Here is a 72,089-nt window from a genome sequence, read left to right on the forward strand (position 1 = left end):
TGTACAACGACTTTGTACGGCTGCAACAGTGTAGTGCGATCTTCACCCCACTCAGTGTGATTCAGGCACTGAAGAATGTTAAGATGCCGCCAGCACTTTTCCTTAAGCTGAAGAACATGGGGAAGCCAAATTAAGCGAGCGTCGAAGAGCAATCCTAAAAAGCGATGTCTCCACTACATTAAGAAGCTGGCCATCGAGGTAAATTTATGAATTTAGGTGGAAAGTACGACGAAAACAGAAGTGCATGACGCAATTCTTGGCAGCTGAAAACTGAAAGCAATCGGTGAGGGCCCATAACTACGCTTTTCGTGTGTATCCCTGCAGCAGAAGAAGGAGCAGAAGGAAATACAAAAATCGTCAACATATAAGTAGGGGGATACTGAGGATCCCCCTGCCGCCGCGAGGCCGTTAATGGCCACTACAAACAGTGGGCCGCTGTGGGACCCCATTCCCTTGGATACTGGGAACTGCGTGAAGCATCAACTCGAACTCTGAAAGTGCGGGGCGAAAAAAAGTTACACATAAAAATCGGGAGCGGGTCGCGAAGACCCCCTCCTACAGAGTAGCGAGGATGTGATGTCGCCAAGTTGTATTGTTGGCTTTAGTCAAGTCAAAAAAGATGACAATAAGGTACTGACGTCGGGAAAAGACCGTTCGGATGGCAAACTCCACGTATACCAAGTTGTCAGTGGTGGGGCGACCTTGACAAAAACCACCCTGGGAAAGAGCCAGAAGGCCCCGAGACTGAAGGAGCCAGAACAACTGACGGCTCACCCAACGTTCAGTGTCTTCCGTTAAAATGAACACACTGTATACATTCAGTCTCAGTGACATCCTGCATATTGCTTTGACTATCCGCTACTGCGATATGTAAACACGTCGCATGAAATTGTGGGTTCCAAAGGCATGCAGTACAAAATGCGGCAACTCCTTTGTTTCCTTAGGAGAAAGCAGGTGCCAAAAGTTCTTTTTTCAAATATGCATCGATAAGATAAATGCTGTTTCACATCCAGTGAGTTCAACCTTGAAATATATCACCGGGTTAGCTGATGAAATCTACTGTTATATTTCGTCAGATAATAATTGAATTTTCAACAGATGATATACTTTTCTATTCATCTCATTCATAGCTCTTTAATGCAAATAATATTCTGGAAATACGAAAATCCGATAGTCAGACAATATAGGCCGGCTGCTGTGGCCAAGCGCTTCTAGGCGCTTCAGTCCGGAACCGCGTGAGCGCTACGGTTGCAGGTTCGAATCCTGCCTCGAGAATGGATATGTGTGATGTCCTTAGTTTAGTTAGGTTTAAGTAGTTCAAAGTTCTAGGGGACTGATAACTTAAGATGTTAAGCCCCATAGTACGCAGAGCCATTTGAACCATTTGAGCTAGACAACATATGTCTCAAATTATTTGACACAGTTAATGTCGATGACATGACCAGAACAAGAATTCACTGTTGCAAGAAGCTTGCAACTTCATCCAGCAACCTTTACTGTGTATTTCGCTGATTTATGACTGAAAATACATGGATACTGGCTGTACACATGACTGTATGAAATCTTCTTTCAATATCTTACACACACCATTCATTTTCTGGGACTTAAATTATTTTCAGTAAGAATTATAGAAACAATAGAAATATTCAAAGCATCTTAGTTCCGTTTGTGGAACTCTGGAAAGATAAAAGATTCTTGTTACGCTTTTTTGCACTGAAGAAATATGAGACATTTTTTATATCTGCAAGAGTCGGAAATTTTGCATTATAAATTGCAGCCAGAAACTGTTTGTATGAAAATGATTGTATCTGCATATTTCGCTTTCAAAACGACCTATGGACAAGTAAAAATGTAATAAACTCTTTGGAGTTAGTAAGTAAATTGAAAAGGCTTCTTTTTAAATTCCATCAATGCTTCTGTTAATGTTATTTCCCACAATTACTTCCAGCATTAGCAGCTTTCATACATATTTGTACAGTGTCCTGTTCAGTGACGCAGATTTTTTTTTAGTATTACATGGTGTTTCATTCCAAACACAAGCCACACTATTATGGAGCCACCAACAGCTTGCACAGTGACTTGTTGAAAACTTGGTTCTGCGCCACACTCGAACGATACCATGAGCTCTTACCAAGTGGAATCTGGACTCATCTGACCAGGTTTTCCTATCGTATCGTATCCAACCGATATGGTCACGAGCCCAGGAGAGGCGCTGCAAGCGGTGTCGTACTGTTAGCAGAAGCACTAGAGTCGGCCGTCCTCTGCCATAGTCTGTTAACGCCAAATTTCGTCGCACTGTCCTAACGGTTAAGTTTGTTGTTCGACTCACACTGATTTCTGCGGTTATTTCAAATGGTTCAAAGGGCTCTGAGCACTATGGGACTTAACTTCTAAGGTCATCAGTCCCCTAGAACTTAGAACTACTTAAACATAACTAACATAAGGACATCACACACATCTATGCCCGAGGCAGGATTCGAACCTGCGACCGTAGCGGCCGCGTGGTTCCAGACTGTAGCGCCTTTAACCGCTTGGCCACCACGGCCGGCACGGTTATTTCACACAATGTTGCTTGGTTATTAGCACTGACAACTTTACACAAAAGCAGCTGCTCTTGGTCGTTAAGTGAAGGTCGTCGGCCACTACGTTGTCCTCGGTGAGAGATAATTTCTGAAATTTGATATTCTCGCCATATTCTTGACACTGCGGTGTGGACCTCAGAAAATTGAACTCCTTGAGGTAACGATCTGTCCCATGCGTCTAGCTCCAGCTACCACTCCGAGTTCAAACACAGTTAGTTCCCATAGTGCTGCCAACATGACGTCGGAAACCTTTACCCATGAGTTACTTGAGTACAAATGAGAGCTCCACCAAAGCAGCATCATCCTTTTATACCTCGTTTATGCGATACTACCGCCATATGTATACGTGCGTGTCCTTATCCCATGACTTTTGTCACAGCAGTGTACAGGAAGAACGAAAAGGATACGTCTTTCTCCAGTAGCGACCACAATGTCTCTCATTTACAAACGACAGTAAGTATGCAGCCAACAGCGTCATAATATATTACAGGCGGAATGAAAGCAGTATTGTTTTTCCCCCAGTAGCTATTTCTCTTTAATGCTTACTTCTATGAGACAACATCACAATATATTACAGAAGGAATGAAATGAGAGTAATGCAGCTCGCCTGCACTCACTCCCCTAAAGCTCCCACTGCATAACAGCAGAAAAGACAATGTTTTGAACTGAAAAATGAAACTAATCCCGTGATAAGGCTTCATTATAATATTTGACTGACTTTTAAATCAGATGAATTTTTGACATGGGAACAATATTGATTACTCTGCAAGTTCTCGTCAACAAGTACAATTTAGGCTGTTGATTAGATCAGCAGTAGACCACGTACGCGTTTTATAATGTTGAAGAGTCATTTTTTATGTATTTAGATGAATTTAATAGGTGGCACTGAGATCGAACTAAACGTATCTACTAAGCGAGCTGCAGGTATTTCAATAATTAACACAGACAATTTCGATGTGGAAATATTTAGGAGCAATGTCCATTGTAGTTCCAAAGTGCGTTACACCATTCTAACTTTTATCCTTAGCAAATACTGCATATCATAAATGTTTTTATTGATAAAGCCAACATGCAAGCTACGAGAATTGTTTTAAAATCTTATAGAAAATTAATTTACGAAAGTAGTGCTGATTTTTCTTCTAAATCTTACAATAATATTTTGGTGGCAAAGATTTTATTCCGAAGACGTCGGGCCTCCATCTCTGTCTTCTTGCATCGTCATCTTTGGCGATGTTTCATCGCCATCTTTCGTTGTTGATTGTTGTATGCAAAAATACCGGAAACTGACTGTTGTACATTTTATTAAAACCTCTATCTGGCCATGGTCGGAATTCGACAGTATAAGTCATATCCAAACCAGGATACAAACATACGTTGTCTAAATCAAGAGAGTAAGTAAAACGCCCCGTCTCTATATTGCTAACATCCTGAATAAATGTCAACTTACACTCTTACTTACAGGTGAAGCATTTTGTGACTTTTCTTGCAAGTTTACAGGGAACCCTTAGCGCGTGAGTCCTACTCGCACCCCTACAAGTTTCTTCTTTAGTGTACGATGAGCCGCGCTCACAATTCTCTTGAAATGTATTCCAGCACCCAATTTAAGTTTGGTGCACGTTGTTTCGTCAACTACAAATGTTGCGACATGTTGTCCTATTCCTACGTCCTTTCTTCAATTTATTAGCCTAGCTTTACTGGCTAACATTCGATCTGCAACACGACGACTTTTATTCGTAAGATAAGCAGTACCATGCTCCTTGCAGATGTTTTGTAGGATATTAATGTCCTTAGGACCATGAGGTACACTTTTTCAGCTTCGCTCCGGATCCACAGCTTCCCGCACCGACTGCTCTGCAATTTGTGCATTATTCGCTGTTGGATCACGGTTCAGGTAGTGACTTACAGAGAATACCACCTCGATTTCAAATAAGCTGTCTAGTACTCATGTCACGTTGCTGTATGGGTTTGAACTTTATATGTTCTGTGTATATACCAAATAAGGACCGTTCAGTCAGCCGTTGTGGCTTGATGGGAAGCCGAGCCACTTCATTAAGGCCTCATTCCCCCGCGGATCTACTATGCTAAGGCGGTTAACGCTGCGTTTAGAAGTCCATTTCCTGTACATCAATACACCTCATCTTAGCTGCACAATGTTTAGTTGGATTGTACTTCTCAGTTATTTGTGGAAGAATGTCTTGCCTCATCCTTAAGCGGTTTTTTGTAGTCCTGTTCTAACATTCCATAATACCCGCTTTAATGTAGAAGGATGTCGAGTAGTGGTTTATCCCACATCATTTCATTACCAGCTTGAAATGTCTATCGTAAAATTCACCTCCACGTGCGGTTTGGAAACTGTCAGGACATCAATTCGTCACCGTCTGCAGCAACTGTTCACACATCTGCTGAACCTCCTTCCTGGTTTTATCCTGAGAGACACGGCAATGCAAATTTTGAATACTTACCTATAACCATAAAAATACTCTTGAGACCTTTATTCAATCATATATATTGATTAACATCAGTGAGAGCAGCCTGACATAAATCACGTAAACTATGTATTATGATGTGTCTGCAGAGGCTTGTGAAGCTCATGAACGACGGTCTCCATAGCAACTCAGTGATCTTTCTTTATCGAAACTCTTAAATTAATAATATGATTTCATTAATGTGCGCTTTATTCCCTGCTACAGCCACTGCTCTGCGTATATGTAGACGTTTTATGACTTTATTTGGGTCATCGTACTAACTTAGCTTGATACAACTCCAAATAACTCGAAAACAATGCATCAAACGAAAAAATAATATTCTAGGTGAAAACATTAGTAAAGGGGAAATCAGTCTGTGCTACAACTGGCCACCTCATAACCACCCCTCCTGAGGGGACGGGGTCAACTTTGTATTTTTTTAAACGAGCAATCCCCATTTTTATTGCATATTCGGATTCTACGCTAAAAATACGTGAAGCTTATCCAAACGATTGTTTTGTATTCTGAGTGGACGGCTCTGTAATTGACTAATTTCAACCGTGCATATTTTTGCAGTTTGTAACGGAACGGTCGCATCTGATTCCACGTTTCATTTACGATGTAAATGTAATTCTTTGTGTTTTGACGGTTGAGACTGATGCTCAAATGTTATTTGATTGTTGCAAAAGTCATTTTATGCAACCAATAATGTGGTTAGACATCGACATTTCTGGCAAATAAATTACTTTTTTTGTAGAGTTATTTTCTGCTGCCTACGGCGTTTATTGTGGAGAGCCCCAATCCATCGAAATGCTTGATTTCAATGGCAGTCCTCGAACGCTGCCATAAGGGTGAGCGACTTCGGTGTATGTTTCTATGCAACCGCCGTAGCTCTCTCACTAGTCACTAGGTGGCAGGTGGCAGAATGCAAACCACAACCACTGTAATCAGATAAAATGTCCATGAAGTGATAGTGACAGGAGCACCCGCCATGGATACACACACACTGTGTAAACATTCACGTGCTTGCTGTATCGCACAGTGCTCCACCTAGTGGCATTCCCCTCGCCAGCATGAGCATTTCTCGGCACAACTCCTTTCTGGTTCCTGCTCTGGATGTTGTATCTGTTGCAGAGAAGATCGAAATGATTTTAATTTATGGCGGGGCTGCAAGAAGCAATCCAGTTGTGAGAGGCAATGGGAGTCACCGAAATCAAACCTCCCAATGATGAGAAACGAAGGGACTCACTGATATCAAGCATCCCAGCGACAACAGAAAACTATTATGCCCACGTCGTTGATCGTGGATCAGACTATACGTAGTTTATAATCAGACACTGAAATGACGAACCATGTTGTACTGTACAATCAAATTTGCGACACTAGAGTAGTATTTCGAACATAAATATCAATTGTTGGAACATTTATATCGTAACTGAAATGTAGAATCAAAGGCATCGGTTCTCAATGTTTAAAAAGGCACACTTGATAACTGTCGATTACAGCGCCATCTACCACGAATGGAAGACAGTGGTTTTGAGTAAACCTTATGGCATAGAATCCATTGCAATAGAAGAATTAGATTCCAATTTCAAAATACAAAATAGACCCCACCTACACAGGAGGGGTGGTTTGATGGAGGTCATTTGCAGCACAGATAGATGTCCCCTTTACTGGCATTAACTTTTCACCTACAACTTTTTTTTGTACGGTGTGTCGTTTTAGTGATATTTAATTGTTTCAAGTTAAAACATACACCCTACATATACTCCACAGGTTGTGCGATCAGCCTTATATGTGGAATATCAATGCCTTCATGTGGACTATATACACATTTTAAATCAGGTTCAATAATATCATCATATTTCTTACTTTTAAAAACTTTTATTCGTCGTTTGTGGTCGCCGTCTTTCCTATACGCGTTAGTGCCACGTAATAATTCAGCATCTGCTTGCTTCTATTTGTCAGGACTTGCAGTTTTGAAGACTATTAGCTTTAATAAATCTGGTGTTCTCTCAGATTTCACATTCCTACTTTGTATTACACCTTTAATTAAATGTATTTGGTGTGCACGTAACATATACGGCTCATCCTTGCTGACCCCATTTATAGTGTTGAAATCTCTATCCTTGTAAATCAGTAAAAGCATTTCCTGCATCTTCTTCTTCCTCTTCTGCTCTTCAGCTTTCATTCATAGCATGTGAGAGCCTTTTCAGACATTCATTTACTAACATCTTCAACTTTTGTAGTCCTGTCTTCCTCAGTTGCGTGTAATATTACGGTATATTGATAATTTTTACTGGGATATGTACATATGTTAGCTATTTAATTTACATTTTTGTCACTGTGCCTATAGGTTGTAAACAGTTCTCGTGGTTGGTATTTCCTATTAAGTAGTAATGTTTTGAACTAACAGTGACATATTTTGAAATTTCTTACACAACTGGTTGGGTGATTTACCAATAGCTGTTAATACGTATTTCAACGGGATATTAAGGCTTCCAACCGTCTTTTTATCATTAATGTAGAATAACTTCCTTGCTTGAGGCACTGCACAGCGATTTTACCTCTGCTTCATGTTGCGCACGAGCTAGTGTTGTGGAGTAAACAGATATGTGTTGGTCATAGATCTGAGGTGTGTCGGAATATCCACCATCCGTGGGTGTTTTTACACATGCCATAACCATTTTTAGTACAATTCATCACATTTATGCAAGAATCAGGACTAGTGGGAAACAAGAGTAGGTTCTAATATTGTGATGACAACTGCTCTTTTACGGAAGTATAATTGCGTTACTTCAGCAGTTTCTTAACTCAGGTAACCAGGTAATAGTGAAGCACGACACTAACAGCATTTTGAAGGTCCAAGACCAGTAAAATGTCGCAATCGTGATACAGCACAGGTCACATCGCATCATGACATTGTCGTCAGCGTCCCGTTGTTGCAACACTATCATCGTGTCGGGCCTGTTGTTGGTGTGACAATAGTGTCATGTCGGTGCACTGGCGTGACACGGGTGTCGTGTCGGGGTGATGCTAGGCTAGTGTTGTGTAATTGGAATAACTTGTTACTGCAATAAAAAATTAAGAAGTGCCTTCTAACCACAGAGCACAGAACTCGAATGTTACCTACTGAGGTGAGAGCGAAATGGAAGGTAGGGTGGACGGAGGGCGGCCGCGCGGAACTTATTTCAGATTGGGCGACCTCCACCTCCCATCCCCTCCACATCCCCTGCCCAACTTTGCCTCTCCTGGGTGATTTTATCACATGTCGACAGCGACCTTCAAGATGAAATGCAGAGGTGTAATAAGGCACTGGCCAAAAAGTGCTGACAGATACTGAGTCAGCGATTTGAGCCAAAAACTGCAGTGATCCTCCATTCTCTCCTCCAAATCCCTCTTTAATTTCCTTATAGACGCAGTTTATCTGTTCCACAGTTATGCACTCTTTTTCAGCCTTGTATTTGCTTCTAGGCATTGCTGCTTTGCAGTTTTGCACGTTCTACCAACCTCATTTATTAGACATCTGTATTCTCTTTCGCCTGCGCAATTTGCTACATTTTCGTATCTTCTCCTTTCGTCAACTGAGCTGGATACCTCGTATGTTGTCCAGGGTTTTCTGATAGCTCCTGTGTGACCTTCCGCTTCCTTACCCATGTCATTTCTCAAAGCTACGCTTTCGTCTTCTATTGTATTCCTTTCCGCTGCATCAGTCCAGTAGTCTCCTAAGTTTTAATCTGGAAAGCACAACCAATATATTACGGTAAGAATCCATATCTACCTCCTGAACATGTCTTACAATTTAAAATGTGGTTGCGAAATCTCTGTCTTAATATTTTATAATCGATGTGGAACCTTCAGGTGTCTCCAGATATCTTCTAGGCGTACAACCTTCTTTCGTGATTCTTAAATAAGTGCTAGCGATGATTACATTATGATCTGCACAAAATTCTATCAGATGGTTTCCTTTATCATTCCTTTCCCCCAGTCCATATTCATCTACTACTTTTAGTTCTCTTCCTTTTTCTACTACCTAATTCCAGTTCCCCATCACAATTAAATTTTCTTCTCCCTTAACTATCTGAATAATTTATTTCATTTCATTATACATTTCTTCAATGTCTTCTGCATCTGAAGAGCTAATCGGAACAAGACCAATGGCATAGATAACATTCCCTCATTATATTCCTGGAAGAGCCAGATATGAATAAACTATTCCACCTGGAGCTGCAAGACTTACGGGCAGGCGAAATATGCTCAGACTTCAAGAAGAATTTGATAATTTTAATTCCAAAGAAATCAGTTCATGACAAATGTGAAAATTACCAAACAATGTTTACTTAATCATGGTTGCAAGGTACTGCCACGAATTATTTACAAAAGAATGGAAAAACTGGTAGAAGCCGACCTCGGCGAACATGAGTTCAGGTTCCAGAAGCCAACAATGACCTGTGCCTTCTCTTAGAAGATAGGTTGAGGAAATGCAAATCTGCGTATAGTGATAACTTGAATAGATTCCCTGAAATTATGAACAGATCAGGGCTAAAATAGGGGGTGCGAAAGTTTATTTGCGATTTGTGCAGAAACCAGGAGGCTGGTGTAAGAGCGGAAGGACCTTAAACGGAAGCGATGGTTGAGAAGGGAGTGACAAACGGTTTCAACCTATACCGGATGTTATTCAATCAGTACGTTGAGCAAGAAATAAAGGAAGTTTTTTCTGTTGATACACTCCTGGAAATTGAAATAAGAACACCGTGAATTCATTGTCCCAGGAAGGGGAAACTTTATTGACACATTCCTGGGGTCAGATACATCACATGATCACACTGACAGAACCACAAGCACATAGACACAGGCAACAGAGCATGCACAATGTCGGCACTAGTACAGTCTATATCCACCTTTCGCAGCAATGCAGGCTACTATTCTCCCATGGAGACGATCGTAGAGATGCTGGATGTAGTCCAGTGGAACGGCTTGCCATGCCATTTCCACCTGGCGCCTCAGTTGGACCAGCGTTCGTGCTGGACGTGCAGACCGCGTGAGACGACGCTTCATCCAGTCCCAAACATGCTCAATGGGGGACAGATCCGGAGATCTTGCTGGCCAGGGTAGTTGACTTACACCTTCTAGAGCACGTTGGGTGGCACGGGATACATGCGGACGTGTATTGTCCTGTTGGAACAGCAAGTTCCCTTGCCGATCTAGGAATGGTAGAACGATGGGTTCGATGACGGTTTGGATGTACCGTGCACTATTCAGTGTCCCCTCGACGATCACCAGTGGTGTACGGCCAGTGTAGGAGATCGCTCCCCACACCATGATGCCGGGTGTTGGCCCTGTGTGCCTCGGTCGTATGCAGTCCTGATTGTGGCGCTCACCTGCACGGCGCCAAACACGCATACGACCATCATTGGCACCAAGGCAGAAGCGACTCTCATCGCTGAAGACGACACGTCTCCATTCGTCCCTCCATTCACGCCTGTCGCGACACAACTGGAGGCGGGCTGCACGATGTTGGGGCGTGAGCGGAAGACGGCCTAACGGTGTGCGGGACCGTAGCCCAGCTTCATGGAGACGGTTGCGAATGGTCCTCGCCGATACCCCAGGAGCAACAGTGTCCCTAATTTGCTGGGAAGTGGCGGTGCGGTCCCCTACGGCACTCCGTAGGATCCTACGGTCTTGGCGTGCATCCGTGCGTCGCTGCGGTCCGGTCCCAGGTCGACGGGCACGTGCACCTTCCGCCGACCACTGGCGACAACATCGATGTACTGTGGAGACCTCACGCCCCACGTGTTGAGCAATTCGGCGGTACGTCCACCCGGCCTCCCGCATGCCCACTATACGCCCTAGCTCAAAGTCCGTCAACTGCACATACGGTTCACGTCCACGCTGTCGCGGCATGCTACCAGTGTTAAAGACTGCGATGGAGCTCCGTATGCCACGGCAAACTGGCTGACACTGACGGCGGCGGTGCACAAATGCTGCGCAGCTAGCGCCATTCGACGGCCAACACCGCGGTTCCTGGTGTGTCCGCTGTGCCGTGCGTGTGATCATTGCTTGTACAGCTCTCTCGCAGTGTCCGGAGCAAGTATGGTGGGTCTGACACACCGGTGTCAATGTGTGCTTTTTTCCATTTCCAGGAGTGTATTTGTCTAGAGAGTAGCCTTGTATGGGAGCTAATCAGTTCAGACAAATAGAGACTACAAGCAATTGAAATAGGGTGTTACAGACGAATGGTGAAGATTATTTGGTAGACCGCATAACTAACGCGGAGGTACTGAATAGACATGAAAGAAATTTGTGGTGTGACTGGGCTAAATGATACATTAGGTTGTTAGGTCACTTGCTGAGAGATCAAAGAATCATCAGCTTACTACTGGAGGGAAGTGTGGGGGGTTAAAAATTGTAGACCAAGAGATGAATACATTTAGCATTTTTAAATATATCTAGGTTTCAGTAGTTACACTGAGGTGACAAAAGTTACGAGATAGTGATATACACATATACAGATGAGAATTAACAGATTTAGAACTCGGAATAGTAGCTGGAGTTAGACACTCGGACATTCCATTTCACAAATCCTTAGAGAGTTCAATATTTCGAGATCCGCATTGTCAAAAATGTGCTGAGAATACCAAATTTCATGCATTACCTCTTGCAACCGACAAAGCAGTAGCCGACGGCCTTCGCTTATCGACGGAGAGCAGCGGCGTTTGCCTAGCGATGTCAGTGCTAATAACCAAGCAGCAATGCGTTAAATAACCGCATAAATCAGTGTGAGGTGAACGACGAAGGTATCCGTTAGGACAATGCGGCGAAATTGGTTTTAATGGGCTACGGCAGCAAACGAGGAGAGCGAGTGCCTTTGGTAACTGCACGACATCGCCTGCAGCACCTATTCAAGGCTAGTGCCCATATCGGTTGGACCCTATAAGAATGGAAAGTGGTGGCCTGGTCAGACAAGTCCCGATTTCGGTTGACAAGATGCGACGAAGACTTGGTTCCAAGTTGTCGACAAGGCACTGCGCAAGCTAGTGCTGGCTCCTTAATGTTGTGTTTCTATGGAACGGAGTGGGTCCTCTGGTCCAACTGAACCGATCATTAACTAGAAATGATTATGCTCCAATGCTTGCAGACCATTCGCAGCCATTCATGGACATGTTCTCAGTTTTTTTCTTTTCTTTTACGACAATGCGCCATGTCACCGAGGCACAGTTGTTCGCGATTTTTTGAGGAACATTCTGAACAATTCGAGCGAATGATTTGGCCACCCAGATCGCCCAACTTGAGTCTGATAGATCATTTACGGGACATAATCGAGAGGTCAGTTCATGCGCAGACTCCTACTCCGATAACACTTTTGCAATTATGGACGACTATAGAGGCAGCATGACATAATATTTCTACAGGGGACTTCCAACGACTTGATGATTCCATGCCACACTTCAGATACTACTCTACGCTGGGCAAAAAGGGGTGCGACACTATATTAAGAGGTAGCCCATGACTTTTGACACCTCAGTAAATTTTGAGATGAAGGAGCTTGCACAGGATAGAGTGGCGTGGAAAGTTGCATCGAACAAGTCTTCAAAGTGAAGACTATAACAACAAAAACAAAAACAACATGTCAGCTAAGAATCAGTGACCAATGGAGAAGATAACGAATGTGACATGGGGACATCAGTAGAAGACGCGAGATAGGCAGACCTCTTCGCATTTATTCTTGCAGCTCATCCGACGTAGTCCTCCACATGCAGCTTCACATAGGGAATAACTTACGTTGTTAGCAACGTGGACGCAATAATGTGCAGCGACAGAAGCTCTCCTTGCAATGAAAATTACCAGTGGTTACTCTTCTGTGGGTCTTGGCATCTTGTCTGTCTTGTCTTCGGTAATGCGTATACTATGATGTTCATAGCAGCTTGCCAGCATTCCTCTTACATTATCTACAATTAGGTATACTCCTGTTTTGTTCCTAGTACATCTTGTGTTGATAACGCTGTACTGGCTGATTAGTGCTGTTCTTCATTCCGTCGGACTTCATTAATTACCTATAAACATAACTTCTTCTTGGTCACTTTCCTTTTGAAATCCTCTAACCTGTCTTTCCTGTTAAGGGAGCTAACATTCCACTCTCCGACCTGTAAAATGCCAGGCTTCCTTTCCCGGTGACAACATTCTTCCGAGTAGTCCTGGCCCAGAGATCCGAATGCGGTACTATTTTACGTTCATCCAGACTGTTGTCCCTGCAGGTGCCACACAGTCTGTGCCCCTCTTCAGGAAACACGATATAGTCTGGCCTCTTCACTGACAACACTTCATCGTGGTTACACACGGTAGGATATCGTACTGCTGAGGCATGCAAGCTACCCCGCATCGACAGTTCAATGATTTATCGCAAAGAACTCAAATTCTCCCTTTTTGGCATAGGATACATTACATACGTGTCCCGCCTAGTCGTTAAAATAAAAGAAAGTATTGAGGAATGCTATTCCACAAAACGATACTCGACACCTCTACGAAACAACATTGTTTCAGACCTGCAGTAGACCTTGAGGAACTGTTACTGGAGTGTGGCAAAGTATCCATAACCACGTACTGTGTAATACATCAATAAAAATTAACTCATTTGGGATTATGACATCACAGTGGTCCGTCTATTGAATTGCATGGGGCCTAATATTCAGCTATAGATAGCAATTTCAGATGAAATATATATCAGCGAAATGAAATTTTGTTAGAAAATATATGTTCGTAGTGTTTCGAGATCGGAGTCTTATTCTACACAATACTAGTGGATTGTAGAAAGCGTTAGCTCATTAAACGAGTACCAGCGTTTCGGCTCTATTGTAAGTCGTTTTGATCATGCAGTATGATACAATAGTAGAAATACACTCCCTGATGCCCATTTGTAATAGTAGCCAAAATCTGATTCACTGTTTTACAATTTGTCCAAAATGATTGACAATAGCGGATGAGAGTTAACATATAAGCAGGATGAGTGAATTGATAAGTATGAAGAATAGGTTCTAAATGTTCTAAGAAGATAAGGTAAGGAAACGTTATAAATGTTATAAGTGTTTTCAGTGAATATCAGTTTCGTATTTCCAATATCGAGAAGTTTTCATTTCAAGGGCGATACCCTGGGCTGCCAAATTGAAGGACGAAATTAACTTTCAATTGATGTATCGCTGTCATGTAACATAGCTCGATGAATCTTGGACCACACACAGAAAAAACTCCTACAGTATAGTACAGAAGGTAACTGTAAGAAGTACTCAATGACACGAACATAAAGACACTTTTATTCGAAGACAATGATTACACTGAAGTCACCGAGATTCAAGATAACCCCGTGGACATTACAAATGTGGTACTCTCACCTCTCATCACATGAGGGTACGTACTGCAACCAGGAATGTTGTCGAAGATGGTCGTATTGGTAGTCCAGTTGTTATGGTGTGGTGAGGTATATTGTTGGGTGGGGTGTACTTACTTCAGAATCCTTGAACACGGAACACTCACTGGTCAACATTTCTTATATCCTCTTTTGTTTATACATTTTCTAATCATAATTATGTATGTTATGTACCGAGTAGTTACATGACCAAGTAGCTTTGGCTCGAATGGTCAAATGGAGTGCCACTTGTTAACTATGGAAAACCTTCAGCAAATTTCGCTGACATTCTGTTGGTGATTACCCGTACAAAATAAATGTTTTATGATGGCTAGGTATTCCAGTGTATCTGTGTCAACATGGGCACATGACAGTACTGCTTTAAAGTCCGTATATTCAGAGCTGTTCTGCATATATTGATGACTTTAATGACATCGTTGTACAACAACCACCAGAATAGCAAAAACTGAATTTAATTCACAGCAATACCTTTTCACCTTGAGCTCAAGTCAGTCACTGCCAGTATGAGCCAACTGCTCAAGAAGTATTATTGATTATTGTGTCACTGTACTCCTTCCATGGGTGCATCCGGTGTTGACTTCATTTTTATGGATAACAATGCGCAACCGCGTTAAACAGTGCAGGTGTACTATTTCTTGGAACTGTCCTTTACCCCAACTCAAATACCCTCGAGTATGTGTGGGATGCTTTCAGGAGACATACTATGATGGTGGTTTGAAAAATTCTCGGAACTTTATAGAGAAAAAGTACTTACATCACTGAAACGTTTTTTTATTTTTCAATGTAGTCTCCTTGTAGATTAATGCACTTGGTCCAAGGATGTTCCAGTGCCTTGATCCCATCTCGAAAATGAGTTTCCTCCAGGCCTGCAAAATAGTTGTCAACTCTGGCTATGACTTCTTCATTTCAAGTGAATCTTCGCCCACCAAGAAAAATTTTCAGTTTTGGGAAGAGATGGAAGTGTGACAGAACCATATCAGGTGAATAAGGTAGGTTTGGCTACGATTCATACCTTAGTTCGAGTAATTTTGCCATTTTTTTTTCATTTCTAAGTCTTCAGTTAAAATGTGATACACCATTTCAGAAGACATCTGGCAAGCGTGAGCAATTTCACGCACTGTCTGTCGGCGATCCTCCATGACCATTTTGTGCACTTTTGCAATGATTTCTGAAGTAGTGACACATCTTGGCCGACCACTGCGCGGATCATCATCTAAGCTCTCCCGATCAAATTTAAATTCATTTGTCCACGTGGAAACAGTCGAATATGAAGGATCAGAGTCCCCCGAGTGTATTCTGGAAATCGGCAATATTGTCCTTTGCTGTCATACCTTTATTTACGAAGTATTTAATCACTGCTCGAATCTACATTTTGTCCATCTTCGCAAATCACTACAGGGGAACGAGAACAGAGCCACGTCAACGCCGCAGCTCTCTTCCAAACGCACTGACGTGGCACTTGTTTACAGGCAACAGTCCAATGAGTATCACGAAAACAACTCGTTGCGCTAGCACTGACCTCTCGTGGTGATTCCGGGAACTTTTCAGACCATCCACAGCAGTAGTTAACCGCGCTTCTGAAGGAATGGAACGCTCTATCAAAAGAACTCCTTACCAACCTTGTGGCCACCATGAGAGCACGTTGCAGAGCTTACATTGCTGCCTGTGCTGATCATACATCTTATTAAGAACCGTGTCCCGCCTTTTGTAATGTCCAGGAGACCGTATAAGTCGTGAAGTCTTCAGTGTAATTAATGTCTTTAAATGGAAACGTCATTTCAATATGTCTAATATTCTACTTTTTTGGGTTACCTCTTATACTACAGTGCAGCAGTTCTTTCTTGTATGGTTCAATTTTAAGCGTGCTATGCTATTTGGTGATGCGAAAGTCACACTGATAGGACGGCGGTGCTAGGTAAAATGTCAGTGAAACAGAATAATCAGAATAATCATGTTCGCCCCGACGCAATCACCGGGAAAACCAGCCTAGATAACGATGTTTTCTTCTTAGGACACGTCGCAGCTGCGTGCACGTTATTTGCAGACATCAGCGTAGACGTGCCTCGCCGCTGAAACCGTGAGAACTGCTGCGGAGCCTGGCAGCTACAGAACCCGGCAGTGCTGCCTCGAGCGGCTGCCTCGCCGCACGCCGCCCGCCATGTCGAAATCACTGGAAATTTCCCCGACGGCTCTGCTGTCAGAGGTGGTTGGCGCCATACGTGTTCGCTACAGCGCAGGCCGTTGGAGTTCAACGTGGCTTCACCCCTGTCGAATCCTTCCAGAATACAGAAGACGGCATCGCTGTCAAAGACGAAAGATGGTGAGCGCAGCGAATACGCTGCGAGAAACAGCCGACTGTCTGACGTCTTCTGCCGCTGCCAGAACTCGATATATGCGACAGCTGAACCGAAGTTGGGCGGCCTTCCTTGAGAGGCTACCTCTGCAAAAACGACGTCACTGGAAGCGTAGGAAACCTGAAGAGGAGATGCTTCCTGCAAGGGAGTTGGGTAGTCATAATATCGACAGGGAACCTACACCCGTAATGGAACATCCGATAATATAATGGTTCCATCTATTGTTTCTTGAATAAAATTCTTTTTCATGTTAGGCTGTGGCAATATGAAACACTAACAAAACAATATAGCCTACGTTCCGACAGTTTTTGCAGCGGTCCTCTTCAGAGAGACTAAACATGCAGTTTAATTGCTCTGAAGAGGACTGCTACAATCGCGGCTAAAACGCTTGGTCAGTAATTTAGTCACTCTAGAGGGGGTTTTATCCAAACCGACTCCTGTTTAAGAAAGTCGCTCGTCGCATTACTTTCTAGTAATGACCGCAATAATTTCCGACTAATCGAGGTTCATTGCAGGAAAATGTCCATATACCCTAAAGCAGAACAAAGATCTCTGCTCCGACTTTCTTATTCGCACAACTTCGCACGCTAAACACATGGATCTTGGATTCCTGTCTCAGAACATGTTATTAATGTAACTAATATTCACACTCCTCCGAAAAAAAGTCTCCCACTCCTGAGTTAGTACGTTAAAAAAGGGAACGTTTCACTTTGGATGGTAATGTGTAAATTTAATAAATAATAAAGTCGTGAACTATAAACATCTATCTAAGATGTCTAACCTGCCTCTATTTTCTATTCTTATACTCTATCATAGATCGGATGGACCATTTACAGATAAATTATTTCAACAATCGTAAAATCAAGATCAAATAAAATCAATCATGGAAAGAATAAAACTAAGCCACCCAATATTATTTCTGCCACAGCTTACAAATAAATATAGTAACCGTTCGAAGCGTTAACATTACACTAGAATAGTTATTAGCCAAGCGTTTCCTTGCAGAAAACGCTATATTCTTAGAATTATTCATCACAAGCCAAGATGAACGTATCATTCATGGAAATGTACTTAGCTATAAACAGTATTCAAACAACAGGTACTAGAGGATCACCTTCAATTCTACTCGTTTCATTATGCTACATAATAAGGAAGGTTATGATTTAACAACATGAGTCATGTCCGTTTGTCGCAACTGCACAAACACTTGGTGCTGTTCCTCTTTTTCAAATGGGCGGACTACGCTCTCAAACCGTCTACCACCTGAGCTAAGAAATGTGACATTACCGAGTGAACTGACGAAGCGATTAACCCACTGGACTCGTATTCTTGGCGGATTTTCTGTTAAGGTGAATACAGGTATGATTTATTTAAAATATCACGGACTTCCTCCCCGCACCCCATTTCCAGTCCATCCGACCTTGTGCTTCGCTTTTAATAAAATCATCGTCGGCTTCCTTCAGTAAGAAGTATAACAAACTTGCATCAGCAGCGGGAGCTACCGAATACAGAAATTATCCGGAAAACCCATAATAAGAACTGAGAGGAACATAATGAGAAAATTTGTCACCAGATGGGTTGTAGTCACAAGAACATATAAAATGCACCAGATGCGTTTTTAAAAATAAGCTATTAGTTAAACATTCTCTTTAATTGGAGAAGGTGAAAGTCTCTTGTTAAACATCCACTCACACTTTTTATAGCTGTGGCAGCTAAGGAATAGTTCCCTCGTTTTAGCAAGTGTAACTTCTTCTTACGCATTTAATATCCTCACTATTACCTCGGTGACTGTAGTTGCCATACTCTAAAACAGTATAAGTAAGTTATTAATTTATTGCTTCAATAGTGGAGATGTTAGTTAAATTATTAGATGAGGCAAGCGAAATTAATAAACAGATGTTTATTATGTCATAGCCTTTCACGATAGGAAACTACATGCACATCAAGAAATGTGACATTACCGAGTGAACTGACGAAGCGATTAACCCACTGGACTCGTATTCTCGGCGGATTTTCTGTTAAGGTGAATACAGGTATGATTTATTTAAAATATCACGGACTTCCTCCCCGCACCCCATTTCCAGTCCATCCGACCTTGTGACTTACTAGAAGTAACGCCGCATTTGTCAATTCAAACCACATACTTCAAATCAGAGAACTGATACTCTACACATCCATCTTCTGATGGAGGCTGCGAACAACAGATAGGGAAGATCACGCTTCACATGTGTGCTCCGGGAGACACAAGTGTTTGTCATACCTTTTGATGTACTTTGGTCATTTGAATACTTTTGATATCGATTAGCTATGGCTGGAACAGTCAGTCATATGGATCTAAATCCAGTACAACTACATAGCCATGATACATAATTTCAAAGATTTCCATTAAGGGTTGTGAGCATCCTTTGTTACCCAGTAGGTAGAAAAATTTCCTTTTTTGTACTCTGCTGAATGTTTTTGCTTGGAAAAGGGCAAATTCATCAATCTGAGGTACGAAACAATGATCTGGAAACGACTGAGTCGAAAGAAAACTGAAAACATTTTAAATCTTCCGTTGATGTTCGGAACACGAGAACACACTAGACACATGTGTTAAAATAGTGTAAAACAGCATCTGTGGTGGCATGGCATCGCTGCACAAACTTTTTTCGGTGAATTTGGACAATTTTGGTATGTTCTAAGAGTGTTATAGGATGATCGTCATCAGCTTTGACACGGTCCTTGTACACAAGACTAAGCATATGAGCGCTCCCCCACCCCAAACGAGTAAATCCATTCGAGTCAGATCAGGTGAAAGAGATAACCACTTTTCATGAAACTTCTGACTCAGGTGTTCACGAGGAAGACGTCCAAAATGCTTCTTGGATCCACATGCTTACAAGGAAGATCAATTGAATATCTTCTAACAACGTGAGAAGTATGTTTATTACGAGCACAATGCTGGTTTGTTAACTGGAAAGGAAGAAAATTCACTCCCCTTACCAATAATTGATTATTACTGCCCATAAATCGACTGTAAATTGTATTGATGCCTCTTCATAGCTGTAGCGTGTAAATTTTCAACGACTCATACGTGACTATTGCGACTTTTGAGATTTCCGTCTCTGACAAAACTATCTTCGAACGCAAAAAAATAAGGATGCGGCAACACACATTGGTTAAACAAGTCGTGAAGTGCGAAGGCAGCGTGAGTTAAATCCTGCACTTTCTGTGAATTATAGGGTGAAGTGTGGTTGTTGTAGTACTCTGTTTTCCTTAACAGCTGGAAACGTCTTCGAAACTTGTTGTGCGTTGAATATTTTCTATGTTGATTTTTGGCCCAGCACATTCTGTGAGTTGTACTGTTTATTTAAGTACAAACCAGATTTCGGCCTGTTATGCCATTTTTAAGTATCTTATTTTATGTTGTCTTTAACTTACATTGTAGGACACAACGTAACGTCAACATAATCCTGTTTTTACTAAATACGACGTGCTCCCACGATTATTCACTGATCTGCAGCAAGATAGTGATTTTACATCTGGCATTTCGTGGAGAGCCAATATTTTTCTTAATTTGTGGCCAAGTTTGAGCTTGACAACATGTTGAGTGCTCTGCGGTATATGTTAAAGAAATAAAAGCAAGTACTTGAAAATGGCATAAAACACCGAACCCGGGTTGTACTTAAATAAACAATAAAACAGTCAAATGGCGGTGTTTTCCTTTAAAAAATATTCTACGACTGTTGTCCAGCAACATCAAACAAAAAACAAAGCATTATGTGAGCTTCCCTCCCTCCCCCACCCCCAAAGTTTCGTTCGATTCTCCAAAGAGACACAACGGGCACAACACTAATTCACTGGTGATCTACATCTGCCTCCACCTAACCCCTCTGCAATTCACCAGAGGTAAGTGCCTGCCTGGAATAGGGATTATCGACTCACATTCAAGCTGTTCCAATGTCGAACAGCCTGCAGACAGTCCAATCTTTCCGTGCAACATCTGATTTCTCTTATTTCATTACGACTATCATTTTCCCTATGTTGTGAATGCGAACAAAATATTTCCCCCTTCGGAGGACAAAGTTGTTGTCTGAAATTTCGTGAAAAGACCCTGCCTCAACGAAAACTGTCTTTCTTTTAATGATTTCCACCTAAACCTGCGTATAACATCCGATCCGTGACACACTCTCCACTTTTTAGCGATGATATACGTTCCCTTTTTTGAACTTCTTCAGTGTCGTCTGTCAGTCATATCTGATGCGGATCCCACACTGCGCAGCAAAACTCCAGAAGAGGAGGGATAAGCGTAGTGCAATCAGTCTCTTTAGTAGACCCGTTGTATCTTCTATGTTTTGTGCCAATAAAGTGCAGTTTTTAGTTCGCTCCCCCACAACATTATCTATGTGATTGTTCCAATTTATGTTATTCGTAATGGTTATCCGTAAGTAGTTAGCTGAATTGGCAGTCTTTAGATTTGTGCGATTTATCGTGTATCGGAACAATTTTCATTATTTAGAGTCAATTAACACTTTTTGCTCGGTACAAATATATTCCCTAAATCTTTCGTTTTGACCTTTTGATGGCTTTAATGGGCGGTAAAGGACAGAATCATTCGCAAACAAAGCAAGGGGTTTGCTCAGATTGCCTCTTAAATCATTTACGTAGATCAGGAACGGCAGAGGGCCTATAATTGTACTTCCCTGTGAAACGAAAGATACCACTTCTGATTCACTTTCCGTCAGTCACTACGAACTGTAACCGTTCTGACAGGATATGACGAATCACACAACTTATTCGTTACACCATAGACACACAATTGGATTAGAACTCGCTTGTGAGTAACGGTGTGAAAAGTCTTCTGAGACACATAAATACGGACTCAGTTTTAGAATCACATTCGACAGTACTCATTCCTGCTTGTGAATAAAGCCATGGTTCTGATTCACAAGAATGATTTTCTGAACAGATCGTTTTCTTCGATGTAGTTCTTTTAATGTTCGAACACAGTACATGTTGCCTAATCGTACTACAAATCGACGTTGGTGATAAGCGTCTGTATTTCAGTGGATTACTTCTGTTTCCATTCTTGATCACTGGTGACCTTTCGTCGTGTGGGCGACTGCGTATGATTGCTAAGCAAGCAGCCCAGTTGGTATAAAGTCTGTATTGGAGGACTTACCATCATTAAAGTGATTTAAACTGCTTCGCTTCACTGAGGATATCTGCTTTTAAGTTACTCATGTTGGCATTTGTTCTTTATTCGAATTCTTACAAGTTTACTTAGTCTCCTTTGGCGAAGATATTTCTGAAAACAGTGTCACCTTTTAGTGACACTGTCATGGATAGCATTACCATTTATATCTCGCAGTGAATGTATTGATCGTGTCTTTCCGATGGTTTACTTTATATTCGACGAGAATCTCTTTGAATTTTTGCCAGATTTCGAGACAGAATTTCTTTGTTGAAACTGTGATCGACTGTAGCGTTTAGCTGTAAACACAGAATACATCGAACTGACCAAATATGATTACACGTCACGCCATCTGCAACGCATCAGTTCAGTTTCATGTCCCCACCTCTCACGATGAGCATCTTCAGTATGGTCGGGTTTTGCCCACCTTATTATATTGGTGAGTAAATACATTTTAGTCAGTTTCTTACGTTATAGAAACAATGATAATATTATAGTACTTGTACTAAGACTGACTGTGAAAGGCCCCAGTGCTCAGGATGTTTCGAAAGTAGCACGAATAGTAATAGAAGACTTTTGTATTAGACGTGTAACGAATATCAGTGAACTACTGGTTTGTTGAAGTATCTGCAGTTGTACACTTTAAATGAATTAACTTTTCCTATTTTTCCTCTAGAAGCTGATGTACTCGGTATAGTGTCACTGGACACTGGACAGTCATTTGATGTGTGTTTAACAGCTCTGACAGCTGGTAGCCAGTGCCTCTTCAGTGTAGGCAGCGGTAGCGAGCGGCGTCACTTGAATTCCCACTTTTGTTGTCAATCTATGTAGCAGAAAATACTCTTAGCGAATTCGGAGGCTGTGTAAACATTGTATCTTCTTGGACGTCGCAGGTTAAGGTTTGTGACAAGAAAAATACAGTTTTAGCTTCCTGGATCAACTGTATTGACGCCTTGGTATAGTTTTTACCGTCAATGCAGAACCTATCTCTTTCCAATGACGTGACGAAGCGAGCCGTGCACTGTTCTCAACGCATGTGTTGGCGCGAAGTTTGCTACGTACAGAACACGGTCGTGATACGGGCCACAGTTAATATCGAAAAAACTGAAGCTCATACTCGGTCTTGCTCTCATTTCTGCCACACCGTGTCCACGTTCACATGACTAACTTGCCGTTCGTTATTCATACTTTGTGACTCACAGCCTTTTCACCAGTTCAATAAGGTTTGTTGCCCACATTTTCAACAATTGTTGCGCTTGGTTTACTTGGTGCATCAGTATTCGGTACATTTTACTGAAGCTTATGCCCCAACACTCACGAGTCAATATGCCAACCCGTCATCGTTGTCCACCCTCTGTCATGTCAAGACTCTTGTCCCCGCTCGCGTTCGCAACACCAAACTGAGTTCGGCTGTTGCCTGTTCTTTCTAGCGGCTTTAACTCGCACCTACACCTTTGCTTCAACAGATTTCGTTTTTTACTGTTCGGAATCATATCCTCGATATGTTCTTCCCCACTTGGGCCTCACTCCGACGCCACAACAAAGATTGGCCTCTGTGCACGATACAGTGATTCATTCATTATTCACATGAAATTAAAAAACATTTCTTCATCTGTCAAATAAAGTATGATTGTTACAGGTTCCGTACCTCAAACTATTAGGTTCCGTATCTCAAATAATCACGGAAACTCTTTATAATCACCGGTTGAGCTTTGATTTACAGCGGAAAGATGAATAGGTTTGTGTGTCCACCTGAAGCAATACCACACAGAGGCTGTCTCATTTGAAGGCCTCTCTGTCACGAATATTTGACCTATGATAAAATGATCTAGTATATCGCCAGATGAAACGACCTTTCTGGTCATATTCCATGCTATGCTAGCAATGGTACTTAAAGAGAATAACGCAAAATCTATCAACTGCCCAGTACACTGAATTAGTCTCCCTCCTGTGACGAAACATGATTGGTTCAACTTGTGTAGCGACACTACACAAGATCGTAGTGACATCTTGTGTGCATAGTAGTTCGTGATATCTCTCTTCCGCTGCTTGTAGCAAAATGTTCAAATACCCCTACATTTTCAGCTACATTTGCACTCAGTAAGATGGCGTACTGAGTGTAAAGAGGATACAAAATGTACCAACACAATTTCTCCTTACCTACTGCCTATTCTATTCTTGCATGGGACCCCAACCCTTAAATTAGATCTCCTTGGTCATTATCTGCAATGTATGCTGGAGTAACCTGTATGTTTCTACACTCGCTTCGAAATTTGTAACTTTGGAATTTTTCAGTATGTTGATCATCTTCGTATCACTATGCCACTCCCACGCAGTGAATAAACAGAAATGAAGAAAAGCACGGTTCTTCCTTGATTCTTTACTACTTCATTCCTTATTCAATATTTTTAAGAGTACCAGAAGGATGAACAGTGCTGAGAAACTGGTTGAACGATGATTTTATATGCGATCGCTTTTGCGCATGAATTAGGCTTTGTAAGGATTCTTCAGATACGTTTGACACTTGACATCTACCTATCGTACGGCAAAATTTTTTGACCGCCGTTACACCTTGAATCTCTGCGGGTAGATACTGTAAAATATTTGGAGGTTGTGACTGATTACAGTTATTGACTATACTAAACGTGGATCGTATAGTCAAATTGTAATAGCTCTTTCTGTCTATTTACATGCATTAAGTTACATTTGATTGTGTTTAGAGGATTCTGCCAAACTTTTCACTAGTCGCTCAAACGTTGTTGGGTTACAGCACTCTCCCCTAAAAGTACTAATAGTCCTGTCCCGGGAGAAATAATTATAACACTACCTGACCCTAATAAGTTAGCTACTCCCCGGTAATGTTACTCCTGTGGAAGGATTTGAAAATGACCAAGAGTGTGCTTAATCTATAAAGTATCGGACTCAATTTCGCTTCACTAAAGATCGGCAGTGAAAGAAGTAATAGTAGAAGAAACCGGAATCGAATCAAGGTTCTGCTTGTAATAAAGGAAACTACAATTACATAAGAGGACAACGATCGCCAGCCTAATCAGGCTAAGTTGTATCATGTACTAGCACTGTTCATAAAGAAAATTAACTAAAGGTATTTATTTTACTTGGTACCGAAATTCTTTTTTTGGCTGATAGGACACAAGATAGTAGCACACTTCAGCAGGCAGTGTACCTGTGGTTTGAAATGAACAAGAGAGAGGAACTATTAACCGTTTTTGCAACCAATAGTTCTCAGTAACATCATTATAGCTAAATGATTAACAATGGTATAAGACTTCTGACTTAAACATGAGGTTCTTTTATCAGCTTAGTTATAGGGAAATATTGCACTGAAATGGTTTTCTGATAATTACGTTCTCTCCTTTGATTACTATTTGTTATTTCAGGGATCATTCACTTATTTATTCTAGGTATAGTACAAATGAAACCTGTGGCAGTAGAATCTGGTATAGCCTGAACAGCTATAAACTGTTACTCGCTATAGCATACAAATGTTACAAAGTGACAGTTGCACTTCATTAACGTTTTAATCACAATATATGACGCAAAAGTGGCTCACCAGTTTGTATGAGGGGCAGGGGGCAAAAATTATCAATGACTAAGATCAAGGTTGACTAATTTTGTTACAACGCAGAATGAAAACTACTTCGCAAACGTGAAATATACGTACTGTCACAATCCTGTACATTTCTTAGTCCTTAGGCTGACCCTTCATGTTTACTAGTCGGTAACTACTGTGAGCGATTACAGTTTTATGGAGGTAACTTTCACACTCTACTGATACTTCAATAAGAATGACATTTACGCAAACCACTTTGTGTCTTTTCTTGGCAGTTACACTTAAGTAAAACATTAACTATCCTCCTGTGAAAACTACTTCAGAAACAAGATACACTAAACGATGAAGAAGTCTGCTGCTACAAGAATGTTGCTAAACATTGTCACGGAAATCAGTTATTTGTCAGTTCAATATAATAAGATACTCGTGAATATCGCAGCACTTGGAGTAGGACCCTGTCTACGTAAACGACTAAGGATAAAATATGGGTTCTCATCACAGTTCAAGTAAAACAATATTATTATTTGGATAAGAAGTCAAATAACTGGTCCACGCAATTTTACTCTAATCAGCTGCTTATTAGAGACGAAGGCGATCTTCTGTGGTTACTCAAAAAGGCGACAAACGTATCCCTTGTTCTTGCTGTAACGAGCTCTGAAAATTATCTTCTTAGCGTCGGATTTTCGTAGCACAGAGCTAACCAATGAACGGCTTGAACAATGATCCAAATTTCTTCCACATCCGAAGCTATATTAAATAGTTTTGCTCCTCTTCTTGCTTCGTTCAGCACACAGGGTGAGAACACTTTGCATGCTAACCACTTACTAACACTTACCACAAAGTAGCCTTGCTCATCGACCGCCACATTCACCTTTTATATTCCCGCCATGCGTATTTCGTTGTAGTCGTTGCAGAGGGACCTAACTCCATATAATTACGAACCGAGGTGTCCTATACTTGAATCAGTAGAACAACTAAAAACTACATTCCCACGTTATATACGTTGACATCAATGGACATAAATAATGAGTAAAAGATTTACAGCGGTGTTACATCAAAGATCATGGTTATGCAAATGTCGCGTTAAGAAAACGCAAACAATTAAGTTACATTGGTTCAAATGGCTCTGAGCACTATGGGATTTAACATCTATGGTCATCGTCACCTAGAACTACTTAAACCTAACTAACATAAGGACATCACACAACACCCAGTCATCACGAGGCAGAGAAAATCCTTGACCCAGCCGGGAATCGAACCCGGGAACCCGGGCGCGGGAAGCGAGAACGCTACAGCACGACCACGAGCTGCGGACTAAGTTGCATTAGATAAGCCTAAAGAATATTGACATTGCTGTTACAATGTGCGCACCTAAATTTACTGAAGAGTTTGTGTTAGTATATGCGTGGTACATAATAGCTAGGAATAAATACCATTATTTCCACTATTGATGGAAGAGTTAAAGATATATCCAGCTTTATTGAACTTTCACATCTGAGGATGTGAATACTGCAGTCACAGTCGTTAATAGTCACCCATACTCAGTGACCATACAAGTGCAGAATCTGGTACAAAGAAGTTAGTGTAAAGTAATTACACGAAACTTTTGTATGTGATCTGGACCTAATCAGTACTGAATTCCAATAACACTTGTCACCTATCGTTCTTGAGAGCACTCAAATACCGAATCAAAAGTCGGAGGATAATTTGAATACAGGTTTGCACTAGTAAGTGTCGTGACCCTTACGACTGCAATTCCATCAGCATCTAACCCTACAGGCGTTAGAGATCTGTTTATACCACATATCTGAGTTACAGAAATATTCTACTCCCAGCATCAAATTTACAAAAATGACATACATGGGCTTAAATTCTGACAAAATTAATAAATCGTTCAAGAACACCAATCTAACCATATCCTTTACTACTAATAAGCTTTTGCAGAATAGGGTGAAACACACGACAGGAAACTTAATTACGGTGTTTATAAAATATTATGTACAGACTGCGACAAAAATTAAATTGGCAAGATAGGTAGGGACTTCACAAGTCGTTATAAGGAACACACTTGAGGTACATCTCGTAATAAACAGTACCGTATTTTACCAGCACTAACACATCACAATCAATCAGAACGATCTACAACGAATAAATTAAAAATCCTTCAAGGTCACGTAAGGATTGTTACCTAACACTTTGGAAGTGACATAAATTTGTGCTCACTACGAAAACAAACCCTGATCCATACTCAACGAGCAACTAGACTACAGAGAAAAATATTTCTATGATCTTTTTGAAGACTTACTGTGGAATGTTCCTGGACTACCGTTCCTGTCATTTGCTTTTTATGGAAGGGCTTCATGATTGTAACAAACATTGTAAATTTTATTCTAAGCTCTTGGATGCTCATATTTTTATGCTTTTTTCTTATGACTATCCTAATAGGCCCAGTTTGTGGGCAGTGCCTCACTTCATGCAATATGATGATTGTTTCCTGGGCTATCTAAAGAACACTATCTCACTTCAGCTCGTATTTATGCCATTTTTATTTCCTCTAATATTAATTGTAACGTCATCCTTATTGCTATTTTACGCACTTTTCGTGACTGTAAACAGTTACAGTCACAGTAGCTTTTAACTTTTAACTGTTTATGCCGGCCGCGGTGGCCGTGCGGTTCTGGGCGCTTCAGTCCGGAACCGCGGGACTGCTACGGTCGCAGGTTCGAATCCTGCCTCGGACATGGATGTGTGTGATGTCCTTAGGTTAGTTAGGTTTAAGTAGTTCTAAGTTCTAGGGGACTGATGACCTAAGATGTTAAGTCCCATAGTGCTCAGAGCCATTTGAATCATTGACTCTTTATGCTTTTGTTGTACGTTTATGACTCTCTAGATGGTCCATGATATACTAATCGTAGTGTTGCAACCTATATTTCTATAAATCTGATATTCTTTAAGCCTATTTTTATGGAATATTTCAGTACATCTGACATTTCCTAAGACTGTTTAATGGAATGACCGTAACTTCAGTTTACTTATGCTCATTTTTTTTATCCTTTACTACTTCGATGGGTCAGTGAGATTTTGGGCCATACTTCGTTGTTGTAACTTCAGTTTACTTATGCTCATTTTTTTATCCTTTACTACTTCGATGGGTCAGTTAGATTTTGGGCCATACTTCGTTTGATGTAATCTTACGTACTTTTCCCTTTCTATGCTCTAGGTATAATACTCTATCCCTGTTGCCGGCCGAAGTGGCCGAGCGGTTCTAGGCACCACAGTCTGGAACCGCGTGACCGCTACGGTCGCAGGTTCGAATACTACCTCGGGCATGGACGTGTGTGATGTCCTTAGGTTAGTTAGGTTTAAGTAGTTCTAAGTTCTAGGGGACTGATGACCTCAGAAGTTAAGTCCCATAGAGCTCAGAGCCATTTGTTATCCTTGTTAGTTACTTGGTTAAAGCCATCTGAAGGATCCGAGCACTTGCATGCCAATTGTTGGTAAATAATAGTCGTTGTCGCAACTTTCAAATCGGCTCTTGTGATACGACGATACGTGCACATCGTCACCTCCACGCCGCTTCGATGACAAATAACAACGTCGGTCAAACAGTATTCCCACTGCATTACGATGTATGAGCCATACGGAATCACTTGCATCCATTTCTACATATCGGCCTGCATGCCAGTACGTATTCGGCACCTAGTCTATGTTGCAGTTCTCAGATCCTCTTCTACTGGATGGCGCATATCGATATGACGACGCCGTCTCCATAGGAGCAATTAGCGTTACTTAACCGCCATTTTTGCTGTCATGCAATCTATGAGTTTGCGATAAATCCCCACAGATGGCTACTGATGTTTTCACAACAGATTATGATTGGCTATCTGTTTAATATACATATTTTTATCGCAGATTGACGTAATTCTGTTTATAGCAGTTACTTTATATAATGTAATGTACCTACACTCCTGGAAATTGAAATAAGAACACCGTGAATTCATTGTCCCAGGAAGGGGAAACTTTATTGACACATTCCTGGGGTCAGATACATCACATGATCACACTGACAGAACCACAGGCACATAGACACAGGCAACAGAGCATGCACAATGTCGGCACTAGTACAGTGTATATCCACCTTTCGCAGCAATGCAGGCTGCTATTCTCCCATGGAGACGATCGTAGAGATGCTGGATGTAGTCCTGTGGAACGGCTTGCCATGCCATTTCCACCTGGCGCCTCAGTTGGACCAGCGTTCGTGCTGGACGTGCAGACCGCGTGAGACGACGCTTCATCCAGTCCCAAACATGCTCAATGGGGGACAGATCCGGAGATCTTGCTGGCCAGGGTAGTTGACTTACACCTTCTAGAGCACGTTGGGTGGCACGGGATACATGCGGACGTGCATTGTCCTGTTGGAACAGCAAGTTCCTTTGCCGGTCTAGGAATGGTAGAACGATGGATTCGATGACGGTTTGGATGTACCGTGCACTATTCAGTGTCCCCTCGACGATCACCAGTGGTCTACGGCCAGTGTAGGAGATCGCTCCCCACACCATGATGCCGGGTGTTGGCCCTGTGTGCCTCGGTCGTATGCAGTCCTGATTGTGGCGCTCACCTGCACGGCGCCAAACACGCATACGACCATCATTGGCACCAAGGCAGAAGCGACTCTCATCGCTGAAGACGACACGTCTCCATTCGTCCCTCCATTCACGCCTGTCGCGACACCACTGGAGGCGGGCTGCACGATGTTGGGGCGTGAGCGGAAGACGGCCTAACGGTGTGCGGGACCGTAGCCCAGTTTCATGGAAACGGTTGCGAATGGTCCTCGCCGATACCCCAGGAGCAACAGTGTCCCTAATTTGCTGGGAAGTGGCGGTGCGGTCCCCTACGGCACTGCGTAGAATCCTACGGTCTTGGCGTGCATCCGTGCGTCGCTGCGGTCCGGTCCCCGGTCGACGGGCACGTGCACCTTCCGCCGACCACTGGCGACAACATCGATGTACTGTGGAGACCTCACGCCCCACGTGTTGAGCAATTCGGCTGTACGTCCACCCGGCCTCCCGCATGACCACTATACGCCCTCGCTCGAAGACCGTCAACTGCACATACGGTTCACGTCCACGCTGTCGCGGCATGCTACCAGTGTTAAAGATTGCGATGGAGCTCCGTATGCCACGGCAAACTGGCTGACACTGACGGCGGCGGTGCACAAATGCTGCGCAGCTAGCGCCATTCGACGGCCAACACCGCGGTTCCTGGTGTGTCCGCTGTGCCGTGCGTGTGATCATTGCTTGTACAGCCCTCTCGCAGTTTCCGGAGCAAGTATGGTGGGTCTGACACACCGGTGTCAATGTGTTCTTTTTTCCATTTCCAGGAGTGTATTTCATTATCTGTTATTAGTTTTAGTGTAACGATTCTGGATGTACTTTATTGTAACAACGATTTTACGTCCAGAGTGCCTGATTGGCCATCGGCGATGTAATTCGGTGTGCCGCGGGCGGAGCATCGCGTATTTAAGCAACAGCTGCATTGCTCTCCTTAGCAGTTAGCGTTCGTGGAGGCGTGGCACCTGATCCTTTCACCGCCACCGTCTACTATGATGAGAATAATTTGTTCTTTGTGTCAGCAGACACTGGGGAAAATATGATTGTGTTGTTTTCTATCTTACAGAGTATGTGAAGGCAGAATACCTTTTTATTGTCTTCCTGAAATAGCAAACCATCTCCGAAATGTTGGCGGTAGTATTGCACAACTGACAGTAGGATCAGAATGCTGGGATGATATTTATCTGATATCCACACGTGATAGCAGCATAGAACATGAGAGACCCACGCCCCTGTTGAATCTGTGATGCAGAATGTTTTAGGCGTCAATACCTACCTCTACACTCTTCTACGTCGAACACCAGGAGTGAAACAAATCCTAAATGTCTCACTGAAGAGTACATGGTGCTATTGATCACTGTTCAGTTTCTGGTGTTCCCTTTTCCAAGTTCTTCGCCGCTACATCACCGAGGTGTATATAATGTTGCTCATAACGGACAGCTACAGACCAAGTTGATCATGTACTGCCTGGGTCGTCACAGCCCGGCTTTCTATATTCAAACCGGCAAGACGCAGTTCTGTTGCATCCTCTTTGAGTGCTTCCTAAATACAATTCGTTGTTAGCGGTCTGCAGTTATATTTGTTGACGAATTTGACGGACAGCTTACAATGCTGACAACCCTTCACGGTGTAAAATGGCAATGCAGGTAAAGTAAATGATCAAAGTGACCCACCGAGGCATGTTTACAGAATAAACAGAGTACACAAGCCTCATTGTTAGGTTAATGATTCCAAACACAGTATTCTCTTTCCAACTGTACTGATACTGCATGATTACATTTACCTACATTGTAGACGAGACTAAATTGCGATCTATACTTGTCAGGAGGTTTACACGAAATATTTCGCTTCGGTGCCATTACAAAAAATGGTTCAAATGGCTCTGAGCACTATGGGACTTAACTTCTGAGGTCATCAGTCGCCTAGAACTTAGAACTAATTAAACCTAACTAACGTAAGGACATCACACACATCCATGCGCGAAGCAGGATTCGAACCTGCGACCGTTGCGGTCGCTCGGCTCCAGACTGTAGCGCCTAGAACCGCACGGCCACTCCGGCCGGCGGTGCCATTACAGTCACTGAGTGACTGAACAGATGAATTCGAACTGCTGAATCATTTTACTCAAGGGTCTTTAGTCAGATCGTTTGATCGAGATAGAAATATAGCCAAAAAGTAATTGAGAATGTTGGGTGTAAGTCGCACTGGTACCTTCGGATGAATAGCGCGGGAGAGAAAGTTGGTGCGAGTCGCGAAAACCAATCAGATGAATGAAGACTCTAAAAAGAAAATGTTGAGAACACTTTAATACGCAAACGCAACTATATGTGTGCTCATAGGCTACAAATACCACAATGTAATGCAACTGGGATGCTGCGATGCTTCAAATAATGCGTTGCAAACCACCAGCTGCAATAACAATACTCTGTTACCCTGCAGGTTTCGGTTCACAAAACCATCATCACTGGAAGGAAAGGTGACACTGGTGATTTACACTACCATATTAGTACAATGGCACCCCAGTGTAAACTTGTCTGTGTCACCGCTAGCGCTATGTATGCTAATCGTTACAAGAAGATTAGTTAGCAATTAGCTGTTTGTTACTGTTACACACTGAAGAAAATTAATCGCAGCGCAAAGAAGGAGTTGTGCGACGTGAATGAAAGTCGACAGGCTGCAAAACAATGCCTATTCAAATTTCGCGCCACTATGCCGATGCAAATCAGGTTTGCATTAAATACACGCTGTAACGGTCGTGAGCTTTAGTTATCTTAAAGATTGGACATGGTGAGTTGATGATAGTCAAGGATGCCTTTAAGGCGAGACAAAGACGCCATTATCAACTCCTCACTGAGTTTGAACGAAGTCGTAATAGAGCTACGAGAAGTTGGGTGTCCCTTCTGCGATACTGCACTAAGACTTGGCAGGAATGTAGTCATCTGTACATGATTGCTTGCAGCGGTGGTCACAGGAATGTACGGTCGAAAAAAGAGCGGGCTCCTGACGGTCGCGTGTCACTACCAAGAGAGAAGACCATCGCTTTTGACCTATGGCTCTGGTGCATAGTACTGATAGTACTGGACGTGCCTCAGCAATCTGAGCACCAGTTGGCACCACAGTGTCGCAACGAACTGTTACAAATCTGTTACTTCAAGGACAGCTCCGAGCCAGATGCCCTGAAGCGTGCATTCCACTGACCCGAAACCACCGCCATTTGTGACTTCACTGATGCCAAGCGAGAGCTTATTGAAGGGCAGACAGGAGGTCTATTGTGTTTTCCGATCAAAGCTAGTTCTACCTCGGTGCCAGTGATGGCAGTGTGTTGGGTTGAAAGGCCAGCTGAGGGCCTGGAAACAACCTCTCTTCGTGCTACACGCACTTGCCCTACACCTTGAGTGCTGTTTTGGACGACAGCAGAAGCACTACCGTGGTTATCCCATGCACCCTGACTGCAAATTAGTAGTTCAGTCTTGTGATTCTCTCTGCTCTGCTGCCATTCATGAACTCCACTCCAGGACGCCTTTTCCAACAAGATAACGCTCGCCCAGAGTGTCGACATGTTGCCTTGGCCTCCTCGATCACCGGATCTGTCTTCAATTGAGCACATGTGAGTTATCATCGGTGAGCAACTCCAGTGTCATCCACAGACAGCATTAACCGTCAGTGTAATGACGGACCAACTGCAGCAGGTGTGGAACTCCGTCCCACAAACAGACATCTGGGTCTGTACAACACAATACATGCACGTTTACATGCTTTTATTCAACATTCTGGCAGTTACACTGGTTATTAATATAGGAGAATTTCACATGTGCAATGGTTTATTTCGCACTTACATCAACCTGTGATTATGCAATTTTAGTCACTTAAATATGTCATCTAGACAAATAGATTTTCGAAATTTCATTACTGTACATTAATTATTTTTTTGGTGTTGAGTTTTTCCGTCATTGTAGGTTTTTCCGTACTTTGTCTTTAGAAACCTAACCATTTAGTTTTATAGAAACCCTAAATTGTCCTGTTTTATGTCAGGTGACAAATATCATTAATCAGTAGGTTCTACTAACTTCCATTCTGAATGCTGCGTTATTCCTCCTCAGATAATTTTTGTCGAAATTCGGCTGTGGCTTTTTCTGAGGAAGCATCCCACCAATTGCTTTTATGGCAATTACGGAATACCTAGAGTGGCGCTAAGGGCTTTGAACCGCCTTCGTCTCCAATGTGAGTCATTTGTGCCAATCACTTCGCGGTCTCTCTCGAACCGTCCTGGATCTCGAACGTGTTGTAATTCTAAAATTCCAAGTTCTTCTTGCTATTCTTCCATCACTCTTTGCAGCAGTTTCGTGAAAAGAGATGTCTCTTAGCAACAGTAAGCTCGTTGACAATGGAATGTTTTGAGTGATTTGTGCTATTGTGCCTTCCTGGAATTTGAACCGAATGCAGATCATAAAAAATTTCCCACAAGAACGAAATCTCCTCCACGCGAAAATAAAAACGACAATAACTGACGAGGACAGCTTCAAGATGGTTTTCATCAAAATTTTGAGGTGCAATAGTTATCTGATTCGTGTTATCGTGGGGCTTTTCCAGCGCTGGGGAAACTTCCACCTAGCTGTCACGTGCCACAGATTTTGTATTTGATAGCGCCGATCACTCAGCCCAGAGTATTGTCACTGATAACAAGAGCACAGGCTGACGTACCGATAGGCTATGTAATGTATTTAACACAATACAAATTGCAAAGCAATGATTCGCATTACGTATTAGAAACGTTTATGTCTGCATCTTGCTTCCCTTAGGCTTGATAGCTTCTTGAGCAACAGTCTTCCTAAATCGGAAGAGTTTCAGTTCCATTCCTGAATGCTCCCAAGATTTCATTGTGGCAACGGCAGAGAGAGACATGCCCCTCCACACTCGCATCCAGTGACGCCTGTTGGCAGAGGACGAGACGGGGGCTAGTGGCCACTATTGGGCCTTCATGGCCGGTTCGGACGGAGTTTAGTTTTTTAAGTAACGTGCATGTGGAAAAATGATGTTGCACTTGGATTATATTCTACGCCAAACTGATTGTCTCCGTGTTACTAGTAGGACGAACCTTTCGTTTCGAATAAAAGAAAAGTTAAGCTACACCCAATCAGACCAACACTAGAAATATATTTTGGTATCCAAACCAAGATTGACTTACTTTACATAGACACTTTTTGCAGCGAGTTGTACATGTTAGTACCTGAGTGCTTTTTCCGATATACGTGAGATAACATCTTAATCACTCTCTTATCCATGTCTCGAATTACATGTTCGCGCCTTAACTGCTTTATGATGTAATGTTTACAACTATGGAATAAGCCGTTGTCGGATGCTTTTCTTTGGACAAAGACCGAAAATAGAGTGAGTATAGATGATGAAATTTGAAATATCGAGCACACATGTGGCTGTGTATCACTTCACTGCCGTCTGCAATTTTTCCACTCTGCCTGCTTATTTGGATGAAATTAGGTAAATGTAGCAACGTCCCAGTGTTCTATGACTTAACACACAACTCACTTCCAACTGCCTGCGACCACGTTACACCAGGACATCCCATACGCCTCACTCCTGGTTATTCAAAAAACATTGAGCAAAAACGTCTCAAAAGTCATCTATTTATAAAGAGAGTCCATGTATCCATTAATCCATTTAAAGAATGAGTCCTCTTTACAAGCAGAATTGTACTGTCTTTACTATTAGTATTCGCAGATTTTATCACTTAGCCCTTTCAGACCCTCTGGCTATAATTGTGTACATTAACATTTAGTATTTATTAGCTGCAACAGAAATGTTTTTCCTCAATGGAAACCTCATGCATACATCTATGATTGTTCAATCTTTTCATCATGCACAAGTGCTCCTGCCTGTTGGGCATCACTGCAAAAATATCAACAAGTGAATGTAGTAGTCCATCACCTTGTCATCATCAGAATTCAAGGAAGTTGTTCGTTAATTATACTCCACTGTATAATTGATTACTATTAGTGTTATTTTGCATGGTAATTATTCAATTAACAATTTATTTATTACGATAGTTAATATTTCAAAATTATTTATGTTTGTCCTTAAAAAGAAGCCACATGTTCAGAGCAAGTATTGAAAACGAGTACATACATTTGTGTCAATCATGCATCTAAAATCATTAAAAAATCACTTAAGAACATTAGAGCATGAAGAAAAATTTTTCTTCCTCCAGAAACAATTAAGGTCTGAAAGGGTTAGAGTCCATTTTGTTGAGAGGTGACATTTAACTCAGATCTCAATTATCTTCTTTCTTTCTTCGTCACATCAGAGTAACGAATATTAAGGGATCAGCGTAGAGGATCAGGTGCAGAAACGTGCATCGCCAGTCTAGGCAAGCTCCTAGTGCAGTTGGTTTGCCATTGACTTCCTGCGACCTGTTATGAAGTGCCAAGCGTGTAGCTGTGTCGGGTGGATGAAAAGGGTCATTGCTTGTACAGTGTACTGTTGGGTTTGCGTTGTCACGGATGAAGGCAAGGGTGACGGAGAAACTCGCTGACAGCACGTAGGCTACTCCTCTCGAATGACACCAAAGGTGCTGACGATCTTAACGTCCCCATCCGACGGACGGATCATTGTTAACATTGTCACACGCCCTCACTCCGTGAGACAGGGGGAATACGAGAAATACGGACCCAGCAACGAACTTGTGATTTCACAATAGTCGTCTTGTCCTCCATACCTAGCGAACGCTCGGTTCCGTGCAGGGCCCACAGGAAATCAATATTCAGTGAAAAAGTAGCCACTAAAGGTCTTAACTTTGTCGTGTGCTATCGAGAACTCGCACACATTTAAACACACAGTCAAGAATTATTAAACTCATCTGAAATAGTTATTCCCTCCCCGCCGGAGACGGCTACAGGCACTTATGTAAGACCGTCAGTGTCTCTTGCTGTGACGTACGCAGTGCGTGCTGTCTTAGACGTGGCCCTCGGTGAGACACTACAGAGAGGTTTGGAATTTAATCCACGGCTTTGGCGCAAAGATCAGTGATACCCCCTCCCTCGTTTTGCCATAAAGGCAAAGAGAAAGCAGCTGACAGCACGTGACTTACTTACCCAGGCGATTATCCATCAAGTGCTAGCCGCGGCAGATGTTTTTTACCTTCAGTAATCTGACGAGAACTGGTGTATTGAAGAAGGTAAAGCCTTTGGTATCCTATGTCTGAATACAGTGGAAAGAGCCGATAGCAGAAAAAAGCACACTGATGACCTTCAAAAGAGGAAAGAAGTGTCTACTGATCTGATAGAAGAAGTTGGATTCGAATAAGAAGACATAGATGGGCCACTATTAGAAACTGATGTTCACAGATTTATGGATGACATGCATTCAAATAAGGTATCACGAACAGATAATGTTCATTGGGAATCTATAAAATCATTGGGCGAACGGTCCAGCCGTATTAAATAGCGTTTTACTGTGGGAAGGGAATGTGCTATGCTTCATGAATGTGTCCCTATCCCATCTAACTGCAGCTCCAGGACAGGCATTTCCTTCCTCTGTCGCAGTGTCACTGAGGCTATGCCCATATCTTTCACTTAGTATAAAGTTCCACGTATTATGAGACGACAGACATCATGGTTTACCCCCTAATATCACGTAGGACCTCCTTTCACCCGGCGCAGTGGCAACTACAGGTGGCATGGACCTGGCTAATCTTTGGAAGTCCGCTGCAGAAATAGTGAGCCATGCTGCCTCTACACCAATCCGTAATTGTGGTGTAGGATTTTGTGCACTAAGTGACCTCTCGATTATGTCCCATAAATGTTCCAAGGGGCTCAAGTCGGTCGGTTTGCGTGACCAAGTCATTCGCTCGTACCGTCCAGAAACCAATCGCGAACAATTGTGACGTCGTAAAGTGGAGCATTGTCATCTATCAAAAGTCAGTCGTTGTTTGGGAAGATGAAGTGTATGATTCACTGCAAATGGTCTCCCAGCAGCCGAACATAGCCATTTCAAGTCAATGATTGGTTTACTTGGACCAGAGAACGCACTCCTTTCCATGTAATCGTGGCCCACATCATTATGGAGCTTGCGCAGTGCCTTGTGACAACTTGGGTCCATGCCCTCGCCAGGTCTGCGCCACACTCTAACGCTACCATCAGCTCTTACCAATCGGGACTCATCTGACCTTGGCACGGTTTTCCAGTCATGTGGGGTCCAACGGACATGATCATGGGCCAGGGAGAGGAGCTGAAGGCAATGTCGTGCTGTTAGAAAACGCACTCTAATCGGTCGTCTGCTGCCATAGCCAGTTACCGACAAATTTCGCCGAGCTGTCCTAACGAAGCCGGCCGGTGTGGCCGAGCGGTTCAAAGCGCTTCAGTCTGGAAACGCGCAACCGCTACGGTCGCAGTTTCGAATCTTGCCTCGGGCATGGATGTGTGTGCTGCCCTTAGGTTAGTTAGGTTTAAGTAGTTCCAAGTTCTAGGGGACTGATGACCTCAGATGTTAAGTCCCATAGTGCTCCGAGCCATTTGAACCATTTTTTGTCCTAACGAACACGTCGTCCTACGTGCCACATTGATTTCTGCCTTTATTTCACGCACTGCTGCTTGTCCTTTAGAACTGACAACTCTTCGCAAAAGTCGCTGATCTCGGTCGTTAAGTGAAGGCCGTCAGCCACTGCGATCCCCGTGATGAGAGGTAACTCCTGAAATCTGATATTCTCGGCACACTCTTGACACTGTGGATCTCAGAACATTGAATTCCCTAACGATTTCCAAATGGAATGTCCCATTGGTCTATCTACAACTACCATTCCGCTTTCGAAGTCTGTTAATTCCCTTAGTGTGGTCATAATCACGTCGGTAACCTTTTCACATGAATCGCCTGAGAATAAGTGACAGCTTCGCCAATGCGGTGTCCTTTTATACCTTGTATACACGATACTACCGCCATTTGTATAGGTGCATATCGCTATCCCATGACTTTTATAATCTCAATGTAGAGGTTACGAATGGGTGCTGTAATACCAGTTGTAACACTTCTGACACTAAATTTAAGTGGGTTTTCTCTTTTAATGCTAGTCAATTGTCAGATTGAGCATTACTTCAAAAGGCATTTGATTCTAAAGCATTATGTCAGGGTGAAAATCCTAAATAAATTAATTTTTCTCTCTTAACAACATGTGGGCAGGGTAGGTTCTTCCTTGGCTCGGGTATAAGGTGGAATGAAACAGCATTTTTACATAAGATAACTTTTGTTGAAAGTTTTGTACAACTGTTTCCTTACTGGATGTTCTGGCTCGGAGAGCGGCAGCTGTGTCGTTTGCGAAGTCTTCTGCTGCAGCAGCACCGGCATCTGATTACGCGTGGCGGTGTGTATCTCGTGTCGCCGTCTCGCCCAGTTTACTGGAGACGCGTATCGTTAGATGGCCCGTTTAATTATTGAGAACGAAGTCGTGAATACCTCGTGATACCTTGGATGTGGCGTCCCGGTGTTTCTTTTCTCTAAGCGGCCGCGTGTGTCAGTGTTGTGCGTCGGCCAGTGGAGCGGCGCGGCGGGGGGAGGCCAGTGTCCCGAACTGAAAGGACTCCCGTTTGTTGCCAGTCTTCGGCTGTCAGATCTTCATCCCAGCTCACAGGGGACTGCTGATGTGAGGCCGTCTCCTTCCCCTCCTCACGAGTCACCCGGGTACTTAAAAATCAATCTTCAAATACCTTTTAACTTCTGTTTTCTGGCGCCGAGGCTGCTGCTTGCTATTCCATTACAGCGGCGGACTTGGTGCGTCTGTGTATGATGTAGTCTCTTCTTGCATGACGGTCTTCAGCACCAAAACTGAAGTGAAAACTATTCCTGTCACCTCGTCGGGCCCACTGCGTCTCGCGTATTTATTCACTTCAGTTCACTGGAAGTGAACGACTTCACGGTCATTGCCTCTTCTGTCACGTTGAAAAGCTTCTCGAAGAACCTTCTTAACGTCGGTCATTGGCTCTTGGAATGTAGGCGAGGGCCTTTGATCACATGTGACAATTGAGAAACACGTGAGCCAGTCGGGCGATGCCCTGACGGCTGAATCGACAGCTTCCGCTTATGTGGGGAGGACGATGGCTTCTCCTGAACGTGCTATGCTGACTTGCAAGCGCCGGCAGTTGCCACTGCTGCTTTGTCCGCTGTTTCCCACAATTTAATTCTTCTAAACTAAACTAAGTTTTTTATTTATTTTCTAATTTCTACTTCACTTCACATTGCTTTCACTAATTTATTTACCTATCTTAAGTACCACTCAACACAGTTAATGTAACTCTAATGAAACTTCACTACATTCTGAAATCATTATTCCTCAGGGCTGCACTGTTCACACCCTAATATTGAAGTATACTGATCGTTTACTCGTCAGTATAATTATAATCTTACTGATTCAGCCCACGCGGTACGGCAGGTCTACACGGAAGTCAGCTTATAAAGCACAGTTCAGTTTAACTGTACACTATACGTACCGTCGCCACTATTACGTGGCACAAAGGCGTACACATACCTCCAATAACTGTTTTTAACATACAAATCAAATTTTATGGCGTCATATTTGCTTCCTGGCTCCAACGAGCGTGCCAGCCTAACCTCAACTCTTTTCTTTATGCACCAGACGATACCACTTCCACCCAAAATTCATGCGATGCTAATGCGGCTCTCGATACCAGCGATAAGTAGCTTACATTCCTACACAAAAATATTTTCAAATTCTGAAGGGATTTAGAAAAAGAAAACCCATTGTAGTGGGGTGGCTGCAAAGATCTGGTACCGTGGGCGACACAAAAAGTGGAGAATAATTATGAATAATGACAGAGAAAAAGGTAGTGACGAGCGTTTCTCGGTATGTTCCACCATCCATTCTTACATGATCAAGCTCTGGTAATCATACATCCGAGAATTACAAAACGTACATGAATAAAAAAATTAAATCAGTTCCTTACAAAACGTTACAGGAAAGAGTATTTCTCACCATCTAAAAGCCTCCACTGCAGCCACACTACATGAATCAAAAAGGACAATAAAAGTATGATATACACAAAAATTCACAATAAAAGAACGAAAATACAACGAAGTAACAAATAGGTAAACAACAAATAGAAATCTGACAGTACATATAAGTTAGATCCACATAGGTAAGTGAATTACTAGAGAATAAAATTTTTGTGTAAAATATCACAGCGCAGATTCACCCAAAAATTTAGAATTTGCGTAAGAGTATAATAGCGCTAATATCTCTATTCCCTCATTCACAAAATTAGAAATAATTCTATTATACGGTACGAGCATCTATAGCTCGGTTGATACATTTTAAAAAAATCTTTAAAGATTTTTAGTTAAAATCTTCCTGAAATCATCGGGAAATTGCATTTGCTCTTGATGATCCTTTATCCCAAGGTTATGCCCCACCGGTACCGTGATACTGTAATCGCATGTTCAGGTGGAAAATGTAAAAAAACTACGACGTTGGTTAGGAGCAAATTAATAATACCATATGTGTGGGGCACGTAAACCAAAAAGAGGGAGTAAAATACTCACATAGCTATTTTAGTATTAGGAGACTGAAGTAGTATGGTCTCCCAATGATCGGATGGTACTTGCCATTAGCATTGAGAGTGACAATGGATGTTGAGTAATCCAGAAAAAGAAAACCAGGAGTTAGTGTTTTAAAGCCGTTTAACCGGCCACTGTAAATCTCATCATTAGGCGTAGAAAAGGAAAATTAGCGTAACAAACCCGAAAAAACTATGCGGATTTGCAGTGTTCAGCTATACGGGCTGTACCTACTGGGTCTTGGTTTCTACTTTTGCATTACTCAACAACCATTTCCACTGGCAGTGCTAATTATAAGTGTATTTCGAACGTTGGGCGACCGTACAATACCGACGGAAGAAAGAGCAGAATCAAGAAGAGGTTGTGCGACATAAGTGAAAATTGATAGGCGTGTTTCTACATCTGAAATATGGTGTCTGTTCAAATTTCACGTCAGTCGCATAAAAGTGCGCTGGTAGTTACACTATTAGAATGCGAATCAGGTTTGCTTTAAATGCACGCTGTGGGACTCCGAAAGCAACCGTGCAGTGCGTGGCAGAGGGAAACGGTAACGGTCGTGAGTATTATTTACCTTTGAGGTTGGATGTTGATGTTAGTCTAGAATGGCTTTAAGGAGAGAAAGAGACCATTATCAACGACTCACTCAGTTCCAACGAGGATGCGTAAAAGGGATACGAAAAGCTGAATATTCCTTCTGCAATATAGCAGAAAGACTAGGCAGCAATGTAGCCACTGTAGATTATTGCTGGCAGCGGTGGTTCCGGGAATGCATGATCGCATGCCAAGAGGGAACAGCATCGTGTTCGGAATATGGCTGTGGCGCGTAATTCTGCACGTGCAGCAGCATTTTGAGCAGCAGTCTGCACCACAGTGACACAACTAACTGTTACGAATCGGTTACATCAAGGACAGCTCTGGACCAGACGCCAGTAGCGTACTTTCCACGGACCCTAAACCACCGCCATTTGCGTTTTCAGTTATGTCAAGCGAGAAATCATTGGAGGGCAAGGTGGAGATCTGTTGTGGTTTCTAATAAAAGCTGGTTCTGCCTCGGTGTCAGTAATAGCCGTCTGTTGGTTAAAAGGAGGCCAATTGAAGGGCTACAAATGGTTCAAATGGCTCTGAGCACTATGGGACTTAACAGCCATGGTCATCAGTCCCCTAAAACTTAGAACTACTTAAACCTAACCAACCTAAGGACATCACACAACACCCAGTCATCACGAGGCAGAGAGAAGGGCTACAACCAGCCTGCCTGAATTCCAGACACATTGGACCTACACCTGTAATTATACTCTGCGGTGCCATTTGGTATGACAGCAGGAGCTCTCTCGTGATTATAGCACACATCATGGCTACAAATTAGTAGGTCAGTCTGGTGGTTCGCTTTGTTGTACTGCCAGTCATGAACAGCATTCCGGTGGATGTTTTCCAACAGGATAACGCTTGCCTACATACAGCTGTTACAGCCCAGCATGTTCATTCGAGGGTCGATGTGTTGCCTTATCCTTCTAGATCGCCAGATCTGTCTTCAATCGAACACATACAGGACATCACCGGTGGGCAACTACAGCCTTCATGCACCAACAGCATTAATTGTCCGTGAATTGACCGACCAAGTGCTACAGGCATGGAACTCCACCCCACAAACCGATATCCGGAACCTGTATAGCACAATGCATTCACTTTTTCATGCCTTCATTCAACATTCTGGCTGTTACACCGATTACTAATGTACCATCATTTCACATTTGCAATCGTTTATCTCGTGCTTACGTTACCCAGTGACCTTGCAATGTTACTCACTTAAATACGTTACTTAGACAAACGTACTTCCGAAATTTCATTGCTCTAAATTAATTGCTTTTTGGTGTTGTGATTTGTTTTTTGGTCAGTCATTTCGATGCCCTAATTTTAAATTGGCTATGGGAATATTTCAGTCCCTCTTTTTGGATTAAGTACCCCTCTTTTTGGTATTATTAATTTGCTCCTAATCCACATTGTACGTTTTTATAGATTTTTAACTTTAACGTTTTTAGAATATTTTAAGTAAAAAAAATTAAGGATTTTTATAAAAAAAATGTACCAGAGCTTACTCTCTCTCATCACATTACGTTCGAGGCACATACGACTCAGAATGGCAAAAGCATTCGCTTGCACTAGCGTTTCAGGCCTGAAGTGTACAATCGCCTTGACACACTCACATTAACTGCAGGGGAAGGCCGGGTCGCTGCACTGAAGCTGCTTATCTGTGGGCCGATAATCACAAGTAGCAGGTGTGCCGGGCGGCTGCTGATGACATCACCAAAGTGTACATCGGAATTGCAACAGTGAGTTCCAGCAGGTCAAGAAAAACAGAGTACGCCCCATATGCGTCTGACGTATCAGGAAATTTGACACAAACGATGTTCAATCAGCTGTGATTTCATTAAAGTCGTGCACGTAGAAAGCCAATGTCCATGTTGCAGTGGTAAAAACCGTTCCCGTCAGATCACCGAAGTTATACGCCGTCGGATTTGGCTAGCATTTGTATGGGTGACCGTCCAGATCTGCCAGGCGCTGTTGGGAAACTGAGTACATTCAGCGCTTCTGGGGCAACTGAGGAGTGAAAGGTAGCGGCTCCGGTCACGAAAACTGACAACTACCGGGAGAGTAGTTTGCTGACCACATGTCCCTCCATATCCGTAGCCAGTGAAGATTGTCGACTGAGGCTGACCCGGCGGTCGGTCGGTACCACTGGGCCATTCGGGCCCTGTTGGGACGGAGCACATGTACACATAATCTGAAAGTAAAGAAACATATCTATACAAAGACTGTCGTGACACTGATGTGGTTGCTACCATTGTCCTTAGCAAATGAACAACTCACACTCTACGAAATTAGAGAAAATATGTATTTTAGTACGAAACACATTCAATTCCTGTGTGACACAACCACCTCAGTGATCTATTACCACAATAAAGTGAGACAAAAATACAAAGTACAAGAGTGTCAACGATCACGTCATAATACAGCGTTGGAATTCAGAATAAAGGCATGAGTATTTGTAATAAAATTAACATTTTCGGTTGGAATAGCTGCGCACAGTTCATGTGCAATAGAATCAGACTCAGTACACAGATAGATGTGTAAAATGACATTGCTTTTGATGTCAGTAGTACAGTACATAACAAGACGACTCAGGTGTTAGAGGGTGCAACTCGGTATAAAGGCAGTCGGCTCTGTGCGATGTTTAAGTGTGCGTAGGTGCCGTTCCTGCAGTACGGATACGGACACCATTAGTGACAATGCTTATTGTGTACATAAACCACGACTGTGATGCTCTCATGCGAAAAACAGTTATCATGTGACGAAAAGCAGAAATCGGTGTGTAGAAGGAAATGGGACTCTTTAATCATCAAGTAGGCAAGGAACTGAATCATTCAGGCACAATTATTTACAATTTCTTTAGATTGGGCGCACTACATGGACAGAACGAAAAATATGGGCAAATTAGTTAATTATCTGAGCTATCGAAATAGTTACTTTCACGTACAGTACTGGTCTCAAACCGTTATCTTCTCAACTTATTGCAGATTTACGGTTGCCAGTAACTGCCAGGCGTGAACGACACATTTTCTTAAATGACAAACATCTTGCATTTAAGAAGCGACTGCAGAACCTGCTCTGACAGCCAGACGGTAACAGGCTAGATATGAGTTCCCTTCAAAGATCTGTCATGGGAAGAATGGGATGAAGTTATCTACAGTTAAGAGAAGAAGTATACTTTAAACGGTCCGGCTGGATTTAAATATGATTCGCATAATCTGAGAACAGAGCAGGTCGTAAGAATGAGCAGATTTTTCATTGTAGTATTGTTATGATTTGGACAGCCATCTGCTGTAAAGATAAATCACGCACTGCTTGGGTGAACACTAGACTGAACTCCAATATGCACAACGACAGTCTAGAGACAGAATAGAATAGAATTATAGGGACCTAGGCGACGAAAGACTAACGTTTCAACAAGATAATACATTTGTGCATGTTTCTACTACATCAAGGGAGAGGTTCGAAGATAGAGACAGCGGTGTCTTGTCCTGGTCTGCACCTAGCCTGGATTTCAAACCTGTGCATAATAGTGGCAAGGCGTGTTTATGGCAACGGGAGGCAATTTTAGGCTCCGTGTGAACTGAAAGTATCGATACGAGAAGATTGGGCTACAATTTCACTTCAAGAATACGAACCTTAACCAAATCAACGCCGAAGAGAATTTTTGAAGTAATTAGGCTGAACTGAAATTATACAAATTAGTAACAATGCAATTATATAGCAGGGCAGTGAGTATGTTTATACCAAATACCACCATTGAAATGTAAATGCCTTAATTTTGTTACTTGTGTTATCAAAGGAACAATGCAATTCCGTCTTGATTATTTATGTGTTATATTTATCTGCTACTTTCATAATAAATTCGATACTTTTATGCTTCAGACTTCGTATAGTACATTCGTAGCAACACTGCCTTAAACTGGTTTCCACTAATACAGGCAACGTTGTTGTTGTTGTTGTTGTTGTGGTCTTCAGTCCTGAGACTGGTTTGATGCAGCTCTCCATGCTACTCTATCCTGTGCAAGCTTCTTCATCTCCCAGTACCTACTGCAGCCTACATCCTTCTGAATCTGCTTAGTGTATTCATCTCTTGGTCTCCCTCTACGATTTTTACCCTCCGCGCTGCCCTCCAATACTAAACTGGTGATCCCTCGAGGTCTCAGAACATGTCCTACCAATGGATACCTTCTTCTAGTCAAGTTGTGCTACAAGCTCATCGTCTCCTCAATTCTATTCAATACCTCCACATTAGTTTTGTGATCTACCCATCTAATCATCAGCATTCCTCTGTAGTTCCACATTTCGAAAGCTACTATTCTCTTCTTGTATAAAATATTTATCGTCCACGTTTCACTTCCATACATGGCTACACTCCATACAAATACTTTCAGAAACGACTTCCTGACATTTAAATTTCTCTTCTTCAGAAACGCTTTCCTTGCCATTGCCAGTCTACATTTTATATCCTCTCTACTTCGACCATCATCAGTTATTTTGCTCCCCAAATAGCAAAACTCCTTTACTACTTTAACCGTCTCATTTCCTAATCCAATTCCCTCAGCATCACCCAAATTAATTCGACTACATTCCATTATCCTCGTTTTGCTTTTGTTGATGTTCATCTTATATCCTCCTTTTAAGACACTGTCCATTCCGTTCAACTGCTCTTCCAAGTCCTTTGCTGTCTCTGACAGAATTACAATGTCATCGGCTAACCTCAAAGTTGTAATCCATAAGTAATTGTTCTAAGGTCTTTTGTTTGAGAAAGAAATGCCATGTCGCACAGCACGGTTGTTTTCCCCACCTCCGGATAGTCATTTTGAGTGGAGTGTCGTGCCGGAGCCACGAGAGGTCAGATGTGGAGGGCACGTGAATAAGGTTGTAATGTAATAAAATAAAAATAGTTGTGACTCTTTTTCTTTACTATCAGTGTAATATAATAGAATCAATATGAGCCGTGACTTATATAAAAAGAAACACGCATTAATGCCATGGCTCAGCATTAAAGAGAAATAACTAATGTAGGAATATTATTAACAGTGTAATATTTTGTTTAATTTAGCCCGACGCTTATAAGCCCTCAGTAAACTAGCTCAGTTCCCAGGGGTTACGAAATTGTAAATACTCATTTGTTTAACTATTAAAACAGCACAGATATTCCTCAGTATATGCCTAGTCGTCGTCAAATTAAAATACGTGTGCTTATAGCAACAGAGTCCGTCCTCGGTAGCTGAGTGATCAGCGCTACAGATTATCAATCCTAAGGGCTCGGGTTCGATTCCTTACTGGGCCGGAGATTTTTCCCGCTCAGGTACTGGGTGTTGTGTTGTCCTAATGACCATCATTTCATCCCCATCGACGCGCAAGTCGCCGAAGCGACGTCAAATCGAAAGACTTGCGCCAGGAAAACGGTCTACCCGACGGGAGGCCCTAGTCACACGACATTTTTATTTTTATAGCACCAGAGAATATTTCACCAGTCCGTTCACTGTACAACAATAAATTCCGTAACTCAAAATAGTGGTTTAGTCTTGAGTCCCAATATTAGATAACAAGCGTAGCTTTTGCAAATAAAATCTTATACCAGAACCAGAATCCTGTGACGAATACTTCCTGCCTGGGATGGTATCTCGCAACTTTGAGAAAATCTGAAATTGAGTGTTATTAAATTATTTGCAGCGGCCGCAAGACTCGTAGAATCTGAAAGAAAGGTTTAGTTTTCTAACCTGCTGCACGTCTCTGCGATGAGCTAAAAGAAAGTTCTTAATAATTTTTTAAGATAGAATTTCTATTAAGGCCCATGTCTACTCTAGACAAGCAAGGTTTAGGATTACAAATGATATCAACACGGACACAATTTTTAAGTCACGAACAACTGTATTTCCACTTTTGTTAATAACTTACATTGGCTGATACAGCAAGATGAACCTTCGTTATACGCTCCTTACGGGTCATGTGCAGATCATAAGCCAAGAGGAAGAATAGTAATGAGCAAAAAAGTCAGAGTTCAAACACAGAAACTCAATTCCATGGAGTAGGCATACATTGTAGCACAATATATTGTTCCTTGGTAAAACTCGCAAGTTACTCATACAATACTTACCGTAAAAACGTGTAATCTATAGATTTCACTCCGACCGGGGTGGCCGACTGGTTCTAGGTGCTACTACCTGGAACCGCGCGACCGCTACGGTCGCAGGTTCGAATCCTGCCTCGGGCATGGATGTGTGTGATGTCGTTAGGTTAGTTAGGTTTAAGTAGTTCTAAGTTCTAGGGGACTGATAACCTCAGATGTTAAGTCCCATAGTGCTCAGAGCCATTTGAGCCATATACATTTCACATGCATGTCCACCCATGAGAAACAGTACAAGATGAGTGCCCCAGTAGCCTAGCCAGCCGCAAGGACGGTCGGTAGTGTAGTCTGTGCTCTGCAGCAAGAAGAACCAGCAGCATCTTTCGGAGGCCAGTCCCGTCGCCCTGGTGAAGTGTTGGCTAGTTTGAGCTGCGTCAACGGCGGCAGGTTTGCCTCAGCGACCGAGATATTCGTAACGGCAGGCTAGACCTGAACGTGTCGGAGTGGTTAGTTGCTACACAGAGACGAACGAGCGAGAGTGTGGGACTCGAGAAACTACTGTTCTGTGCTACTGTCAGCCGGTCGTCACTACAATATGCGCGGGGCATGGCAGCTGTCCGGACGTAACTGGCTGATGGAGCAGTTGGTGCCTTTTCGCACTATTAATCCCATTGGAGGCGGAGAAAGGAGTTTCTGCACGTCAAATGGAGCACTACCGGAGTGCTTTTGGCATCTGACAGTTTCACATTTACAGTTTTATGGTTGCCCTCCCCCCCCATGAACCATGGACCTGGCCGTTGGTGGGGAGGCTTCCGTGCCTCAGCGATACAGTTAGCCGTACCGTAGGTGCAACCACAACGGAGGGGTGTCTGTTGAGAGCCCAGACAAACGTGTGGCTCCTGAAGAGGGGCAGCAGCCTTTTCAGTAGTTGCAGGGGCAGCAGTCTGGATGATTGACTGATCTGGTCTTGTAACACTAACCAAAACGGCCTTGCTGTGCTGGTACTGCGAACGGCTGACAGCAAGGGGAAACTACGGCCGTAATTTTTCCCGAGGGCATGCAGCTTTACTGTATGGTTAAATGATGATGGCGTCCTCTTGGGTAAAGCATTCCGGAGGTAAAATAGACCCCATTCGGATCTCCGGGCGGGGACTACTCAAGAGGACGTCGTTATCAGTAGAAAGAAAACTGGCCTTCTACGGATCACAGCGTGAAATGTCAGATCCCTTAATCGGGCAGGTAGGTTAGGAAATTTAAAAAGGGAACCGGATAGCTTAAAGTTAGATATAGTGGGAATTAGTGAAGTTCGGTGGCAGGAGGAACAAGACTTTTGGTCAGGCGAATACAGGGTTATAAATACAAAATCAGATAGGGGTAATGCAGGAATGGGTTTAATAATAAATTAAAAAATAGGAGTGCGGGTAAGCTACTACAAACAGCATAATGAACGCATTATTGTGGCCAAGATAGACACGAAGCCCACGCCTACTACAATAGTACAAGTTTATATGCCAACTAGCTTTGCAGATGACGAAGAAATTGAAGAAATGTATAGTGAAATAAAAGAAATTATTCAGATAGTGAAGGGAGACGAGAATTTAATAGTCATGGGTGACTGGAATTCGGTAGTAGGAAAAGTGAGAGAAGGAAACGTAGTAGATGAATATGGATTGGGGGGAAGAAATGAAAGAGGAAGCCGCCTGGTTGAATTTTGCACAGAGCACAACTTAATCATAGCTAACATTTGGTTCAAGAATCATAAAAGAAGGTTGTATACATGGAAGAGGCCTGGAGATACTGACAGGTTTCAGACAGATTATATAATGGTAAGACAGAGATTTAGGAACCAGGTTTTAGATTGTAAGACATTTCCAGGTGCAAATGTGGACGCTGACCACAATGTATTGGTTTGAACTGTAGATTAAAACTGAAGACATTGCAAAAAGTTGGGGTTTAAGGAGATGAGACCTAGATAAACTGACTAAACAAGAGGTTGTACAGAGTTTCAGGGAGAGCATAAGGGAACAATTGACAGGAATGGGGGAAAGAAATACAGTAGAAAAAGAATGGGTAGCTTTGAGGGATGAAGCAGTGAAGGCAGCAGAGGATAAAGTAGGTAAAAAAACGAGGGCTGCTATAAATCCTTGGGTAACAGAAGAAATATTGAACTTAACTGATGAAAGGAGAAAATATAAAAATGCAGTAAATGAAGCAGGCAAAAAGGAATACAAACGTCTCAAAAATGAGATCGACAGGCAGTGCAAAATAGCTAAGCAGGGATGGATAGAGGTCAAATGTAAGGATGTAGAGGCTTATCTCACTAGGGGTAAGATAGATACTGCGCACAAGAAAATTAAAGAGACCTTTGGAGAAAAGAGAACGACTTGTATGAATATCAAGAGGTCAGATGGAGCAAAGAAGGGAAAGCAGAAAGGTGGAAGGAGTATATAGAGGGTCAATACAAGGGCGATGTACTTGAGGACAATATTACGGAAATGGAAGAGGATATAGATGAAGATGAAATGGGAGATTTAATACTGCGTGAAGGGTTTGACAGAGCACTGAAAAACCTGAGTCTAAACAAGTTCCATTAGAACTACTGACAGCCTTGGGAGAGCGAGTCCTAACAAAACTCTACCATCTGGTGAGCAAGATGTATGAGACAGGCGGAATACCATCAGACTTCAAGAAGAATATAATAATTCCAATCTTAAAGAAAGCAGCGGTTGACAGATGTGAAAATCGCCGTACTATCAGTTGAATACACCACGGCTGGAAAATACTAACACGAATTCTTTTCAGACGAATGGAAAAACTGGTAGAAGCCGACGTTGGGGAAGATCAGTTTGGATTCCGTAGAAATGTTGGAACACGTGAGGCAATACTGACCCTACGACTTATGTTAGAAGAAAGATTAAGAAAAGGCAAACCTACGTTTCTAGCATTTGTAGACTTAGAGAAAGCTTTTGACAATGTTGACTGGAATACTCTCTTTAAAATTCTGAAGGTGGCGGGGGTAAAATACAGGGAGCGAAAGGCCATTTACAATTTGTACAGAAACCAGATGGCAGTTATAAGAGTCGAGGGACACGAAAGGGAAGCAGTGGTTGGGAAGGAAGTGAGACAGGGGTGGAGCCTATCCCCGATGTTATTCTATCTGTATATTGAGCAAGCAGTAAAGGATATAAAAGGAAAATTCGGAGTAGGAATTAAAGTCCATGGAGAAGAAATAAAAACACTGAAGTTCACCGATGACATTGTAATTCTGTCAGAGACAGCAAAAGACTTGGAAGAGCAGTTGAACGGAAAGGGTAGTGAATTGAAAGGAGGATATAAGATAAACATCAACAAAAGCAAAACGAGGATAATGGAATGTAGTCGAATTAAATCGGGTGATGCTGAGGGTATTAAATTAGGAAATGAGACGCTTAAAGTAGTAAATGAGTTTTGCTATTTGGGGAGCAAAATAACATGATGGTCGAAGTAGAGAGGATATAAAATGTATACTGGCAATGGCAAGGAAAGCGTTTCTGAAGAAGAGAAATTTGTTAACATCGAGTATAGATTTGTCAGAAAGTCTTTCCTGAAAGTATTTGTATGGAGTGTAGCTATGTATGGAAGTGAAACGTAGACGACAAATAGTTTAGACAAAAAGAGAGTAGAAGCTTTCGAAATGGGGTGCTGCAGAAGGATGCTGAAAATTAGATGGGTAGATCACATAACTAATGAGGAGGTAGTGAATAGAATTGGGGAGAAGAGAAATTTGTCGCACAACTTGACAAGAAGAAGGGTAGGACACATTCTGTGGCATCAAGTGATCACCATTTTAGTATTGGAGGGCAGCGCGGAGGGTAAAAATCGTTGAGAGAGACCAGGAGATGAATACACTAAATAGATTCAGAAGAATGTAGGTTGCAACAGGTACTGGGAGATGAAGAAGCTTGCACAGGATAGAGTAGCATGGAGAGCTGCATCAAACCGGTCTCTGGACTGAAGACCACAACAACAACAACAGTACATGTTGTAGTATGCGAGTGGTACACTGGTGCACTGGGTATGTTGGACACAAACTCTGCACGGAAGTTCTTGTTTGATGTGTTACAAGTTGTGGTTGTATTTTGATGGCACACAGGAGAGAGCTGTGTGTAGCGTGTTGTGTTATTCATCTAATGACGGTAATAGTAGTAGACGAATGTGTAGTTGCTTGTAATGATACTATTTAAGTCTGGAAGTTGTTTCGGCATCTTATGTTTTACTGCTGAAGTTGTCTCATGTGTGATGACTGTTTACGACCAGGGACAAGTCATTGTAAATTTTTAATGTGGTGTCTGGTTATGTATATTAGGGGAAGACACCGATTTCATTCTGTTATTTACCGGAAGTCATTTTTGCACTTATTGTATGGAGCCTTACTTAAGGATCTATACGGCCTACAGAAATATTTTGCTTTGTTGAAAGTGTATTTCCTACTGTTGATGATAAATAAATAAAGGTTAAATTGAGCCACAACTTTCGGTAAAAAGTCTAAATTTTTTCACGTTATAAAAAACTTTGTGCCACCATTACAAGTAAAGTATGAAATGCTTGACTTATTCATGTGTAACCTTTCCCGTAACTGCGGTACTTAAGTTCGAATATTCATGGACTGAGCCCATTTTGTGTGTTTGCCAGCTGAATAAAGTTTACAGGCTTTCATAGTGGCCAGGGCTCGTCATTTACTGAATTGTCATAGTCTTAAGTGTAAGTCATTCGTATCGATATATATATATATATATATATATATATATATATATATATATATATATTGTCATAGTCTTAAGTGTAAGTCATTCGTATCGATATATATATATATATATATATATATATATATATATCGATACGAATGACTTACACTTAAGACTATGACAATTCAGTATATATATATATATATATATATACCAACATTCAAACCTACTAACGTTGCAACTTAAGCAGCTCTGTTCATGAACGTCATCTGTTCCTCGCTCCTGTGTTCACTAAAGAACCACTCAGTATGCAAAGGAAGTCACAACAGTAACAAACTAAGATTTGTTTTTTTTTAATCAGACATCCTTACTGTATGCCTTAATATTCTCAACATGGTGTCTCCCTTCATATCTGCATTATTTGACAACTTCTAGTCCCACTGTATTTTGGGCATTCAATGCTGATACTCTTAGTTCACCACCTGGAATTCAAAACTGACTTGCATTTCACTTCATCTGTCTTCCAGAATTTGGTTTGCATATTGATTAGCAGAGTATCACCCACTTCACATTTAATCAGACGGATGACCCAGTCACGGTAGTCCTTCCTCAAGTTTACCTTTGTTTCCAATATCTGCGTGGCTAATTCTGTCTTGTCTTCCCGTGTAAAGTTTGTTTCTGGGAAAATCCTTCATGAGTTCACCAAATAGCTTTCTGCTACGTTTGAAACAAGATTTCACAGGGCGCAAAACCAAATGGATATTTGTGGCATAGTATTGGCTACACCTTTGGAGTCCTCCTTAAATGTATTCTTTCCATTTTCTATGCTTCTAATGACAATATATCCTACATACGCTGTTAATCTCCTTCACCACTCTTCCTGCAGGATCTGCAGCAGGCCTAAATTTGCTGTCAACGTGTGTTCTACGTTACTACGATGTGGCATTTTAACATTTTCTCCCACTCATTGGAAACGCACTGTGGAGCTTTGTTAGTAATTATTTTCTTTGATTTACATTTCGATGCCTGTTTCATGCCTTCTTCATTTGAGACAACTATACCCTGATTCTTTAGTGCATCGATTACACCTTTAATTTCTTCGTGCTTATCTTGCTCTAATAATTCCATCGTCTTCTTGATTAGCATTTCAGTTCTCCACTGCTTTTTGTTCAGTGCTGTAGTATATTACAGCATAACATTATCACTCCTATTAATTCTCAAACTGATTGAACAGTTGCAGAGTTTGTTCAAGCTCCCTTCCATCTTCTACTACGCTAATTCTATAGTACAAATACATCAACAACACAACTCTGTGTAATATATTTGGAACCTTTCCAGACGATCATAAAGTATAAGTAACTTTTTTATTCCTGAAGTACGTTTATAAATAATAAATACTAAACTGAATTACACTTACTGGTTGCTCTAATAATACTGTCTAATTAATGGGGGTATGTTGTCTGTCAAGCTGTGTCTATGTTTCTCCAAAATCTCTATCCACAGTTCATCAACGATGTACCCAATTGTACCTACTAACTATTCGCGTACGACACATAACTCTTCATGTCAAAACAATACAATTAAATGCCAAATAAAGAAGGATTAACATATTACTTTCCAAGTCAAAACCTTAAAATACAGTGACAAATAATATGTGATTAGCTACTCAGTGATGGGGATTGCTGTCAAGGCGTATATGAATTCTCTCCGACCACCAACAGAACGAGGGAAAAATGACTGCCTATATGCCTCCGTACGAGCCCTAATCTCTGTTATCTTTGTGGTCTTTCTGCGAAATATAAGTCGGCGGCAGTAAAATTGTACTGCAGTCAGCCTCAAATGCTGGTTCTCTAAATTTCCTCAGTAGCGATTCACGAAAAGAACGCCTCCTTTCCTCCAGAGACTCCCACCCGAGTTCCTGAAGGATTTCCGTAACACTCGCGTGATGATCAGACCTACCAGTAACAAATCTAGCAGCCCACCTCTAAATTGCTTCTATGTCCTCCCTCAATCCGACCTGATAGGGATCCCAAACGCTCGAGCAGTACTCAAGAATAGGTCGTTTTAGTGTTTAGAAGCGGTCTCCTTTACAGATGAACCACACCTTCCCAAAATTCTACCAATGAACCGAAGACGACTGTCCGCCTTCCCCACAACTGCCGTTACATGCTTGTCCCACTTCATATCGCTCTGCAATGTTACGCCCAAATATTTAATCGATGTGACTGTGTCAAGCTCTACACTACTAATGGAGTATTCAAACATTATGGGATTCTTTTTCCTATTCATCTGCATTAATTTACGTTTATCTATATTTAGATTTAGCTGCCATTCTTTACACGAAACACAAATCCTGTCCAAGTCATCTTGTATCCTCCTACAGTCACTCAACGACAACACCTTCCCGTACACCATAGCATCATCAGCAAACAGTCGCACATTGCTATCCACCCTATCCAAAAGATCAGTTATGTAGATAGAAAACAACAGCGGACCTACCACACTTCCCTGGGGCACTCCAGATGATACCCTCATCTCCGAAGAACACTCACCATCGAGGACAACGTACTGGGTTCTATTACTTAAGAAGTTCTTCAGATTAGAAACTTTTGTTTTTCTTTGACAATGGCAAAACGGTGAACCCTTAAGGAGCTAATAAAGTAAACGTTTTTTAGTCGAGTGTTTCACTATTAATTTGTTATACTGCCTCCACATGTTTCCTTCTTCCTCTTTTGAGACGAATCAGGTTGAATGCGTTAAGACGAAAAATATAAATGGTACTTTAAATCAAGAACTGAAGGAATAGTTTACGTAACAGACGCAGTGACGTCTACTACGACTTTGTCTGTGTATGACTCCATCCATCGTGTCAAAAAGTTTGCTTCATAGGCATATTGTAAATTTCCTGCGCCAGGCGTAGAAGTGTTACAAAAATGAAACATTTTCGAATGTCTAGAAGCATTCAGTTCACCCTTTTACAGTAACAATAACAGCTGATAGAGTGTTACTAAGGACGACTCGTTAGCACTGTCGTTAAAGCCTACCCAGATATTCGGCAACAAAATTTCAGTAAGGAAATATTCGTGGTAACGTACAGGAAGATACAAGGATTCTGTGGCTTGTTAATAAGTGGGAAAATCCATTTGAGATAATTCTGTGTCAAAGAGGCTGGTACGCTTCCACAAAGCACGCCACGCAGCGTGTTGATAAAGAAATCAGCAGCGAAAACGCGTTCTGGGGCCGCATATAAGCGGCGCCGCCAGGCAGCGACTTCCATTCGCCTGTAGCTCTTCTCTTGCGAGTGCGCTGGTTCCACGGAACTAGAACTCTGCTGCACGAGAGCCATGTCTGCGCTGAGGAAATTAATTTCGGGCTCCAGCAAAGCCGGCGCATGCGGGAGGCACATTCTGGAGTTCGCGTCACACGACGAAGTAAGTCACATTGCACATCGCACTGAAAACATAATTCTTCCAGTGTTCCGAGGGAGTAGAATTCATTTCATGCATTTTGTATTTCTAACGAGCCTACACGGCAGAAATTCATTTTTGGTTCTGTTTGATAACTCTATGTCGTCGTTCCTCTGCCTGAAAAGTCAAAAATGTAACGCGTGTTACCCTTCATTGCTAATATTTCCGTAACTATATGAAAAAATTTCGTAGAAGGAAAGTTTCCCTCGGCATTGGTGATATTTTCCACTCGAGGGAAAAGGTAACGTCAGTGTCTAATATTAGCAATATAGTTTACTAGTTAAAAGCAGCCTAGAAAAACAATCAAATTCTTACACGAAAAATTGGCCCTAGATGAAAAATGACTTTATTATGAGTATTATACTGACTTTTAGTGGTAACACTAACAGGACTATAATAATAATAAAAATGGGAGACAACCTTGTACATTTTTCTACTAAGTGCGTTTTAATACTGATTAATAAGAATATTTTGTTTCTGAAGTGCATTTATGGAAATTCAGTGTACATTGAATTCGTAATTTTAAAGGAGGTGATTGTAAAGTAGTAGTAATAGTAGTAGTAGTAGTAGTAGGTTTATTCATCCGTAATTTATCAGAGGGCTAATTATAAACATATCTATTTCCTCACACATTTTTCATTTCATTGAAGTATTAATCAACTGCTAACAGATGTGATATACGTGTGTCTTTATTCGTATCCTTTTAATTTGTTTCGTTTATCTACAGATTTTAATACTTTTACCAACTGTTTCACATTAATCAGACATTCCTCTTAACTTCCCTAAAAGTATTTATCAACGCTTAAAACGAACGGTAAAAAGTAAACTGTACGAAATTGTGTAACTAATAATAATAATAATAATAGTAATTTTAGAAGCAGGAGGATAAAAGGGTAGGATGAGCTCGAGAAGAGTGATCTATGGATGAAAGTAAAAATAAGTAAATCAGCTCTGTAGAAAAAAAATTATGCGTGAAATAATAGCGAAGAAAGAATGGGAATGGGAAAACAACCTCCATTTGTTTCGGTGTTCGATGGTGGAACATAGGGTACTTGTCTCAAACAGAATATATAAATTCATTAATAAGTTACAGTCACGCAACGAAAAGTGAATCAGGCTATTGCTCAATTTTCCTCCCTTCCTGATATTTCATACACTGTATGATAAAAAGATGAACTCAAACACACGATATCGTCTAAAAGAATACTGATGTTTCCTGTAACGATATATCAATAAATTACTGATGTTTCCTGTAACGAATTATCAATAAATAAAACATTTTTCTGTGTCAGTCTGTTTACCACTACACGGTTCGGTGGTCCACGTCACCTTCTGGTGGAGAACTACCTCGTGTTCAGTGAAGAACGCAAGCCACAAATAATAAGTAGTAAGTGGCATTTGTTTAGTTCTACTTTACCTCAAAAGACGAGCGGTAACTTGTTTCACGCTCCACCTGCTTCTGTGAAAAAGCCTCTGTGCTCTGCCCTGACACCAGAAATGTGTCTACCTGAAGGCGATGGTGCGGACAACGGTAACACGTAGTGTTTCAAGTGACTGGCGCCAGAAACTGTTATGAGCCACTGTCTTCATGGTTACGACCTTCATGAACGAAAGAATTATTTGCTTGCTTCATCGGATAGGTAGACTGTTACCAATATTCCGAATGTTGTGCAAGAAAGTTTTAATCCTGACTCCGTAGTTATACAAAGTCTAATGTCTGTTTAAATTGTAAAACCTCAAATCTTCACTAAAGAAGCAATCTCAAATGTTCCGCCCACGACAGTGTACGATACCAAAATGTTCCAAAATGCGATTTTATTGGGAATCATATCTCGGGTGTCCGCCCCGATAGCTGAGTGGTCACAGTCTGCCTTCGGCAGGGCAACAGAGCGGACGCGTACGTGTTGACTTCGTGCGGCGCGCGAGCTCGCCTTGTTTACTTTCTGACGGCCGTTGCTTAAGTGCCGGCTTACTTTGTACGATCCATGGCGAACCGTTACCGTAAATCGACACTCCGATTTACTTTCTGCAACGATTATGCCCGACCCAAAGCACTCGAGGTGGAGCGTTTTCTGCGAGAGGAAGTGAAGATCCCGGCGACCGATATTATCGGCATACATTTGTCCATCGTGAGCAGCACGGTCTATGTGAAAATCATTAACGACGCGGCGTGCGAACGCATACCACGTGAGACCAAATAGGGGCTCCGCTTCTGTCACGCTGATGGCAATGTGGGGGAGGTAACCGTCGTATGCGAACGATACGCATTTTCGAATTGCCATTCGAACTTCCAGCTGAGGAAGTCGTCGCGGCACTACGCCCATATGGCACAGTCCACGGCCACACTGCGGAGAAGTGGACACAGTTTCGGACGTATCCTGTCCTAAACGGGGTCCGACAGGTCACCATAGATCTGCGAAGCCACGTCCCGTCCTACTTACAGATCGGCGGATGCCGTGCCATAATCATATACGATGGCCAGCCTCGGACCTGTTCCGGGTGCGGCAAAGAAGGCCACCTTAGATCCGAATGCCTACAACGGCGTATTACGCAACTTCCAGCTGCCGAAACACCACCCACGTCGCAACCTACAGTGCTACCGGTGACCTATGCCGCTGCTCTGGCTTCTCCTACCACTTTGCAACGTCGCCCGGTCACCACAAACGACGCCACTAACGAGCCCGACCAGACACGGACGGAGAGCGCCTCGGACGACCCGCCGCCTCGGCCGGCCATTGACGCCGCTCCGAAGATGCCGGCGCAACCAGACGCTGACCCTGATCTCGGAAACACGATGGAGATCGACTCGCTCATCGTTCCTACAGCAGCCTTTCTGCCAGAACGACGCGACTCCCTTCCGTCGTCGGACACGGAGGGTCGCACAAGGAAACAACGTTCCCCCAAACGTCGCAAGCGAAGACGTCGCACCGTTTCCGGCCAAGAGGAGATGTTACAAGTCGAGGAGGACGTAACCGTCGACCAGCACGAGGCCTCAGAACCCGCTACTGCTGAGGGAGACGTAATGAGCGCGGAGACATCTATCGGTGAGCCTGCGCCCCGTGCTGACGCTGAACTAAATCATGAACGTCCCACAGGCGACACTACACCACGCACAATTACAACATCTTCTGCAGACAAAATGGACGATACACCAGTTTCCGCTTCCACGGCGTGGCACGAGGAGGAGGTCACGGAGCAGGAGCCGTTACGGGACCCTGCGCCGTCACGGCCGCACCACTAATCATACTCTCCCCAGACTCCCCTGCGGGCCAGCGGGATAACGTTCCGCTGCGACGCCCACACCCATGCGCAGACGGCGGAATGGACCAGCCTCCAGCAATCCGACACCAGGCCTACCGGATAGCAACCATCAACACCAACAACATCCGTTCCAGGGTGAAAATCCGCCTTATGCAGGAGATGTTCTGGGCTTCGGATATTGATTTCGCCCTTCTGCAGGAAGTTCACTTGGCTAGTCTCCCGGATATCAATGGCTATACCGCCCACGCCTCCGCGAGTGATCCTATGGGCCGCGGGGTGGCCATCTACGTCCGCCACGGGATTTCTGTAACCGATGTCGCCTTCCTTCCATCAGCTCGGGGCATGGCACTCACTGCCATGGGGACACGCATCATTAATGTCTACGCTCCCTCAGGCACCGACCGACGGCATGAAAGAGCCCAGTTTTATTCCGAGGAAATCGCTCCCCTGTTTTTAGGGCGTTATGACCATTGCCTACTAGGAGGTGACTTTAACTGCGTTCTGCATCCTAAAGATCAGATTCCCCACTATACTACATGCCAGGAGCTACGTATAGAGGTGCGAGACCTCCTGCTTCACGATACCTGGGAAGTACAACACGGCGACCTTTCTGGCCATACCTTTCTTACAAGTCATTCCGCAAGCCGACTAGATAGGATATATGTCTCACAAACTCTTAGATCTTCGATACGGGGCGCCGAACGCTGGCCGCTGGCCTTTTCCGACCATTGCACTTACATCTGTACGGTCCTCCTTCCGCCGCAATCAGTATGGCGCAGCCGTGCGCCATGGAAACTCAATACCTCACACTTGCATGACCTGGCGTGTCGCCAACAAGTCACTGAAACGTGGACAGCCTGCGAACGACGCCTTCCCCGCTACCACTCGACATTGACATGGTGGTTGGACTGCGCCAAACCGGCGATCCGGAGGACACTGATGAGATACGGGAAGGACATGGCCGACTGGCATCGCACCACTGTTGACTTCTATTACGCGATTCTCCGAGATCTGGATGCTCAACCGCCAACCCCGGACAACCAGTTGGAACGGCAAAGAACTAAGGCGAAGATAATTGCGCTGGCACGCCGGAAACTGCAAGGGGTCGTGATCCGGACGCGGCGCCACGATCGCGCGGATTTAGAAATTCCATCCATGCATGATATAGTGTCCGACAAACGAAGGCGTCGTCGGCAGATCATCAGCACTCTGACCACGCCTCATGGAACGCAGGTGACCACTCAGAATGACATCGTCCGCAACATTCGTCGAGCACTACCGTCGTACTTATAGTGATGACGACGCTGAAACTGCAGCAGACGACTCCATTTTGAATTACGTCACGCGCACCCTCCTCCACATGGAGGCGGATGCTTTGACAGTGGCGATCACGCTAGACGAAGTCAACAACGCAATCGACAAGGGGGCAGTCAACAGATCGCCCGGCATTGACGGCTTACCGATTGAGTTTTACCGTACCTTTCGGGACCTCATGGCCCCACGGTGGACGACTATGTATCAAGAACTGTTAACATCTGACCAAGCAATCCCACCCGCCTTTGCTGAGGGCATCATTATACCAGTCCACAAACCAGCCCGTGGTTCGATGGTCACGAGTTACAGACCGCTCACCCTCCTCAATGCCGATTACAAGATTTTCGCGCGCTTACTGGCAATGCGGCTCCGAACTACACTCCCTCATATCCTCTCGCCAGAGCAAACGACGCCTGGCGGACAGATTAACATACAGACTGCCACAGGGGAATGCCGCGACTTAATTGCGATAGCGGCGGCCTGCAGGCTCCGGGCAGCGGTCGTCGCTATAGACTTCGACAGCGCCTTCGATAAAGTGCGTCATCGTTTCCTGTTTTCGGTGGCAGCCCGAATGGGCATCCTCCCTCCGTTTCTCGACGTCATCCGGCGTCTTTACGACAGTGCCAGTTCACATGTCCAAGTCAATGGACGTATAGCAGGGCCGGTACCTATCTGCCGTTCGATACGGCAGGGGTGCCCCCTCTCTACCCTCCTGTATGCTATTGCCCTTGAGCCCCTTATTGGAGGCTTGACGACCAAGCTCTCTGGCCTCACCCTACGCCAACACACTTTTCGCTGTCGGGCATATGCTGATGACCTCCTCCTCCTCATTCGCTCCGGCTCTGAGATTCGGGATGTCCTCGAATTGATTACCCGTTATGGGGCTGCCGCTGGCAGTGCCATGAATGTCGCCAAATCTTCTGCAATGCACATTGGACGGGGCCTCCAGGAGGGTGAAGTGGCACCACTGCCGCTTGTGCGGACTTTCCGGTACCTGGGCATTACCTTTACCCCCACGGTCACACGCACGGCGGCAACGAATTTCCGTCGCCTGTTACACGTCATCCGCAACGACGTCCGCCAGAACCTCTTGCGCCGCCAGGACACACTTCAACGGGTTGCGTTTATTAATCTTTATGTGGCATCAAAATTGGTTCACATCGCGCAAGTTCTCCCTCTGCCAACTGCAATTGGGCGCAACCTTCAGGCGGCTTTTGGCTATTATCTCACGGCTGGTTCAATGTTCAAAGTCCGTTATGAGACACTTACCCTGCCCTAACGGTATGGTGGCGTCGGGCTCGTCAATGTCCGTATGCGAGCTGCAGCCTTGTACATGAGTACCATGAGAAAACAGTGGATGGGCCAGGGTACAACTCTAACACGCAGCTTGCTTGAGGTCCTCCTACCTGCTTCCACCTCACCACCGGTGTCTGTCGGCCATATCGTGCCTCATTTGTCCCATATTTCGACCTTTTTCGTCGACTACAGTTACATACATACCAGTCTCCCAGATACACGCCCACCTAGGACTAAGGATTTTTACAGCCTGTTGCTGCGCTGTGTTCCCCGGAATGTGATGGAGACCAAACACCCCTCCATCCAGTGGCCCATAGTGTGGACTACCGTCCACCAGCCCTTCCTCCCTACGAACGTCCGGGCACTGTGGTATCACATAGTCAACAGGAAATTTGCCACGAAGCAGCGCCTGCACAACATTGGCTTGTCAGAATCCCCTCTTTGTCTCCTTTGCCAGCAACTGGACACTGATGAACACCGTCTGACATGCGCCTCATCGCGAGATGTATGGCGCTTCGTGCAGCAAATCATTGCCTGCTATCTCCGGGTGCCACCAGACACAGTCGAGCCTCGAATGTTTCTATACCCGGAGGACCGACATTTTCCCGCCGCCAAAAGTCATGCTATTACGTGGGTCAAAGGGTGGGCGGTCGCTTATCTCTTTCATGAGGGACCTAAATCCCGCCTCGACTTCTGGACCTATTTACGAACAGCCTATGCAGCTCTCGAAAACACGCCACGTTACCGAACATTATTTGCTAACTATCTTCGAGCGGTCTTTGTTAGACCTCCACTGAGTTGGGGGGTGCCTGGCACAGAGGGCACCCACCCCTCCTCCCCCGGCGGTGTCTGAGTTTCAACCGCCGACGATCTATTCTACTTCTGACCTCCGCGGATGGGAGAGCGCGTCGCAGATTGCGCGGATTTTATTTCTTCTTGCTTTTCCTTTTTCCTTTCTTTTTCTTTACCCAGAATTTATATTTCATTTTCTCTTTCGCATATGTGTTCCCATAATTTCATGCTATTAGTGAATGTTACAAACACACATGCAAATAAATAAATAACAAAGCCTTCCACTACTGTTGATTCCTGTTTCTCCCACTTCCCTAAGCACCACAGGCTCGGTGGTGGTGAGGGGGACACTGTGGCCAGGCCTCAGGTTTCGACCCCTGCCCACTTTGCCCCCCGAGCCCCCACCGGTCCACAAAAAAAAAAAAAAAAAAAAAAAAAAAAAAGTGGTCAGCTTGACGGATTGCCGTTCTACGGGCCCGTGTTCGATTCCCGGCGTGGTCGGAGATTTTTCCTCCACTCAGGGACTGGGTGTTGTGTTGTCTTTATCATCATTTCATCCCCATCCTGCGCGCAGATCGCCTAGTGTGGCGCCGATTGTAATAAGACCTGCACCAAGGCGGCCGGACCTGCCCCCCAAGGGGCCTCCCGGCCAATTACGCCAAACGCTCATTTCCATTTTTCTGTATCTCCGGTCCTATTGATCACAGAATGAGGGGTGAAGTGTTTTGGATAGCCCTTTACCTAGCGACTATTTATATATCTGCCGGAAGAATGGGTATACCGTAGCTATCCTACGTACATGGTCAAAATTTTAGCGTTACACACTTTCTCCACCCCAGGCAAATTGAGCAACTCAGTTGGTCCTTTGGCATTATGTATGGTCTTGAGCGATCCTTAGGCGGCTTGTAAAAGCACCATCTGTTCATGAGCGCTTGTTGAGGAAACTACGAAAAATCATGATTTTTGGGTACGAAAAGTACCAGTTGTTGGGATAGCCAGTTGTATAATTTCTGGAAACTTGAATCTTTTTTCGCTATCATTACCCGTTGTCGGAGTCCAGAGATTCAAAGTTACCTTTCTTACGCACGTAATATGCGCTATGAGGTGTTAATGTACTTTTAACTGACGTAGTAAACACATGGCAAGTGTTCTGGGGTCATCTCAAGGGTTCTGAAGTCACCGAACTATATCTGAAGTCAGTATTTTTTTACCAACAAAAGTTTATGATACGCTGTGTTCCGTACAATGGGAACTTCACGTCAGTATAAATATGTCCAAAGTTGTACTGCAGTGACAAAAAAATGAGCTAAGAAGAGTCTCAAAATGCCTGAAAATAACTTAAAATGACTGCCAAAACTTTTGTAAAACTGGTAACTCTTCTAATCAGACTTTTACTCTTTTAAGTCACAAATCATAAGCCAGACGTTTTCGATAATTTGCGATCGATTGAAGTATCCAGAAAAAAATTTAAAACAAACTATTTTGTGTTAATAATGTATTATGCGTATTTATTTATTATTTATATATGTCTAAGTATACAAACGCAGCGAATAGATAAACCGTCAAAACTTTATTTACCTACAGAATTCGTTTTATGTAAGCAGCACACGCTATGCCTGATGGGGCACAAATGCGGCGAATATGTTACTCTTGAAAAGACTGTGACAGAAATGTGGACGACCATCTGCCTCAATGATCATTGCGCCATCTTCACCAAATATTTTGGCATGAGTACATGTTTGCGTTTTTTGGTGCTGAAAGAGAGTAGCATAGAGACAGTGTCAGTGGCAGAGGAGAGAGATCAGACAGAGAAAAAATGATAGTAAAGAGAGACGGATGAGGACAACAGCATGGGAGCCGAATAGAGGGAAGATACTGATGGTCAGTGGAAGTCAGTGTCAGTAAAATGGAACGAGAGATGGATGTAGACAGAGTTAGTGTGAGCAAGAGAGGTAGGAGACAGTGGAAATGGAAAATAGATCAGTGCAGACCACACATAGGCTACGGGATACTGAATCCCTCCAGTTTAGTAGTTTATTTAATTAGTTTCACGTTCCACGGACCATTTGCACGATAAATCGTAATGAGGAGGAGCGAGTCATTTTACATACACATTGCAACTTAGTTTTTAAATATAAACATCTGCTGAACATTTATAAAGTTCGTCTTTTAGTACCTGTAGTGTGAGTTAGTCATTTCTGCCCACCACCTTTTATACATTACACTAACAGAAATTCTTCTACTGAATAGAAGGAGTTATCAGGGAGAAATTTTTAGTTTGTTTTCGAATTTTACTTTGCTATCTCTCAGATATTTTAAAACACTTGATAAATTAGCAAGAGATTTAGTCTTATCGTTATGTACCCTATCTATGATGAAGACTAAATTAATATGGAGTCATGAATGTTATTTTTTCTTCTGGTACTGTAATTATGTACGTCGTTGAGGCTTTTGAACTGCAGTAGATTTTATTACAATACTCTTCATGAGGGAATAAATATACTCTGAAGCATTAAATAGAAGTCTACAAGATGATCGTGGTTATACACGATATACTACTCTTACAGTACGTGTTTGAACAATGAAGACTTTATTAAAGATGAGTTACCCCAGAACATAATTCCGTATGACATACTGGATGAAAATATGCTAAATATGTCAACTTACTTCCAGTGATTTGTGATGATTGTAAATAAAAGCGTAGCTGAACTAAGTCATTTCAGGAGATCAAAAAATGTGCTTTTTTACCGTTTAAATTCTCAGCAATATGAACACAAAAGAATTTTGAAGTTTCCACCCTATTCATTATATTCTCACCATGAACTACTATTCTCATCCGTGTAAAACCCCTAGATGCGGAGAACTGATTATGTTGTCTTTTTAGAATTGAGTGCGAGTCCATTGGCAGGAAACCAGTTAACGATACTTTAAAAGAACATCATTTACATTTCTTCTGTTTCTGTATCTATGCTTAGGTGGATTACTAGTATCATCTGCAAAACAAAGAGCTAACTCTGCTTGTAGTATTTTAGACAGAAGATCGTTTACATATGCGACAATCTATAGTGGACCTAAGACTGTAACCTCATACGTGATTTCTCCCTAGTCACAATAATGTCCAAGTACTACATTGCTTGAATTATTAATTACAATTTTCTGCGTTCTTTCGGTACGGTATGACTTTTCGACTGATTGATTATACCCTTAATCCCAAGAAATTTTAATTTATCTAGGAGAATATCATTATTCATAGAGTGAAATGCTTTAAATTAGTTGTAGAAAATACCAACCGTTGCTATTTTATTATTTAACGCTTGCAAAATTTAGTGAGTGAACATGTAAAAGGCATTGTCAGTAGAACACCTCTTCTGAAATCCAGACTGTGATTAGCTGATAGTATTATTGTTGTTCAGGTGAGATACTATTCTGGAATTCATCATCTTCTCCCAAATTTTGGGAAATAGTGTCAGGAGTGAAACAGGTCGGTAATTATAGACATCTCTCCTTTCTTATGGAAGGGTTTGGCACTGGCATATTTCAGTGCTTCTGGAAAAAAAGCCTTTATGAGCGAACTTCAACACGTAGGTACTCGCAGGTGGCTTTTTGGACAGAAATTTTAAATGTGTGGGTATAGGGAAAAAATGAGTTAGACCCCCAAAGTTGTTGATATGACGACGTGTGGTGAAAAAGTGACAGTGGGAGAGAAAGACAAATCAGACAGTGTAAGTGAAACAGGAGACAGTGGGAGTAAATGAAACGAATCGGCAGTGGAGACAGTGGGAGAGAGACATACATAGAAAGTGAGAGGGATATGCTGAGTATGAAGGCTTTTAACTGTAAAGAGAGACTGGATAAAAAGATTTAGGATGTTCTATGTTAAAAGGGTGCGAGTATGTCCGCATGCCTAAATTTTTTTATAAGTTGGAGGAATGAAGACTGGAAGCAGCTGGTTCCCCACTTTTCGTCCAGCCTTTTGAAGAGTAACATATCCACCATTTTTTTGCTCCGACAGGGGTTTTCTTTGCTGGTAAAATTATGTTCGAATTTTCTATTAATTTTTGCGGAAAATGGAGATAAATGATGCTATTGTCAGATTTACCATCAGAATAAAACGAAGCTTAAGTCCTTAGAGCATTTTCGTATGGGAAAAGGAGTTGCTAGAGGTTAACCACAAGTGACGTTGATGTTTCAGGCTGCCCTGTGTAGGCAGGTGCACGCGTCCCCCGCGCTGCAGAAGTCTCCGGACGCGGCGGCCATGTCGCGGCAGCCGGGTAGGGCCGGCCTCAGGACTTCGCTGCCGCTGACCAAGCCCATTGCGGATCGCTCCGCCGCGCCGCCTCCGGAGCGTCCGCAGACACGCATCGATCCAAGCCTCCTAAATCTGCAGGAGACGACCAGCCAGCAATCGAGGAATCGTCCCGGTAGAGCAAACAATCAGTCCAAAGATTCCACGGATAAATGAACAACTTTTATAGACCTCTATGTGTATACGTGTATGTGACGTACACAGTATAGTACAGAACCAAAGGCCTCCAGTACCACGGTCCCACTGAAGAAGAATCTGCAGCAACACATCAGTAATCTGGAGGAGACAAAGTTTATGCCGTATCCGAGCTGCTGTTGATACCCGAAGACGTCTTACTTCCTCCAGTGCTATAGCGATAAAAACTAGCAGAAACCTATAACTGCCATAGTAGATTATGTCTATCATTAGAGTTGTACATAGAAAAATGGCATAGCCGGTTGAAGCTGTATAAATTTATTACAGAAGTTGAAATAGATTTTATACTTATAGATTTCATAAAGACTACTGAAATTTTTTGTGTTTCCAAAGTAATAAACTAACAGAGCATAACTCCGTCCAAATATGAGAGTCTAACGATCAAACTCCAACCTTACCAAGGTAAAAATATTTTATCTTTCTTGTGATGTGATTTTGTATATAAAATTATAAGCACTGACAAGAATACCCTTATTAATGCCTAAGCTAATAAAGAGCTAATTTTGTATTTTTGAAGCACTAAATTCCAGCTCTACCTCTAGTACATAATGTTCATCGTTTAAAATGAAATACTCGAAAAAACATAAACCTTATTCAGCTTTGTTTTCTGAACACTGTTAGATGGCACACTTTGTTTCCATATTCTTTGTCTTCTGAAATAAGTGAACATCACAAACGACTAATCTTTAAAAGGCAAAACACTAATTTTCTGCATTACATTTCTTGAAAGAACTAAACAATAGACATTAATTGGCTATGTCAGTTTTACGGAGAAACAGTTTGCATTATGACTGAGTTGCTGCATAGATTTCTCATAATTTGCTTTTGTACACATATTCACAACCCGTTATAACTGAAACAACGTCAGGGGACCCGTCCTTGGGTGGGCTATGATTTCAACATTCTCTTCCCCCTCACAGTATTCTGTACAGAATATGTACTCAAAATTTGTACATTAAATTAGGGTCATTAGTCAAAGCATTTCTGAGAGTATCAGTTAGATATCTTTTATATTGTGATGGTGACCACACTATTTATAAAAGGTTAAAAAAACACTGTTTGACTGAGGTACCATCTTCTTTGGTACCACTGACAGCATAGCTTAGAAAAACAGGCAACATTCAGGGAAGTGTATTATGCCTCTAGTTTCCTCTTCTGTTGATAGACTGCGAAAACTGCGAAAAGCAAAAAAAAAAAAAAAAAAAAAAAAAGGCTCTGAGCACTATGGGACTTAACATCTGAGGTCATCAGTCCTCTAGAACTTAGAACTACTTAAACCTAACTAACCTAAGGACATCACACACATCCATGCCCGAGGCAGGATTCCAACCTGTGACCGTTGAGGTCGCGCGGTTCAAGACTGAGCGCCTAGAACCGCTTGGCTACACCGGCCGGCTGCAGAAAACATACAAAATTTATTTAACAGCGAAATATACTGGCATCATCGAAAATAAATTATTGACGACACACCACAAGGAAATATAATTGAAGAAGAACTGAAAAACATATCTTAGCCAAGTTACATATGACGCTACGGCTGTCTGCTATTTTGCCAATATAAATCGTATTTTCAGCAAGACTATATGTCATGTGATGCAGAAATAGTACAGTGAACTCTACACCAACACATCTACAAGGGTGGTTTGAAAAGTTCTCGGAACGGAATAGAAAAAAAGTACTTAAGTCACTGAAACTTTTTTATTTTTCAATGTAGTCTCCCTGTAGATTAATGCACTTGGTCCAACCATGTTCCAGTGCCTTCATCTAATTCCGAAAATGAGTTTCCTCCAGGCCTGCAAAATAGTTGTCAACTCCAGCTGTCAGTTCTTTGTTTGAAGTGCATCTTTGTCCACCAAGAAAAATTTCCAGTTTTTGGAAGAGATAGAAGTCTGACGGAGCCATATCAGGTGAGGAAGGTGGGTGCGGCAACAATTCATACCTTAGTTCGTGTAGTTTTGCCATGGCGACGACACATGAATGCGGGAGCGCATTGTCTTGATGGAGATGACTTTCTTCCTTACTAATCCTGGCCTTTTTTCGCGTATCCTTTCTTGCAATTTATCCAGGAGTTTAGCATACTATTCTCCAGTAACTGTGTGCCCAGTGGGGACATAATCTACAAACAGAATCCCATTCGCATTCCAGAACACTGGTGTCATAACCTTTCCCGCTGAAGGAATTGTCTTTGGTTTCTTTGGTGGCGGAGAATCAGTATGTTTCCACTGCTTTGACTGTCGTTTTATCTGTGGGGTATAGCAGTGCACCCACGTTTAACCTGTGGTCACAAACGGGCGCAAAAAATCTTGTTCGTTTTCCTAAAATGGGCCAAACATTGTGCTGATATGTCCATTCTCATGCATTTTTAATCCAGCGTCAAGAGTCGCGGCACCCATCTTGCAGATAATTTTTTCATTTCTAATTCTTCAGTTAAAATGTAATATACCCTTTCAAATGACATCTGGCAAGCGTGAGCAATTTCATTCACTTTCAATCGGTGATCTTCCATGACCATTTTGCGCACTTTTGCAATGATTTCTGGAGTAGTGACACATCTTGGCCGACCACTGCGCTGATCGTCATCTAAGCTCTCCCGGCCGAATTTAAATTCATTTGTCCACTTGGCAACAGTTGAATATGTAGGAGTAGAGTCCCCCAGAGTGTTCTGGAATCGGCATGAATGTCCTTTGCTTTCATACCTTTCTTTACGAAGTACTTAATCACTGCAAGAATATCGATTTTTTTCCATCATCGCAAATCACTACGCAGGAAAAACAGAGCCACGTCACCGCCACAGCTCTCTTCCAAGAGCACTGACGTGGCACGTGTTTACTGCCAGCAGTCCAATGAATATCACGTGAAAAACTCGTTGCACTAGGGCTGACCTCTCATGGTGATTCCGAGAACTTTTCAAACCACCCTCGTAAATTTATAGACGCTGAGTTTCTCTCATTTGCTACTAAAATAGTTACATCATTTGAACAATGTCTTATATTTAATACTGACTTCTGAAGTATCTGAAATATTTGAGCGTCTTCCACTGCGTACACCATCACCTGTATACTATCAATGTTCTTGTGAAAGGATACTGAAGAACACAACAGGCGATAGATTGTGTTACCTTTAAACACCACACAATCAGATACTGACAACTATAACAAACGTAAACACAGGATGCAAAGCCAGTAATTTTCATCTAATGATTTGCTCTTTTTGGCACTACAAGTGAATTTCGCTGTGCTGGTGGTGCTGTCCAAGAAAACAGAACATGATAGAATTATTAGTAACGTTAGAGTAACAGTAGTTGCTCTTTTCGCAAAATGCTATCATTTCGACACAGTTACAGGCAATAATTTCTTAGGGACCATGACAAGTAGCTCGTTTAAAATTATATTATGTGATAGGACCGAACGTAGTTCCATTGAATGAGAAATTCCGATAAGGATTTCAGGACAGAATAGAAAATGTAAGCCGTAACGACTGAGACACGAGATTTTCCGCTTTGTTGTCTTCCATCGTCGGTGTAACTAACATTACTCAGCGACATCTAAATACATTTGTGTGCTCACTTTCCTACACTTGATCTAACGTTTCTCATGCAGCACTTCGAAAGGTTGCTGAAGAAACGGAACGCAAGAGACGGAGGATAAAAATAGGAAATTCTGGATTTATAAGTGCATTCGTGTAAGAAGACCCTTCTATTGTAGCACGATTTGATCAGATTTCAAATGTATAACTTCCAAATCAGCACTTGTTGTATTAAAATACTACTGTAACTGTTCGAAGTGAACAAGGTACTGTGTCCTGGTGGAACTCTTATCTGATTTTACCATTACAGTTAACTGCAAAAATCTTGTGCAGACAGCATTCCAACGTCGGTGAAAGAAAGAAGATTACATCAGATTTTCAGAAAGGTACAAATAAGGATCTAGGGTGTTGTAGAGCAATAGACTGTGGTCACATGTGTGTGTGAGCTGCGTTTCCGTACGTGCATGCGCGCGCCCGCGCGCTATGTGTGTGTGTTGTCTATTTTCGACCAAGGCCTTGTTGGCTGAAAGCTCACTTTCTGACAGTCATTTGTTGTGCCTTTCTGCGACCCAGAATCCGTGTATGCGGAATATCCAGGCTACACATGGTAACGCTTGCCAAACACGGGATTTCACTTTTTCATTATGTCTTTCGTATGCTCTCCACCTCAGTCACACACTCTCAGTGGTCCCTTTTTTTGGGCGTTATAACTTCACTCTAACTTAAGAGTTTCTATTTCAGATCTTCGACACTTACATTGCGCAGCCTAAGCTGCAACTCGGACCTGCGGATCTC

Source organism: Schistocerca cancellata, chromosome 1, assembly GCF_023864275.1.
Source record: "Schistocerca cancellata isolate TAMUIC-IGC-003103 chromosome 1, iqSchCanc2.1, whole genome shotgun sequence".
Classification (NCBI taxonomy): Eukaryota; Metazoa; Arthropoda; class Insecta; order Orthoptera; family Acrididae; genus Schistocerca; species Schistocerca cancellata.